General features: G+C 48.6%; 1 protein-coding gene across 4 annotated transcripts; it reads left to right on the top strand.

Annotated features, from left to right (window-relative positions):
• The first annotated feature begins 21,350 nt into the window (after positions 1-21,350).
• ASGR2 (asialoglycoprotein receptor 2) lies at positions 21,351-59,917 on the top strand. Of its 4 annotated transcripts, none has more exons than XM_010377342.2 (9): positions 44,448-44,609; positions 44,921-45,091; positions 50,585-50,701; positions 50,915-51,010; positions 51,567-51,638; positions 53,032-53,118; positions 53,198-53,349; positions 59,041-59,147; positions 59,499-59,917. In XM_010377342.2, the coding sequence occupies exons 2-9, from the start codon at positions 44,968-44,970 to the stop codon at positions 59,662-59,664; spliced, it is 921 nt and encodes a 306-aa protein (XP_010375644.1). In that variant the 5' UTR covers positions 44,448-44,609; positions 44,921-44,967; the 3' UTR covers positions 59,665-59,917. The 4 variants fall into 4 exon arrangements, with proteins under 4 accessions (XP_030778381.1, XP_010375644.1, XP_010375645.1 ...); XM_010377343.2 differs by having other exon boundaries at positions 44,881-45,091; XM_030922521.1 differs by lacking the exons at positions 44,448-44,609; positions 44,921-45,091 and adding an exon at positions 21,351-21,381.
• Positions 59,918-70,268: the final 10,351 nt, after the last annotated feature.

The raw sequence follows: 70,268 nt of genomic DNA, 5'->3' as shown, positions 1-70,268 counted from the left end.
TCATTCCAGCACTTTGGGAGACTGAGGTGGGCGGATCACCTGAGGTTGGGAGTTTGAGACCAGCCTGACCAACATGGAGAAACCCCATCTCTACTAAAAATACAAAATTAGCCAGGCATGGTGGCGAATGCCTGTAATCCCAGCTACTTGGGAGGCTGAGGCAGGAGAATTGCTTGAATCCGGGAGGCAGAGCTTGCGGTGAGCCGAGATTGCGCCGTTTGCACTCTAGTCTGGGCAACAAGAGTGAAACTCCATCTCAAAAAAAAAAAAAAAAAAAAAGGCCGGGTGATGTGGCTCACGCCTGTAATCCCAGCACTTTGGGAGGCCGAGGTGGGCGGATCACGAGGTCAGGAGATCGAGACCATCCTGGCTAACACGGTGAAACCTCGTCTCTACTAAAAATACAAAAAAATTAGCCAGGCGTGGTGGCCAGCGCCTGCAATCCCAGCTACTTGGGAGGCTGAGGCAGGAGAATGGCGTGAATCCGGCAGGCGGAGCTTGCAGTGAGCCGAGATGGTGCCATTGCACTCCAGCCTGGGCGACAGCAAGACTCCATCTCAAAAAAAAAAAAAGAAAAGAAAAAAAAAGAAGTAAAAAAAAGTAGTATTATGAGGCTGGGTGGGGTGGCTCACATCTGTCATTCCAGCACTTTGGGAGGCTGAGAAGGAAGGATTGCTTGAGCCCAGGAGTTTAAGACAGTGAGCTGTGACAGTGCCACGCATCCCAGTCTGGGAGACAGAGCAAAGACCCTGTCTAAAAAAAAAAAAAAAATTATTGTTTTAAAATACTTCAAACCTACAGAAAAGTGTAGAGAAAAAGATTTTTAAAAATCAACAACCAGGCCAGGCGTGGTGGCTCACTCCTATAATCCCGGGACTTTGGAAGGCTGAGGCAGGCAGATTACTTGAACTCAGGAGTTCAAGACCAGCATGGGAAACATGGTGAAACCCCGTCTCTACAAAAAAAATGCAAAAAGTAACCAGGTGCGGTGGTGCATGCCTGTAGTCCCAGCTACTCGGGAGGTTGAGGTGGGAGGATCTCTTGAGCACAGGATGTTGAGGCTGCAGTAAGCCATGTTCATGCCACTGCTCTCCAGCCTGGGCGACAGAGTGAGACCCTGTCTTCTCCTCTTCTTCTTCTTTTTTTTTTTTTGCTATTAAATTTATTCAATGCAAAATAACCCTCTCCAGTTTTACTGATGTGGCTGACCATGTCCATGACCAAATCCGCCTCTAAACTGGAATTTGGTTGCTGACCCAACCCCAGCCTCGGCTTTCTTGCCCGCACCAGGGCGCACAGCACTCAGTCTGTAGGTTTCTCTGTCGGCTTCCCCTCTTGTGAGTCTTGCAGGTCACTCACCCTCCAGACTACTTTTTTTTTTTGGAGACAGTCTTGCTGTGTTGCCCAGGCTGGAGTGCAGTGGCGCGATCTCAGCTCACCGCAACCTCCGCCTCCCAGGTTCAAGCTATTCTCTGCCTCAGCCTCCCGAGTAGCTGGGATTACAGGTGTAAGCCATCAGGCCCGGGTAATTTTTGTATTTTTAGTAGGGACGGGGTCTCACCATGTTACCCAGGCTGGTCTCACACTCGTGGGCTCAAGTGATCCACCTGCCTCAGCCTCCCAAAGTGCTGGGATTACAGGCTTGAGCCACCGCGCCCGGCTATGTCTCTTTTTTAATTCCATTTTTTTTTTCTTGATCACTGTTTTCAGATTGTGTCAATTTCAAAGAAACAAATTTTGGCTTTGCTGATTGTTTCCATTGAGTTTTTGTTTTCTATGTAACGAATTTCAGTTCTCAGTCTTTTTTTTCCTTTCCATTTCCTGTGGGTTATTCTGTTCTTTTTCTAACTTTTTAAGAAGGATGTTTAGTCTTTATGCTTTTTCTTTGTTTCCTTTATGATTTTCTTTTCTTTTGAGACAGGGCCTTACTCTGTCACCCAGGCTGAAGTGCAGTGGTGCCATCATGGCTCACTGCAGCCTTGACCTACCAGGCTCAGGCAATCCTCCTGCCTCAGCCTCCGGAGTAGCTGGCATTACAGGCACGTGCCACCACGCCCAGCTAATTTTTTGTATTTTTAGTAGAGACGGAGTTTCACCATGTTGCCCAGGCTGGTCTTGAACTCCTGATCTCAAGCAATCCACTCAGCCCCCCAAAGTGCTGGGATTACAGGCGTGAGCCACTGTGCCTGGCCTCTTTATGTTTTTCTAGTGTGAACGTGTAAGAATATAAATATTCTCCTATTGGTCTTTTGCTGTATCCCACAAGTTTTGATGCATAATATTTGAATATTTTATTATATATTTTTTTCTGAGATAGAGTTTTGCTCTTGTTGCCTAGGCTGGAGTGCAATGGCACGCTCTTGGCTCACGGCAACCTCTGCCTCCCGGGTTCAAGCGATTCTCGTGCCTCAGCCTCCTGAGTAGCTGGGATTACAGGTGTGCACCACCACACCCAGCTAATTTGTATATTTTTAGTAGAGACGAGGTTTCACCATGTTTGCCAGGCTGGTCTTGAACTCTTGACCTCAGGTGATCCACCTGCCTTGGCCTCCCAAAGTGCTGGGATTACAGGCATGAGCCATTGCGCCCAGCTTATTACAATTTTTTCTTTGATTTATAACATGTTAGAAGTGGGTTTTAAAATTTCCAACAGTACAAGAATGTTTAAATTTATCTGTTAGTTGATGGCATCTTACTAACTGCATTTTAGTGAGAGATCTATATGATATTCCTTCCTTGAAATTTGTTGAGACTTGCTTTATAGCCTATTACTTTATCAATTTAGTATATGTATTCCAAGTGTGCTTAAGTTGAATGTATAATCTTTTTAATTATTTGGAGCAGGGTTTTTTGTATTATTAAATCATGCTTTTACATTCTGTTTTTTTAAATCTTTGCTATATATATGTATATTTTGTTCCCTTGTTTGATTTTTTTCCTTTTCTTTTTTTCTTTCTTTGACATAGGGTCTTGCTCTTTTGCCCAGGCTGGAGTGCAGTGGCTGGATCACGGCTCACTGCAGCTTTGACGTCCCAATATCTAGCAATTCTCCCAACACAACCTCCCAAGTAGCTGAGACTACAGGCACATGCCCAGCTAATATTTTAATTTTTCCGTAGAGACCAAGTTTCACTATGTTGCCCAGGCTGGTCTCAAACTCCTTGGCTCAAGTGATCTGCCTGCGTCAGCCTCCTAAACCCATGCCTGGGATTACAGGCGTGAGCCACAATGCCCGGCCTGATAATTCAATAATTGCAGGAGACATGTTGAAATTCTCCGTTCTGGTGGTGGATTTGTCAATTTCTCTCTATAGTTTCTCTCTATAAAAGGAAAAAAAAAGTTTTTCCTTTTTTGTTGAAGTTATTTCATTGAATTATATAATTTTACAATTATCAGATCTTCCAGGTGAACTGAATCTCTTATTATTGCCACAAACCCCTCTATCCTTAAAATGCCTTTCTATGGGCCCGGCTCACTGGCCCATGTGCCGCACTGGGCACTTGGCTGCAGTCTTGAGAGCAGCATCCAGGCCTGGATGTGGTGGACTGGGAATGCAGTGCCCAGGGAGGAGGATGAGGAAGAGGGGAGGACGGCATGGAGAGTGGAGACTGACATGTTGGATAGTGGCAGGATGAAGCATTCAAAAGGAGACTGTCCTCATGTACTGGCACCTGTGATGCCCGTCCACAGCTGGTGGCCAGCCTTCTGCTTCTCATGTGGGACAGCAGCCACAGTGTGCTAAGTGCCAGGACTGTGGTGCTGGCTGGAGAAACCAAGTAAGATCACCAGAGGGCGCAGCCATTTCCTGTATGAATCAGAACTCCCTGTTTGGAAGTGACAGAGACAGAAAGAATGTATTGACTCATAAAACCACATCTTGTAAAGGGCAGAGGCAGAACCGATTCTTTTATTTTATCACATAAGAGAAATAAGGAGAATGAAAAAAACCATGGAAGATTTCATTTTCAGGGAAACTCGAAAACAGACATATCCACCGACACCGAAGCTGTGATGGGAAGGAGGGGAAGCAGGGAACGTGGCTGATGGTCAAGGGGCCGCAGCTTTCTGGAAGCCACAGGAAAAATACACCCCTGAAGGTGAGAGGCTCCCTAGTGTATCCTCAGAGGTAGCAAGTAGCAGGCACTGGAAGAAGTGAGGCTGGGGGCAGTGTTCTGTTCACCGACCGCCCGGTGAAGTGGAGGGATTGGAGCCACCCCAACAATCCCAGAGTTAAGCCTTGTGTAGGGAAAGCAGCCCGTCCCTTCAGAGCCAAGGAGGGAGACTTCTGAGTTGTGATGCTGGGAAGGCTACCATGCAAATATTCCTCCCCTACAAATCCCACCCATTCAATGATGAGTCTAAAAAAGTAACTAGCACCGCATTGATAAGCTATGCCAAAGAAAAAATGTGGAAAACAGCAATAAAATTCAGCAGTAGATGAAGAATACTTACCAGAAAAAAATGTTGCCATGGAACAGCTGAAAACTGTAGCTAAACATTTTGCTGTGAACTAAAAAAATTAATTAAGTAATCACCCTGATGCAGGAAGATAATAAGGCAGAAATGCAAGAGCTCAAAACAGAGATTATGGGACAACAGGAGCAGATGAAATGGAAACTGAATTTCAGAAAGAACTGGAAGAAATGAAAACGGAGGCTTGGCGCAGTGGCTCCTGCCTATAATCCCAGCACTTTGGGAGGCTTAGGTGATAGGATCGCTTGAGCCTGGGAGTTCAAGGCCAGCCTGGGCAACATAATGAGACCCTCATCTCTACAAAAAGTTTAAAAATTAGCCGGGTAGGCCGGGTACAGTGGCTCACGCCTGTAATCCAAGCACTTTGGGAGGCCGAGGTGGGCAGATCACCTGAGGTCGGGAGTTTGAGACCAGCCTGACCAACATGGAAAAACCCTGTCTTTACTAAAAATACAAAATTGACTGGGCGTGGTGGCACATGCCTATAATCCCAGCTACTAGGGAGGCTGAGGCAGGAGAATCGCTTGAACCTGGGAGGCAGAGGTTGCAGTGAGCCGAGATCGTGCCATTGTACTCTAGCCTGGGCAACAAGAGTGAAACTCCGTCTCAAAAAAAAAAAAAAAAAAAAAATTAGCTGGGTGTGCTGGTGCATGCCTATAGTTCCAGCTATTTGGGAGGCTGAGGCAGGAGAATCACTTGAACCCGGGAGGTCTCCGCTGGTGAGTCAAGATCACACCGTTATACTCCAGCCTGGGCGACGAGCGAAATTCCGTCTCAGAAAAAAAAGAAAAAAGAAAAAAGAAATTGGAGGGAGCATAAATGAGAACAGTTACTATGGAAGACACTGTAAAGGACATAAAGAATAGAAATGAGAAAAGTGAACCAATGAAGTGGAAATACGGTAGATTAAAAACAATATGGGAAAATTATGTATACATATGCATATATATAAGATGCAAAGGAAATTCAATATGCAATATATGCGTAGTTGAACTCTCTAAAAAATAAAGCCAAAACAATAGATAAAACATACAGCTAAAGATATAATTCAAGAAAGTTTTCTTGAAATTGGCCAGGCATGGTGGCTAATACCTGTAATCCCAGCACTTTGGGAGGATAAGGAGGGAGGATTGCTTGAGGCCAGGAGTTCCAAACCAGACCAGGTAACATAGTGAGACTCTGTCTCTCCTTTAAAAAGAAAAGAAAGTTCTCCTGAAATAAAAGAGGCTTGAATCTATGATGAAAGAGAAAGCTAGATGTCAGGGAAAACTGATCAAGAATGTTTTTGTTGATACTTGGCCTAGTAAAGTTATTGAGTTTTAAAAATAAAGAACTGTTTGAGCAGCCAGGAAAAAAGATCAATTCCCTTTTTTCTTTTAGGGAATAAAAATCAGGCTAGCCTTGGATGCCTGCAGACCCATGTTGAATGCCGGAAGAGATGGAACAAGATAGTCAAGGAAAGAAAACATGAGTCAGGGATTTCATTAAAAGACCATAAAATTTGTTTCCCTCTCCCCTCTCTCCTCCTTCTGGCAACCCCTGATCTTTTTACTGCCTCAATAGTTCTGCCTTTCCAGAATATAGTATCATATAGTTGGATGTATATAGTTTATAGCTTTTTCAGACTGACTTCTTCTTTTTTTTTATTTTTTGAGACAGAGTTTTGCTGTCATTGCCCAGGCTGGAGTACAATGGTGCAATCTCGGCTCACTGCAACCTCTCTCCCTCTTGGGTTCAAGCAATTCTCCTGCCTCAGCCTCCCGAGTAGCTGGGATTACATGCATGCACCACCATGCCCAGCCTGACTGACTTCTTTCACTTAGCAATATACACTTAAGCTTCCTCCATGTCTTTTCATCACTTGATAGCTCATTTCTTTTTTAGCTGGATAATGTTCTATTGCATGGATGTACCATAGTTTGCTTATCATTTCGTGTACTGAAGGATCTGTTGGTTGCTTCCAATATTTGGCAATTATGAAAAGCTGCTATAGACAGTGTTGGGGTTTTCGTGGTGATATAAGCGTTCAACTCCTTTGGGTAAATACCTAGGAGCATGATTGCTGGATTGTATGGTAAGCCTATGTTTAGCTTTACTAGAAATTTCCAATCTGTCTTCCAGAGTGGTTATACTATTTTGCATTCCCACCAGCAATGAATGAAAGTTTCTCTTATTCCACATCCTTGCCAACATTTTGTGTTGCCAGTGTTTCGGATTTTAGCCATTTTAATAGAGGTGTAGTAGAGTTCAACTGTTATTTTATTTTTTATTTTTTTGAGACAGAGTCTTACTCTGCTGCTCGGGCTGGAGTGCAGTGGTGCGATCACTGCTCACTGCTGCCTTGATCTCCTGGGCTCCAGCAACCCTTCCACCTCCCCCTTCCAAGTAGCTGGAACCACAGGTGTGTGGCACTATGCCTGGCTAATTTAAATAATTTTTTTTTGGTAGAGATGGGGTCTCCCTATGTTGCCCAGACTGGTCTCGAACTCCTGGGCACAAGTGATCCCCCCGCTTTGGCCTCCCAGTTGTGAGCCACCATGCCTGACCCTCCAAATGTTACTTTAATTTTAAATTCCCTAATGACATATGAAGCTGAGCATTTTTCATATGCTATTTGCCATAGGTATGCCTTCTTTCGTGAGGTGTCTCTTCAGATATTTTGTTCATTTTTAAATTGTGTAGTTTATTTTCTTTCTTTTTTTTTTTTTGAGACGGAGTCTCGCTCTGTGGCCCAGGCTGGAGTGCAGTGGCCGGATCTCAGCTCACTGCAAGCTCCGCCTCCTGGGTTTACACCATTCTCCTGCCTCAGCCTCCGGAGTAGCTGGGACTACAGGCGCCCGCCACCTCGCCCGGCTAGTTTTTTTGTATTTTTTAGTAGAGACGGGGTTTCACCGTGTTAGCCAGGATGGTCTCGATCTCCTGACCTCGTGATCCGCCTGTCTCGGCCTCCCAAAGTGCTGGGATTACAGGCTTGAACCACCGCGCCTGGCCGAGTTTATTTTCTTGATGTTGAGTTTTTGGAGTTTATTGTAAATTTTGGATACCAGCTCTTTATCAGATATGTGTTTTGGAAATATTTTCTTCCAGTCTGTGGCTTGTCCTTATTCTATAAACCATAGACAATTTTGAAAATGCATGATCTTAGAAAATATAGTTCTCGATTGGGCGCGGTGGCTCATGCCTGTAATCCCAGCACTTTGGGAGGCCGAGGTGGGCGGATCACCTGAGGTCGGGAGTTCGAGACCAGCCTGACCAATATGGAGAAACCTCGTCTCTACTAAAAATGCAAAATCAGCCCGGTGCGGTGGCGGGTGCCTGTAATCCCTGCTACTCGGGAGGCTGAGGCAGGAGCATCACTTGAACCTGGGAGGTGGAGGTTGCAGTGAGCCAAAATCACGCCATTGCACTCCAGCCTGGGCAACAAGAGTGAAACTCTGTCTCAAAAAAAAAAAAAAAAAAAAAAAAAAAAAAAAAAAAAAAAAAAAAGAAAATATAGGTCTCACGAACCCTTCCTGAAGAAATTACTGGAGGATAAACTTGAGTCAACTAAGGGCTAGCACAAAAGTAAATTTTAGCAAGAGGAAGGCAGTGAATGTTTAATATATTTAACGCAGAACTAAGACCAAAACAGGCCAGGTCCAGTGACTCACACCTGTAATCCCAGCACTTTGGAGGTGGAGGCAGGTGGATCACTTGGGCCCAGGAGTTTGAGACCAGCCTGGGCAACATGGCAAAACCCTGTGTCTACAAAAATTAGCCGTGTATGGTAGCTTGCCCCTGTAGTTCCAGCTACTTGGGAGGCTGAGGTGGGAGGATCGCTTGAGCCCGGGAGGAGGAGGCGGCAGTGAGCTGAGATTGCGCTACTGTACTCAAGCCTGGGTGACCGAAAAAAAAAAAAAAAAAGACTAAAATAAAAGTTTGTTGGTAGAATTGAGAGAGGGAATGAGAGATGCGGATATAAGTTATTCATTGTTTTTAAAAACTAAATTTAAAAAGCTAGATAATTGTCTGGGAAAATGTTATTTATCAAAAAGACTCCAGGCCGGGTGCGGTGGCTCACGCCTGTAATTCCAGCACTTTGGGAGGCCCAGGTGGGCAGATCACCTGAGGTTGGGAGTTCAAGATCAGCCTGACCAACATGGAGAAACCTCGTCTCGACTAAAAATGCAAAATTAGCCAGGCATAGTGGTGCATGCCTGGAATCACAGCTACTCAGGAGGCTGAGGTTGGAGAATCACTTGGACCTGGGAGGCAGAGGTTGCAGTGAGTCAAGACCATGCCACTGCACTCTAGTCTGGATGACAGAGTGAGATTCTGTCTCAAAATATGAAATTAAATAAATAAATAAATAAATAAATAAATAAATGTAATAAAGAGAGGCCGGGCACGGTGGCTCACGCCTGTAATCCCAGCTGTTTGGGAGGCCGAGGTGGGCAGCTCATGGGGTCAGGAGTTCGAGACCAGCCTGGCCAACATGGTGAAACCCCATCTCTACTAAAAATACAAAAATTAGCCGGGCATGGTGGTGGGTGCCTGTTGTCCCAGCTACTCAGGAGGCTGAGGCAGGAGAATTGCTTGAACCCGGGAGGCAGAAATTGCAGTGAGCCTAGATTGCACCACTGCACTCCAGCCTGGGCGACACAGCGAGACTCCGTCTCAAAAAACCTGTACTGTCAGAAAGTAACCAAATCTACCAATAAACATTTCTCTCCATACAAAAATTAGGATTATCATGTAATAAAATCCCACAAGTGAGGAAAGCATCCTGCAAGATTTGTGCTAATGAGTTCCTATTTTGGAACCCATATTTGATTGGTTAAATTCCTCATTGGCAAGATTCCAGAGTTGGCAAAAAGGGCCAGGGTAAGATGGTATCACCGCTTTCACCGCTGGGACTGTCTGGAGCGTTAGCAATGAAGTTTGTTCTTTTTGTGCTTTTAAGACTCGCTCCGAGCCAGGCGCGTGGCTCACGCCTGTAATCCCAGCACTTTGGGAGGCCGAGGTGGGTGAATCAGCTGAGGTCAGGAGTTCAAGACCAGCCTGGCCAACATGGTGAAACCCCGTCTCTACTAAAAATACAAAAAAATTAGCCGGGCGTAGTGGCAGGCACCTGTAATCCTAGCTACTCGGGAGCCTGAGGCAGGAGAATCGCTTGAATCCGGGAGGCGGAGGTTGCAGTGAGCTGAGTTTGCACCAACCACTGCACTCCAGCCTGGGAGACAAAGCGAGATTCCGTCTCAAAAAAAAAAAAAAAAAAAAGACCCGCTCTGGGCCATTCTGCTGCGGCTACTTTGAAGTGACTTGACCGCATCCCCTGTGTTTTTCTCTACAGTTTCTAGGCCACTCCGTGGAGGAAATTTCTTCTTTCCTTCGGATAAATTCCTCTAATTTAAGCTCCCCTCGTCATAGCGATCTGCATTCCTTCATCCACAAGGCAAAGGAAAGGCTTTGCCATCAAACAAGCTTTAGTTGTATTTTCCTTGGTTTGTTTTTCTGCAGCAGAGTTCCAGGCTGGTGGGTGGCTCTGGGCGGGGCAGTGGGCTTTGCGGCTTCCTCTCCTCTCTGCGCCCTCTCTTTTCCTTGGGCTTGGGGGCTTCCTTGCTCAGGTGACTGGGGTGACCCCGCCCTCTCCAGCGCAGGGCCACACTTTCTGATTTTGTGGAGAAGACGACGATGTACACACACCCAAAAACCAAAACGCGGCTCAACGTACCGTAACACTTTTTGACCTGAGACAGGTTTCAATCCATTTAGAACGTCTGTTTCGCCAAGATTAAGGACACAGCCGTGAGACAGTCTCAGGAGGTCCCGAGGACACGTGGCCAGGGTGGCTGGGGTACAGCTTGCTTTTATACATTTTAGAGAGATGTGGGACAGCGGGGGTGGGGAAGGGGGGAGGGGGAGAGGGGCTTCCCATCACAGGTAGAGGAGAGACAAAAGGTTGCATCCTTTTAAGTCCTTGATCAGCCTTTCACTGAACACACAATTTAGTCTGGCTTAGTGTGGGCAAATTGTGAGGGAGGTATGTAGGCTTTTTTACCTTTGTAGCTATCTTATTTAGGAATAAAATGGGAGGAATAAAAAGGCAAACCTTTGCCTGACTTTTCCTTTGGCTTAGTGATTTTGGGATCCTGAGATTTCTTTTTCTTTTTTTTTTTTTTTTTGAGATGAAGTCGCCCAGGCTGGAGTGCAAAGGCGTGCAGCTCACTGCAAGCTCCGTCTGCTGGGTCCAAGCGATTCTCCTGCCTCAGCCTCTAGAGTAGCTGGGATTACAGGTGTGTGCCACCACGCCCAGCTAATCTTTGTAGTTTTAGTAGGGATGGCGTTTCACCATGTTGGCCAGCCTGATATCAAACTCTCTTTTTTTTTTTTTTTTGAGACAGAGTCTCGCTCTGTCGCCCAGGCTGGGGTGCAGTGGCCGGATCTCAGTTCACTGCAAGCTCCACCTCCCGGGTTCACGCCATTCTCCTGCCTCAGCCTCCTGCCTAGCTGGGACTACAGGTGCCCGCCACCTCGCCCGGCTAGTTTTTTGTATTTTTTAGTAGAGACGGAGTTTCATCGTGTTAGCCAGGATGGTCTCGATCTCCTGACCTTGTGATCCACCCGTCTCGGCCTCCCAAAGTGCTGGGATTACAGGCTTGAGCCACCGACCCCAACTTGATATCAAACTCTTGACCTCAGGTGATCCACTGGCCTTGGCCTCCCAAAGTGCTGGGATTTAAGGAGTGAGCCACTGTACCTGGCCCTGAGATTTATTTTCCTTTCACAGATCTAACAACTGGAGTTCTTGTCCTTTATTTTGTTTAGAAACAAAATAAAGATTCTCCAATGTCCCTCAAGAGGATGGTGCTTAGTTGAGCAATATGGTTTGTTGTTCAAGGGAGGTGCTAAATCCTTCAATACACACATCATTGAGGTACACTAAATGATTAACTGTATTTTTATTGTAAATATTTAATGACCTGAAAACACAGAGGGTAATACTCCCGCTGGTGAAATGAAAACTTAGCTTTGTTTTGGGAGCAAATGAACTCTTCATTATCAGCACTTTCTGGGGTTGGGGAAGTGCAGGTTGTATGTTTACACACAAATTAACTTGTTAGAAACAATTAAAACATAAATTACATACCAGAGGTACAAGCTATGCAGACAAACATTAACAACAAATCTACGGAGAGAAGTTGTGTGTGTTGGGGGGATGGGAGGCGTAGGGAGTATATGGGAAATCTTTGTGCCTTTATTTATTTATTTATTTATTGGACAAGGTCTTGCTATGTTGCCCAGGCTGGAGCAACATGGCTTAGCACAGTCTCGAGCTCCTGGGCTCAAGTGATGTTCCTGCCTCAGACTCCTGAGTAGCTGGGACTGCAACAGGAGCTTGGCAGGACTGGTTTTGCAAGGTACAGATCACGAGGACCCCGCTGCTAAAACGGTACATAGGTGGATCAAAGCCTGCCAAAACCAAGATGACAACTGAAGTGACCTCTGGTTATCCTCACTATTCACTATACACTCATTATAATAAATGAGCATGTGGCTGGGCGTGGTGGCTCACACCTGTAATCCTAACACTTTGGGAGGCCGAGGCGGGCGGATCACGAGGTCAGGAGATCGAGACCATCCAGGCTAACATGGTGAAACCCCGTCTCTACTAAAAATACAAAAATTAGCCGGGCGTGGTGGCGGGTGCCTGTAATCCCAGCTACTCCGGAGGCTGAGGCAGGAGACCCGGGAGGCGGAGCTTGCAGTGAGCGGAGATCGCATCACTGCACTCCAGCCTGGGAGACAGAACGAGACTCCGTCTCAAAAAAACCAATAATAATAATAATAATAATAAATAAATAAATGAGCATGCTAAAAGACATGCCCACCAGCACCATGATAGTTTACAAATGCCATGGCAACACTTGGAAATTACCCTATGTGGTCTGAAAGGGGGAGGAACCCTCAGTTCCAGGAATTGCCTGCCCCTTTCCTGAAAACCTCATGAATAATCCACTCCTTGTTTAGCATACGATCAAGAAATAATACTCCATTTGAAAAATAAATGAATTAAAAAAAAGAAATAAGCATAAAAGTAGCCAACTAGCGAACCTCAGGGCTGCCCTGCCTATGGAGTAGGCACTCTTTTCTTTCCTTACTTTCTTAGTAAACTTGCTTTCACTTTACTCTGTTGGCTCCCTCTGTGTTTTTGAGACAGGGTCTCGTTGCGTTACCCAGGCTGGAGTGCAATGGCAGCAGTCAGGGCTCACTGCAACTTCCGCCTCCCGGGTTCAAGCGATTCTCCTGCCTCAGCCTCCTGAATAGCTGGGATTACAGGCACGCACCACCACACCTGGCTAATTTTTGTATTTTTAGTAGACACGGGGTTTCGTCGTTTTGACCAGGCTGGTCTCGAACCTGACCTCAGATGATCCGCCCTCCTTGGCCTCCCAAAGTGCTGGGATTACAGGCTTGAGCTGTTGGCTCCCCCTTGAATTCCTTCCTGCGTAAAGCCAGGAACCCATGTGACCTCCTGGGCTGACCTCTAATTTTGGGGTTCACCCTGTGACAGGATTACAGGAATGTGCTACCACACCTAGCTATTTTTTTTTTTTTTTGGAGAGAGAAGGGTCTCACTATGTTGCCTGGGCTGGTCTCGAACTCCTGGGCTCAAGCCATCGTTCTGCCTCAGTCTCCCAAATTGCTGGGATTACCAGCATGAGCCACCTTGATAGATCAGCATTTTTTTTTTAAAAGGAGAATTAAAAAAAAAATGTATGTACAGAAAACTCAACAGTGGACGTTTAACCCAGTTTAGTGGCAAGTTCTTTAGCCTTTGCCTTTTCCAGCTTAGCAATGTCTGAGCCACAGATTTTCGACCCAGGGCATTGCTGTGGCCACCCAGTGGGCTCATCTTGCCTGCTGCCTAGACAGAGCCGATTTATTAAGACAGGGGAATTGCAATGGAGAAAGAGTAATTCACACAGAGCCGGCTGCGCAGCAGACAAGAGGTTTTTTTTTTTTTTTTTTTTTTGAGATGAAGTTTCACTCTGGTTGCTCAGGCTGGAGTGCAATGGCATGATCTCAGCTCACTGCAGCCTCCACCTCCTAGGTTCAAGCGATTCTCCTGCCTCAGCCTCTTGAATAGCTGGGACTACAGGCACGTGCCACCACGTCCAACTAATTTTTGTATTTTTAGTAGAGATCGGGGTTTCACCATGTTGGCCAGGCTGGTCTCAATCTCTTGACCTCATGATCCACCCACCTCAGCCTCCCATAGTGCTGTGATTACAGGCGTGAGCCACCGCGCCCGGCTCTGAGCCCAAGCTAAGCCATCATATCCCCTGTGACCTGCACATACACATCCAGATGGCCCGAAGCCACTGAACATCCACAAAAGAAGTGAAAATAGCCTTAACTGATGACTTTCCACCACTGTGATTTGTTTCTGCCCCACCCTAACTCATCAATGTACTTTGTAATCTCCCCCACCTTTAAGAAGGTTCTTTGTAATTCTCCCCACCCTTGAGAATGTACTTTGTGAGATCCACCCCCTGCCCGCAAAACATTGCTCCTAACTCCACCGCCTATCCCAAAATTTTTAAGAACTAATCCCACCACCTTTTGCTGACTCTCTTTTCGGACTCAGCCCGCCTGCACCCAGGTGAAATAAACAGCCCTGTTGCTCACACAAAGCCTGTTTGGAGGGCTCTTCACTCGGACACACGTGACACGGCCCAGAGTTTTCCTGTTACTCAAATCAGTCTCCGAGCATTCAGAGGTCAGAGTTTTAAAAGATAATTTGGCCGGTGGGGGTTTGGGAATGAGGAGTGCTGACTGGTCAAGTTGGAGATGGAATCACCGGAGATCAAAGTGAGATTTTCTTGCTGTCTTCTGTTCCTGGGTGAGGTGGCAGAACTGGTTAGGTCAGATTACGGGCCTGGGTGGTGTCTGCTGATCCACTGAGTGCAGGGTCTGAAAAGGATCTCAGGTACAGATCTTAGGTTTTACAATAGTGCTGTTATTCCCAGGAGCAATTTAGGGAGGTTCAGACTCTTAGAGTCAGAGGCTGCCTGACCCCTAAACTGTAATTTCTGACCTCGTAGCTAATTTGTTAGTCCTGCAAAGGCAGACTGGTCCCCAGGCAAGTAGAGAATCTTTTCGGTTAAGGGTTATTATCAATTTTGTTTCAGAGTCAAACCATGAACTGAATTCCTCCCCGAAGTGAGTTCAGCCGACGCCGAGGAATGAACAAGGACAGCTTAAAGGTTAGAAGCAACATGGAGTCGGTTAGGTCTGATTTATTTCACTGTCATCATTTCCTCAGTTATAATTTTTGCAAAGGAGGTTTCATTGCCTCCTCAGCGACTGTGGATCTCGTCATCCCTGCCATTGTAATCGGTCCTGATAGCTTCCCCCACCTTAGCCAGAGCTGCTTGGTCTTCCCAGTAAGCCTGTGTGCAGGTGACAGTCTTCCTGGGGTCTTCCTGCAGACCAGGCATCTCCGTCCTGCCTTCCCCTGGGTACTGCAGTAAGGGACCCCCACTGCAGGACACAGCGCAGACAGGGAGACAGCTAGCTTGACGAGTGTCACGTGCAGTCACCGCCAGCTGAGGCTTCTTGTTCTCCACCAAGGTGCTGTTGGGGTTAACCCTGCTCATGGGACAGCTGGGGTCTTCACAGAGATGCTCTCTTTGCCGGCAGCTTTCTTCTCTGGCAGGCCAACAGCCTCTGCTTTTTTCTTGCCCTGTCTCTGGTCTGTACATGGTCCAGCTGATGTAGTGAGGAGCTGTTTCTCGGTCCAAGGCCTGGAGGAGTCGCTCACTCGCAGGAGGCACTTTCGTCTGCTCATGGAGGTCAGCCCTTGTGCCACTGCAACCAGATGTGGTTGAGCCATTCAACAGTCCCTTTTGAGCAGGTGAGGTCGCTTTTGGGCTGGATATCCTGTTCAATGCCAGATTCTTAGGCTTTTTCTCAAATGCCAAAGTTCTTTTTTTTTTTTTTTTTTGAGATGGAGTCTCACTCTGTTGCCCAGGCTGGAGTGCAGTGGCGCCATCTCAGTTCACTTCAACCTCCGCCTGCTGGGTTCAAGCCACGAGCCACTGTGCCTGGCCTCTACTGCCTTCTCATTTCTGTGATTGCCACCAGATGCTGCTGCTGCTGCAAACAAGTCCTGCTCAGCCAGAGGCCACCCCTGCCGTGGCTGTGCTGTAGTCACCGTGGATCTGGCTATAGTTTGATACAGTAATACAGGAGCTAAAAAGAAATGACTTAGGCAGTTGGTAAGGGTAAGAGAGTCCTCGGTAAGGCATCCCTTTTAACAAAAAGCAGTCCCCAAATCATTTCTTTTCTAACAAAGAGCAGCCTGTAAAATTGGGCTGCAGACATAGACAGGAAACCTGGACGCTTGGATGGGTGAATGGCGGCAGCTGTGCCAATCGGAAAAGGCTACGTGGGGCCAGGCGTGTTCAACATGGAGGCTTCATCTTCCCTTTTATCAACCACATGTACGGTAAAGGAACCAGCAACGTGATGCCAGACAGGTGGAGAACCCATTTGCATAATAAAAGATTAGGGTGGGGTGGCCAGCTGCTTCTTGCACTATGTAAATGACACACCTGGTTCCCCCAATCTTTTGGACCCTATGTAAATCAGACACTGCCTGGCCGGGTGGGTGCGGTGGCTCTGGCCTGTAATCCCAGCACTTTGGGAGGCTGAGTCGGGTGGATCACCTGATGTCGGGAGTTCGAGACCAGCCTGACCAACATGGTGAAACCCCGTCTCTACTAAAAATACAAAAATGAGCCAGGCGTGGTATGCACGCCTGTCATCCCAGCTACTCAGAAGGCTGAGGCAGGAGAATCGCTTGGACCTGGGAGGCGGAGGTTGTGGTGGGCTGAGATCGTGCCACTGCACTTCAGCCTGGGCAACAAGAGTGAAACTCTGTCTCAAAAACAAAACAAAACGGCCGGGCGCGGTGGCTCACGCCTGTAATCCCAGCTCTCAGGGAGGCAGAGGCGGGAGGATAGCTTGAGCCCAGGAGTTCGAGACCTGCCTGGGTAATACAGCGAGACCCCGTTCTCTACAAAAAGGAAAAAAAAAAAAAAAAAAAAGACAAAAAACAAAACAAAACAAACCCCAAATCAGACACTGCCTCCTCAAACTCACCTATAAAACCCCGTGCATTTCACCACAGAGCCAGAAGACCCATTTGGGAACCCCTCTTTCTCTGCAGGAGAGAGGGATTTTCTCTTTCTCTTGCCTATTAAACCTCTGCTCTTAAACTCACTCCTGTGTCTGCCTGCATCCTCAATTTCCTTGGCATGAGACAATGAACCTTGGGTATTACCTCAGACAACGCTGCTGCTTCAAAAGCTTAATGGAACAGACCATTTACCCCTGTTGTGCCCTGTTCAGCTCTGTCCCCAAAGCCACTAGGCACCTAGGCTGTGAGAGTTTCAGTCTTTATTTTTATTAATTATTATTATTTTTTTTGAGACGGAGTCTCCCTCTGTCACCCAGGCTGGAGTGCAGTGGCACCATCTCGGCTCACTGCAAGCTCCGCCTCCCGGGTTCACTCCATTCTCCTGCCTCAGCCTCCTGAGTAGCTGGGACTAGAGGCGCCCGCCACCACACCTGGCTAATTTTTTGTATTTTTAGTAGAGATGGGGTTTCACCTTATTAACCAGGATGGTCTCGATCTCCTGACCTCGTGATCCACCTGCCTCGGACTCCCAAAGTGCTGGGATTACAGGCGTGAGCCACCGCGCCCGGCCGAGAGTTTCAGTCTTTAACCGCCAATGACAGCTTGCTCAGGGCACACCCGGTTCCTCGTTAGTGCTGCTGAGAACCGTGTCGTGTCCTCGGGCTCCAGAGAAAAAACACTTCAGTTCATAGCCCTGCTCAGCTGTGGTCCTCAAAGTACATCTTCTCAGCATCTATCTGGTCAGGGAGCACCTTCAACCTGTGCCAAACCTGGCTTCCCTCACAAACCCTACCAGGCCTTAGCACTGACACAGGGTCCTAAGGACTGAATGTTTCTGTCCTCCCCACCCCAAATTCATAGGTGGAAGCCCCACTCCCCAGTGTGATGATATTTGGAGGTGGGGCCTTTGGGAGATAATTACATTTAGATGAGGGTGTGAGGGTGGGGTCCCCACGATAGGATTTGTGCCCTTGTTAGAAGAGAAGGAAGCCAGAGTGTGCTTTCTCATCCACGTGAGGACATAGCAAGAAGGTGGCTGTCTGCAAACCAGGAAGTGAGCCCTCCCCAGACACTGGATCTGCCAGTACCTTCACCTTGGGCTTCCCAGCCTCCAGAACTGTGAGAAATAAATGTTTTTTGTTTAAGCCACTCAGTCTATGGTGTTTTGCAATGGCAATGCACGCTGACTAAGACACAGGGCCACTAGTTCTATTTCCTCTTCAGTTATGATGGGCTTCCCTCGGGCCCTTTGGTGCCCTTTCCCGTCAGCTGACTTTAGTTAGAGCCATCTCTATTCATCATAGAGGTTCTAAGGACATTAGATCTCCAAAAGAAAGGGACTAGAGTCTCAAATTTCTTTGCTTCACAGAAGCTTTTTGGCCCCACCTTTCAGTGGCCTGTCTGCAAACCAAAACTGGCAAAGAAGGGCAGTCTCCCCCGACCCACTGGAGAAGTCCTGCCTCCCCTGCCTGGGGTAGGTGACGGCTGGGTCCCACTTAAACAGTTAAGGGGAGATGCCCAGGGCTTACAAAGTCACTTGCTAACTTGCCTAGACAAAGAAGTTATTAGTAACTTTTACATGTCAGCATGGGTAAACAAAACAAGTTTAAGTTCCTGTAATCAGGCACCATATTTTATTATTATTATTATTGTTACTATTATTTGAGACAGAGTCTCGCTCTTTCGCCCAGGCTGGAGTGCAGTGGCGTGATCTCGGCTCACTGTAAGCTCTGCCTCCCGGGTTCATGCCATTCTCCTGTCTCAGCCTCCGGAGTAGCTGGGACTACAGGCACCCACCACCACGCCTGGCTAATTTTTCTGTATTTTTAGTAGAGATGGGATTTCACCGTGTTAGCCAGGATGGTCTCGATCTGCTGACTTCATGATCCGCCCGTCTCGGCCTCCCAAAGTGCTGGGATTACAGGCGTGAGCCACCGCGCCCGGCCACCATGTTTTATTATTAAAAGTTAACGGGGGCCGGGCATGGTGGTTCACACCTGTAATCCCAGCACTTTGGGAAGTCGAGGTGGGCGGATCACCTGAGGTCAGGAGTTTGAGAACAGCCTGGCCAACACTGCATTTAGTGTGTCAAAAGTAAAACTCAAGAAACTCTTTTTCAAAGAGTCTTTTAAATCTGGGGCTTATAAATGCAATCATCCTGGTTTCTGAACTCCATTTAATAGATCTGGGGATGAAACAGAAGCTATCACGGTCTCATGCCAAGCTGCCTCAACACCTTTAGGGGCTTCGCAAGCCTTTTTCCGACTCTAAGATGTGAACCAGAAAGTGTTTGTGATTCAAGCTAGAATGAGTTACAAGTTGGCAAAAGAAAGGTAATGAGAGGTAAGTGTTGCCAAATGGTTCTCAGGAGCTGAATAACTGAATACTCTTAGCTATGCAAGAATGATCTCCTTACTGTTTAATGTTTCACTTCAGCTACTTAGAAGTATAAAATGCAGATTGATTGCCCTCAAGTCATCTTCCTGCCTCAGCTTCCTGAGTAGTTGGGAGTACAGGCGTGCAACACCAGTCCTGGCTAATTTTTAAATTTTTTGTAGAGACAGGGTCTTGCTATGTTGTCCAGGCTATGAAGGTAATTTTATATATATATATTTTTTTATTTTTTATCTTTTATTTTTATTTATTTATTTATTTTTGAGACCGAGTCCCGCTCTGTTGCCCAGGCTGGAGTGCAGTGGCCGGATCTCAGCTGACTGCAAGCTCCGCCTCCCAGGTTCACGCCATTCTCCTGCCTCAGCCTCCCAAGTAGCTGGGACTACAGGCGCCCGCCACCTCGCCCGGCTAGTTTTTTGTATTTTTTAGTAGAGACGGGGTTTCACCGTGTTAGCCAGGATGGTCTCGATCTCCTGACATCGTAATCTGCCCATCTCGGCCTCCCAAAGTGCTGGGATTACAGGCTTGAACCACCGCGCCCGGCCTATATATTATTTTAAATAATTTTGTGCATGAAACAGTTTCGACGGCATTTTGACTGAAACCTGTCACATGAGTCATGTGTGAAATTTTCCACTTATAGCTCAGAAAATTTTGGATTTTGGAGCCTTTCGGATTTTGGATTTTTGGATTAGGGTTGCTCAACCTGTATTAACAAATAGTTGGGGTGCAGGGGAGCCTCTCTCCTTGCAGACTGGCACCTGCAGCTGTGACCACACGGTGGCGCTGCTATCCTGATGTTGGGAACATAAGCGGAAAAAAAACAAAAAACAAACAAACAAACAAACAAAAAACAACCCAACTTCCTAAGGGCGAGAAAGTAAACTAGAAATATGAAATGAGGTTTAATACTGACTGCAGTAATTTTTTAAAACTTTGCCTTTTACATAAAAAATTGTGGTAAAATACACACCACATAAAATTTAACCGTTTTTAAGTATACGTTTCTGTTGCATGCGGCACATTCATTGCCATGCAACCATCCACAGAACTCTTTTCATCTTGCGAAACTGAGACTCTGAACCCTTTGAACAGCAACTCCCCATTCCCCGCCCACCAACCCCTCCCCCTGGCAACCACACCATTCTACTTTTTGTCTCTATGAATCTTACTACCTTAGGTAGTGGGATTATACAATATTTGTCCCTGTGTGACTGGGTTATTTCACTCAGCTTAATATCTTCAAGGTTTATCCACGGTGTAGCATGTGTCAGAATTTCTTTATTTTTAATTTTTGAGATAAGCCTGGCTCTGTCACCTAGGCTGAAATGCAATGGCTCAATCTTAGCTCACTGCAGCCTTGAACTCCTGGGCTCAAAAGATCCTCCTACTTCAGGCTCCTGAGTAGTGGGACTATAGGCACGTGCCACTACACCAGGCTAATTTTTAAAAAGTTTGTGTAGAGATGGGGGTTTTGCCATGTTGGCCAGACGGGTCTCAAACTCCTGGCCTCAAGTGATCTGCCTGCCTCGCCCTCCCAAAGTGTTGGGATTACAGGCGTGAGCCACCGTGCCCAGCCCAACTAACGTTTCTTGACAGCCTACTGTGTGCTAGGTGCTCTTCTATGTTGCAGGGACACAGCACTGAGTAAGTTGGTCAAAAGCCTCACTTCTCTGAGGCCTGCAATCTCAAGGATGCTACGGGGTCATCCACTAAATAGAGCATGTTGGACAGGTGCTGGGGGCAAGTGGGGAGCAGTGGAGATGGGGCTCAAGGGAGCCCTTGGGGTCCTCTGTTGAAATTCTGTCCACCCCGCATCACTGACTTCTACTTAGCCCTAGCTGGGAGAGTGGGTTACCAAATGCAAATGATTATAAAGCTGATAGATGAATCACATTGTTCTGTACTTTTTGATGAGCTGTTTCTTGAGACTTTTCCAGTGTTTGTATAAAAACACTAGCTTTCCTCTCTCTTGATTCTAAGAGCAAAGTTGGGGAGTCTGGGCCAGCTGTGTGCTGGGTTCCGTGCAGGATGTTAGAGACACAGAAATGAAAAAGCCACGGGTCCCGCCTGGCCTGGTGCAGCAGGGGAGACGGACAGTGCACCCAAACAAAGATTACGGAATATGCCCTGCATGGAGGTGGCACCAAAGAGGGCCTAGTGAGCTCTACTTGGTGAGTCAGGGAAGGCTCCTTCAGAAGGAGTTTCCTCTCCTCTGAAGTCACTTCCTGGAAGATGAGCTGAAGGTCATGAGATGGGTGCCTGGACTGGGATTCCAGGGATTCAGCAATGAGGAGGCTGGAGATGATCCTGTGTGGAGCTCAAAGGTAGGTGCAAGGGGTTTGGACCTTTCTTATCTTGTGCTGTTGAACAGAGGCAGGTCTGCAATGCCCGGGATGCACCCCAGGGGTGCAAAGTAGCAAGAGCTTTGGTTCTGGAGTCAGATGGAACTGGGTCTGTGTTCATTTGTAGCGATATAGCAAAATGCCTTAGAATGGGTAGTTTACAAACAACAGAAGTTTGTTGATCAGAGTTCTGGAGGCTGGGAAGGCCAAGATCAAGCACCAGGAGATTTAGTGCCTGGTGAGGACCCATTCATCATAGACAGCAACTTCTTTTTTTTTTTTTTTTGAGATAGAGTTTTGCTCTTGCTGCCTAGGCTAGAGTGCAGTGGCGTGATCTTGGCTCACTGCAACCTCTGCCTTCCAGCTTCAAGCAATTCTCCTGCCTCAGCCTCCCAAGTAGATGAGATTACAGGCGCCCACCACCATGCCCGTCTAAATTTTCTTTTTAGTAGAGATGGGGTTTCACCATGTTGGCCAGGCTTGTCTCAAACTCCCAAACTCAAGTGATCCTCCTGCCTCGGCCTCCCAAAGTGTTGGGATTACAGGTGTGAGCCACCGCGCCCAGACTTATGAGTGACCTTAATGAAGTTGCTTGATTTCTCTAGGCCTTAGTTTACTCATCTGTAAAATTGGGATCATAGCAGTCCCTTTTCCCTAGGCTTATTAGGAGGCTTAACTGAGATAATGAATGTAGCATGCAGGGTACAACGCCTGGCACATAAGAAGCTCTAACAAATGTACACCTGTATTGCAGTATTATCGATTATGTATCGATTGCAGTATTAGTGATCATGTGTCAGGCGCATGTTTTTCTTGGTTAGTTCATTTTGACTCAAGTAATATTTATTTCAAAAGTATTGCTTCTTAGCTTTATTTATTTATTTTTTGAGACAGTGTCTCACTCTTGTTGCCCCTGCTGGAGTGCAGTGGCGCGATCTCGGCTCACTGCAACCTCCACCTCCTCGGTTCAAGTAATTCTCCTGCCTCAGCCTTCCGAGTAGCTGGAATTTCAGGCGCCCGCCACCATGCCCGGCAAATTTTCTTTTCTTTTTTTTTTGTATTTTTAGTAGAGACAGGATTTCGCCATGTTGGCTAGGTTGATCTTGAACTCTTGACCTCAGGTGATCTACCGCCTCAACCTCTCAAAGTGTTGGGATTACAGGCGTGAGCCACCGCGCCTGGCCCAGCCTTATTTATTTGTATAAATTTACGGGAAACAAGTGTGACATGTATAGATTGTAGAGTGGTGAACTCAGGGCTTTTAGAGTCTCCATCACCCAAACAATGTACCTTGTACCCATTAGATAACACCTAATCATCCAGGAATATTTAATTTGAAATTAATTTTATATGAAAACAAACACATATATCAGATACTATATACTTGTGGCAAGTGGCTCTCCTGGAGTTTGCTGTCCTTTGACAGGCAGGTGTGTAGGTGGAAAGTCTGGAGGGTGAGGTTCTGGACTGAGGCTCTTCCAGGGGTGGCAGAGGCACCATTTCTCCAGAAAGCCATCTCTGGACAACTTATTTCTGGGGTCCCACTCACTCCATGCATGTGAACCTGTATATTTTCCTCTTTTTTTTTTTTTTGAGATGGAGTTTCGCTCTTGTTGCCCAGGCTGGAGTGCAATGGTGCGATCTCGGCTCACCGCTAACTCTGCCTCCCAGGTTCAAGCGATTCTTCTGCCTCAGTCTCCAGAGTAGCTGGGACTACAGGTGCGTGCCACCATGCCTGGCTAACTTTTTTGTATTTTTAGTAGAGATGGGGTTTCACCACGTTGGCCACGCTGATCCCGATCTCCTGACCTTGCCATCCACCCACCTCAGCCTCCCGAAGTGCTGGGATTACAAGCATGAGTTTGTAACTGTGCTGTTCCTGAAGGCAGGGTCCCTTCATTTCTGTGCTTCTGACACAGGCAAGAGCTGCCACCCTGCGGGCATATGATGCCTCCCCCACCCCCCCAGGACCCTCGGATTGTGCTTAGCTTCATAGAGCCTTGTGATCCTGTCGAGAAGACAGAAAACCATTTGGTTCTGATACAGGAGTCAGGCAGGGAAGTGCTGGGGAGAGAAGGGCAGGTCTCTGGCTAGGGCTTCACCCCCGGGCCTGTGCCCACGGACCTCGATGAGGACAGGCATTTCTGTTTTCATGCCCAAATGTTGCATTTCCCAAGACCATCCTGGCCTGCCAAACCCCTATCCTGTGCCTATAAAAGCCCTTAGACCCTAGCAGGCAGACACACAAGCGGCTGGACGTTGAGGGGAACACACTGGCATAAGAGCACACTGACAGGCAGATGCGGGCAGGTCACTGACCAGCAGAACGATTTGCAGTTTGGCTGAGGTGGTTGGAGGAGAGTCCGGGCACTGGACGGCCCGACTCTGGGCATGGGGAGGCCGCCTTCCCGCTCCATCCCCCTTCTGGCCACCCCATCCACCTCACTGAGGTCTACCACTCAATAAAAAACCTTACACTCATTCTCCAAGCCCACATGTGATCCCGTTCTTCCAGTACACCAAGGCAAGAACGCCAAGACACAGAAAGCCCTCTGTGCTTGTGATAAGGCAGAGGGTCTAATAGAGCTGATTAACACAAGCCGCCTACAGACGGCAAAGCTAAAAGAACTCCCCGTCACACACGCCTACTGTTGCTTCAGGAGCTGCAAGCATTCGTCCCCAGATGCTGCTGTGGGGTTGGACACTCACAAGCTGCAGCAGGCTCCCTGCAGAGGTTTGAGCAGGGGGACTCTGAAGAAGTGAGTCATTCCCGCTGTCACACGCCCTGCAACGACAGGTACAAGGGAACCTTTCCCATTTCCGTTCCTGATTCCAGTCCCCAGTGCCCTTGTGGCATTTCAAAAACATGCATGTCGGCCACGCACGGTGGCTCACGCCTGTAATCCCAGCGCTTTGGGAGGCCGAGGCAGGTGGATCATGAGGTCAGGAGATCGAGACCATCCTGGCTAACGCGGTGAAACCCCGTCTCTACTAAAAATACAAAAAATTAGCTGGGCGAGGTGGCGGGCGCCTGTAGTCCCAGCTACTCGGCTCGGGAGGCTGAGGCAGGAGAATGGCGTGAACCCGGGAGGTGGAGCTTTGCAGTGAGCCAAGATTGTGCCACTGCACTCCAGCCTGGGTGACAGAGCGAGACTCCGTCTAAAAAAAAATAAAAGAAAATTAGCCGGGCGTGGTGCATGCCTGTAATCCCAGTTACTCAGGAGGCTGAGGCAGGAGAATCGCTTGAACCCGGGAGGCGGAGGTTGCAGTGAGCCGAGATCATGTCACTGCTCTCCAGCCTGGCAACAGAGCCAGACTCTGTCTCAACAACAACAACAACAAAAAATAATAATAATAATAAATAAAAAGCATGCATTCCTTTCAACGTAGAGTTATCTACACCACAAAAAATCCTGGGTTACATGAATTTTATAAACCAGCCAGGGGGAACCAGGCCTCTAGCAACAAGACCATGGCAAACACTGTGGATGTGGATAGATGCAGAACACAGTAGATTAACGAGGCGTGATCCACTGCAGGGTTCTTTCTGGGACTGATAGAACACTGCTTTACAAAACAAAGAGAAGCAGTTTGGAAACCTGCAGAGCGTCACTGCTCGCAGGAAACACCAGTTCTTATGAGCTGTTGCAAAAGCTGGGGACTTTCTGATGTTTGAGCTGCTGATTTCGTGGTTTTCATGGGGCTTCTTGTACCTCACCCTGCCTTTCCAGTGCACCCAGTGGAGACCAAGGGACAGTGGCCCTGGGGGTCAATGACTTGAGAAGGAGACGCAGATCTGAGGCCAGCAGGGCCAGGGGTCAGGGGTCAGGGACCAGCTGGGCAGGAGCAGGGATATCCCTTCACGACAATGGGGCTCATGGGATTGGGATCAATGTGTGTGAGTGTGTATGTCCCTGCCCAAATTGTTATTCAACTTCCACCTTAGCATCTCACCTCAGGGTCTTCTCTTTCTTCTTCCTTTCTTTCTTTCCCTTCTTTTCTTTCTTTCCCTCCCTTTCTTCCTTCCTTCCTTCTGTTTGGACGAACGGAGGCAGGATGGCGCACTCTGTCGGCCTCCTTTGCCAGAGGCCAACAGACCTCTCCCTACCCACCTACTTCCCTGAAGCTAGGTGACCAAAAATAAACTTGCAGTTTTGCTCCTGGCCTTTGCCTACTCGCTGGTTCTTTTGTGCTCGCTCTGGTGGTCTTTAGAAAAACAAATCACCTTCCTCCCTCCCTCCCTCCCTCCCTTCCTTCCTTCCTTCCTTCCTTCTCTTTCTTTTCTTCTCGGTTCAAGTGATTCTCCTGCCTCAGCCTCGAGAGTAGCTGGGACAACAGGCATGTGCCACCACACCTGGCTAATTTTGTATTTTTAGTAGAGACAGGATTTCACCATGTTGGTCAGGTTAGTCTTGAACTCCTGACCTCAAGTGATCCACCTCCCTGGGCCTCCCAAAATGCTGGGATTATAGGCATGAGCCACGGCTCCTGGCCCTTTTAGTTCCTCTTTCTACATTGGGCATTTAACCCACTCCTGCCCCTCTTCCCCGCCCAGTTAACCCTGCTCCCACTTTCTCAGCCGCATACAAAGCTTCTTCAGAAAGCCTTACTTTCCTTGCCCACAGGTCCTCCCTAGCCAGTGCTGTGTTGATGGTTCTGCCTACAAGATCGACTAATCTACCTTTTCTTTTTTTTTCAAATTTATTTTTTATTGTTTGTAGAGACAGGGTCTCACTATGTTGCCCAGGCTGGTCTCAAACTCCTGGCCTCAAGCCATTCTCCTGTCTCTGTCTCCTTAAGTGCTAGGATTACAGTCGTGAGCACCTGCACCTAGCCCAAGATCTGCTTTTTTTTTTTTTTTTTTTTTTTTTTGAGATGGAGTCTTTGCTCTTGTCACCCAGGCTGGAGTGCAGTGGTGCGATCTCGGCTCGCTGCAACCTCTGCCTCCTGGGTTCAAGCGATTCTCCTGCCTCAGTCTCCCGAGTACCTGTGATTACAGGCGTCACCACCATGACTGGCTTTTTTTTTTTTTTTTGTATTTTTAGTAGAGATCGGGTTTCTCCATGTTGGCCAGGCTGGTCTTGTACTCCTGACCTCAGAGGATCCACCCACCTCAGCCTCCCAAAGTGCTGGGGTTACAGGCATGAGCCACTGCGCCTGGCCATGATCTGCTTTTAATCTGACATCTTCTCACTGTTGTCACAGCCACCTCCAGTCCCAAACACCATCATCACCTCTCTTCTGGGACTTTGGCACCAACATCCCCTGCCCACTCTCACTCCTAAAGGTTCATCCTCATACAGCAGCCTGAAGGTGACTTTAAAAAATGTAAATCAGGCCGTGTGTCTCCTTGTTTAACTCATCAGCAATTCCCCATTTCACAGAGGAGAAAACTCCTCCAAACTCCTCTGGCCTTCCATGCCCTGGAGGTCCCCGGTGATCCAGCCCCTTCCTCCTTCTCTGGCCCCATCCTCTGCCTCCTTTGCTCTCCCTCACTGGCCTGCTCCCTCTTCCCCAGCACATACCTGCCATGCAATATGTGAGTGAGTGAGCCAGAGACAGGCAGAGAGGGAGCCTGTGGAGGAGGGAACGGCCGAAGCGGGGAATGAGGCAGATAAACACAGGAAGACAGAGATCAGGGGAAGTGGAAACAGACTGTGGCGGAGAAGCCAGGGAATTCTCTCCTAATTTGGGGAACCTCACTTTCTCCAGGGCCCAACCCCTTCTCTTTGTTGGAATTGGGCCTGGGACAGGTTGCTAGTGGGGTTGGGGCTGATGGAGGTGTGGGGAGCCGGGAACTGAGTCCAGGACTGAGTTCTGGACCAGGCTGGAGATGGGCCGGGTAGGAACTGGGAATTTGTCCCTTCCAACTCCTGGGCTCCTCATTTTTGTGATTGGGGGTGGGGAGGGGACTGTCTAGAAGGGTTGGTGGTTCCCCTTTCTCTCACATCTTTTTTCGCTTCCTGCTCTTGAAGTTCCCAAAATTGTTAGTGTCTCCATTCCCAACCAGGAACTGATTCTTCTGCTCCCATCCTCCAGCCTCAGCTGCAGGAAGCTGGGGTCTTCCTCTGGGGCTCAGGTGCCAGGCTCTCCGGCCCGCCCATACTGACTCCTGTCACTCCCCAGAGGGATACATGTAAGTCAGGTACCTGAAGCTCAAGGGGAGGGAAGCAGAGCTTTCTCTGCAGCAACTGGAAGAGGATAAAAAGAGTAAATGAATTGATTTTCTTTTCTTTTTTTTTTGTTTTTGAGATGGAGTCTCGCTGTGTCGCTAGGCTGGAGTGCAATGGCGTGATCTCGGCTCACTGCAACCTCTGCCTCCCGGGTTCAAGCGATTCTCCTGCCTCAGCCTCGCGAGTAGCTGGGATTACAAGCGCGCAGCACCACACCCAGCTAATTTTTGTATTTTTAGTAGAGATGTGATTTCATCATGTTGGCCAGGATGGTCTTGATCTCCTGACCTTGTGATCCACTCGCCTCGGCCTTCCAAAGTGCTGGGGTTACAGGCGTGAGCCACTGCGCCCGGCCAGGAATTGGTTTTCGTTGAGTACCTACCATAAGAGTGAAGGAACGGATTTTCACCGAGCACCTACAATGTGACGGCTTTGCTCATACAAAAAAAAAAAAAAAAAAAAGGCTCAGTGTTAGACACTTTGCCTTACATTAACCCATTTCATTCCAACAAGAACAGAGTGAGGCAGGTATTATCATACCCACTTCCAGCTGAAGAAACTGAAGATCAGAAAACTTGAGTCACTTGTCCAAGGTTCCCTTATTGCTGGTAAGCGGCAGAACCAGGGCCCTGCCTGGCTTCCCACAGGGAGTCACTTTTACATGGGTCAGACTCTTGTTTTTTTTTTTCTGGGTTGGTGCTGGGCACGGAGGTTGAGCGGTGAGTAAGGTAGTTCCTGAGGTCAGGGAGCTGGCAGTCCAGACAGGGAGAGAAGCACAAAGCAGGAGCCGAGGCCATCGGTGCCTTCATGCAACACAGATTCATGGGGACAGACCAAGCGCAGGTACCTTTCTAGGTGCTGGGGATTTAGGACTGAGTGAGCCTAAGTCCCTGCTGTCTCAGTGCCTGGCTGTATGTGCAGAAAGATAATAACCGAAATATATAACATTCATTATCAAATGGTGATGAGTGCTGTGGAGAAAAAGAGAGCAGGGAAGGAAAAGGGGAAGGGTGTGGTGGGCGTACACAGAGTCTCCTGATGTGGGGACACAGGTGGGCGGGGCATGAAGCCCACCCTGTTGGCGTATTGGCCTCTGGGCGTCTCAGATTGGTGCTGGGGGCCTGTCCATGTGTGTCCTGTCCACTTGCCTGGCGAAAGGGGAGTCCAGGGTGGCTCTGCTGCAGGTGGTCTTGGCATGGGTGGGGCGCTGTCTCCAGTGGCCTGCCTTGGACCCTGCCCTTTGGCATGTGGACCCTAAAGTCAAGCAGAGCTTTTCATGTTCATGCTGGTATTTGTGTACTGAACAAACTGTTTATTAACATTTTGTTTCCTTAAAGAAATTAACAGCCAATTTGTTAAAGTACATTTTATTTTATTTTATTTTATTTTATTTTTTTTTTTTGAGACGGAGTCTTGCTCTGCCGCCCAGGCTGGAGTGCTGTGGCCGGCTCTCAGCTCACTGCAAGCTCCGCCTCCCGGGTTCACGCCATTCTCCTGCCTCAGCCTCCCGAGTAGCTGGGACTACAGGCGCCCGCCACCTCGCCCGGCTAGTTTTTTTTGTATTTTTTAGTAGAGACGGGGTTTCAGCGTATTAGCCAGGATGGTCTCGATCTCCTGACCTCGTGATCCGCCCGTCTCGGCCTCCCAAAGTGCTGGGATTACAGGCTTGAGCCACCGCGCCCGGCGTTAAAGTACATTTTAAACCTAATTTTCCTTAAGCTTCTTGTAAGTTCAGCTTATAAACGTAATTATTCTTTTTTGTTTGTTTGTTTTTTGAGACAGAGTCTCACTCTGTCACCTAGGCTGGAGTGCAATGGCATAACCTCGGCTCACTGCAACCTTCGCCTCCTGGGTTCAAGCGATTCTCCTGCCTCAGCCTTCGGAGTAGCTGGGATTACAGGCACCCGCCACCACGCCCGGCTAATTTTTTGTATTTTTATTAGAAACGGGGTTTCACCATGTTGGCCAGGCTGGTCTCGAACTCCTGACCTCAGGTGATTCACCCACCTCGGCCTTCCAAAGTGCTGGGATTACAGGTGTGATCCACCGCACCCAGCCATAATCATTCTTTTAATAAACTGTGCTAAATAAGAGCCACCAACCTTACCTTCTCACTGAGTATTGTGTAATAGTGAAGGTCAAAGACACAAAACTCTCTTAAATAATCAGCTTCATTCACAATGCAGTTAAATGCCTAGAAACATTTAAAAACTGAGTTTACACATTTGGTGTATTTTAAGGATTTGATTTTAACAATAAAAAACTAGTAAATAAGGCAAATTAATATTCATAAGGAATCTCAAGGTCTCTTCAACATTCCAACATTGTTTACAAACCTAATCAAATTATGTCATACATTTCAACTGAAGAAGAAAGCACGAGTCTAAAATCAAGTGCTTCATTTTATATTTTAATTTGCTATCACAGGCTAATTTCAAATCTTTTAGTATGCTGAATTTTCTTACACGTTATAATACCAAATATAGATTGTCTTAAATTTAGCACAAATGTATTAATACTAGATGTTAGCTTTACTTCGTTGCCTATATATTTAGTTTCAAATCTTCCTAGGTTTGGAATACACATTTTTGAAGGGAAAGCATTTACGTTCTGTGTCCCCTGGGGTTACCGGACACTGCCTGGGGCTGCTTGCTGGACAGAGTTCTGACACTGCCCATTACTAGTATAATTTTCCTGGAGCCACAGGGAGAAGCTCTCTATCCCGTTCTAGTTGCTAAATCCATGCTCTCCAGATGGGATTGAACTCACAGCCCATATTTCTTGGGTTCTATATTTTTCCATATTCCATATATATTTTTTTGGTTGACTTGAATAGACGGGATACTGAACTACCACTGTGGTTGCAACTAAGTTATTTCACTTTCCTGCTGGGGTGAACACAGAATTCTTTACCATTTATTCAGTGTGAGCAGGATCCAACTCTACCAGGCATTTATGATTGGCTTGTGCGGATGACCTTATGGGGGAAATGCATTCTTTTCAGCTCCTACGGTGGCCTCCACCTGTCCACGTTCTGCGCCGGTTCCTTTGGCTCGACCTTTTTCCTTCTGGGGTAGCACAGGACTTTCCCTCGGATCACTCCCGCTTTGCCTTCACACTGCGAGGTTACAGGAAGTCCTGAAGATCTCTTCCAGTCTTCCCCGAGACTGTGGTTTGCTGAGCAGGAACACCCTTCTCCCTTAGCTAGGCTTGGCTCTTTCGGGCTTTTTTGGAGCAAGGTAATTCTGAGGTCCTGGGCCCTCAGAGAACTCCAGTTAGGACACAACATTCCCTTTACCTATTTCTTTTTTTTTTTTTTGGTGGAGTCTGGCTCTGTCACCCAGGCTGGAGTACAGTGGCACAATCTCAGCTCACTACAACCTCTGCCTCCTGGGTTCAAGCCATTCTCGTGCCTCAGCCTCCTGAGTAGCTGAGACTACAGGCGTGCATCACCATGCCGGCTAATTTTTGTATTTTTAGTAGAGAAGGGGTTTCACCATGTTGACCAGGCTGGTCTCAAACTCCTGACCTCAAGTGATCCATCCACCTCGGCCTCCCAAAGTGCTGGGATTACAGGCGGGTGCCACCGCGCCTGGCCCCCTTTACCTATTTCTGAAATCCTTGCTAAGCTTCTGAGAGGGTCCTCCTGGAAGCCTTTACGTCATAGGAGCCTTGTGGGCTGCTCCTGCCCCCTGGGGTAGGAGAGGGGAGGACAAGGCACCTCCCACCTGTAGAAACTCTTCTCCAAATGCCTCCTTCTCTTCCTTCCAGCCCACTTTATGTTTTTGTTTTAGAATCTCATCCGCTGTTATAAAGAACATCCACTTTTAGGCCGGGTGCGGTGACTCACACCTGTAATCCCAGCACTTTGGGGGGCAGAGGCGGGCGGATCACGAGGTCAGGAGATCGAGACCATCCTGGTTAACACGGTGAAACCCCGTCTCTACTAAAAATATAAAAAATTAGCTGGGCGTGGTGGCAGGCACCTGTAGTCCCAGCTACTCGGGAGGCTGAGGCAGGAGAATCACTTGAAACTGGGCGGCGGAGGTTGCAGTGAGCCGAGATCGCACCATTGCACTCCAGCCTGGGTGACAAGAGAGACTCTGTCTCAAAAAATTGTAGAGATGAAGGTCTTGCAGTGTTGCTCAGTCTGGTTTCAAACTCCTGGTCTTGGAGGATCCTTCTGCCTCAGCCTCCTGAAGAGTGCTGGAATTACAGGTTTGAGCCACTGCGCCCGGCTAGTGTTCCTATGATTTCTCTCTTTCTTTTTTTTTGAGATGGAGTCTTGCTCTGTCACCAGACTGGAGTGCAGTGGTGCCATCCTGGCTCACTGCAACCTCCACCTCCCGGGTTCAAGCAATTCCTCTGCCTCAGTGTCCCGAGTAGCTGGGATTACAGGCATCTGCCATCACGCCCGGCTAAGGGTTTTTTTTGTATTTTCAGTAGAGACAGGGGTTCACCATGTTGGCCAGGCTGGTCTCAAACTCCTGACCTCAAGTGATCCGCCCACCTCAACCTTCCAAAGTGTTGGGATTATAGGTGTAAGCCACGGCGCCCGGCCTGTTCTCTGGATTTATGTGGCAATATAGAGGGAGCTGGGACAGCAACTTGTCCTCTATGAAGCATTGCTCTTGTGGTTTGCAGCCAAGCTTGTAGCTCTTCTGCCTCCTTTAGAGCCAGTGTGCCCTGCTAAGGGGAGTCACAGTACTGCAGAGGCCTCAGCTCACTAGGGACCTGGCATCTGAGGCACTTCTTGCAGACCTCAATACCATTGAACTCGGCACTCCAAATAGCCCTGTCCCCCGCTCACGCCACCTGAACAGGGTAGGGATATTTGTGGCATTCCTTGGGGGTCCTTCTGTTTGCTCCGCAGACAGGGCTCCTTCTGCCTCCCTCCACACCAGAGTCCTGGGCTGCTCTGCCCTTCACTCACCCTTATCCACACCACACCTTGCAGAGATGCATCAGAGTTTGTGGCATGGGAGGGAAATCTTTTCTTAATTTCCAATAGTTATATGAGTATTTTCTTTATTGAATTATTACTACTGTAACTTCAATAAGGAACATATTGGGAAGTTGTGTGGAGAGAATGTATTAGTCAAGGTTCTCTAGAGGGACATACTAATAGGATAGATGTATATATGAAAGGGAGTTTATTAAGGAGTATTGACTCACACTAACACAAAGAGAAGTCCACAATAGGCTATCTGCAAGCTGAGGAGCAAGGAAGCCAGTCTGAGTCCCCAAATCTCCAAAGTAGGGAAGCCAACAGTGCAGCCTTCAGTCTTTGGCCGAAGGCCTGAAAGCCCCTGGCAAACCACTGGTCCAAGAGTCCAAAAGCTGAAGAACGTGGAGTCCGATGTTCCAGGGGAGGAAGCATCCAGCATGGGGGAAAGATGGAGGCTGGAAGACTCAGGCAGTTGAGTCCTTCCGGGTTCCTCTGCCTGCATTTATCCTAGCTGAGATGGGAGCTGATTACATGGTGCTCACCCAGGTTGAGGGCGGGCCTGCCTCTCCCAGTCCACTGACTCAAATGTGAATCTCCTTTGGCAACACCCTCACAGACACACCCAGGAACAATACTTTGCATCGTTCAATCGCAATCAAGTTGACACTCAATAGTAGCCATCACAGAGAAATACACAGGCTCAGGTATTCATCCTGGACTGGACGCTTCCCTCCTTGTCTTCCTTCTGCCTGTCTGGCTGCACTTCCCCTTCTCTCCAGGTCCATGTGGGTGTTTTTCAGGCTCTGTTCTAGACCCTTCTCTCTGCTTCCCTGGCTTTGATTGCCTTTGATGGTTCCCGGTCTTCAGCCCCCAAGTGTCTGATTCATCTGTGTCCAACTGCCTTCTAGCCAGCTCCACCTGAATGCACCACCAGCACAAGAAACCCATGTCCCAAACAAAACTCGGTGACTCCGGCCGGGCGAGGTGGCTCAAGCCTGTAATCCCAGCACTTTGGGAGGCCGAGATGGGCGGATCACGAGGTCAGGAGATCGAGACCATCCTGGCTAACACTGTGAAACCCCGTCTCTACTAAAAAATACAAAAAACTAGCCAGGCGACGTGGCGGGCGCCTGTAGTTCCAGCTACTCGGGAGGCTGAGGCTGAGATCTGGCCACTGCACTCCAGCCTGGGCGGCAGAGCGAGACTCCATCTCAAAAAAAAAAAAAAAAAAAAAAAAAAAAAACTCGGTGACTCCTTGCCCTGCTGCCAACCAGCTCTCCCATGGGCTCCTTGTCTGATGAGTGGCTTCATCAGCCAGCCACCTGCTTATTTCAACCCGAAAACTGGCTCTCCCGAATTCCCCTCTCCTCTGCTTCCCACAGCCGATGTTTACAATGGTTGCTGCTAAGTCTGTGCCTCTCCTGTAGTTGGGCTTCCTAGGGTTCTTGCTAACATCCTTTAGAATACAGGGATGGAGCTGAGTGCAGTGGCTCACACCTGTAATCCCAGAATTTTGGGGGCGGAGGCAGGTGGATCACCTGAGGTCAAGAGTTCTAGACCAGCCTGGCCAAAGTGGTGAAACCCTGTCTCTACGAAAAATACAAAAATTAGCCAGGCGAGGTGGCGGGCGCCTGTACTCCCAGCTACTTGGGAGGCTGAGGCAGGAGAATCGCTTGAACCTGGGAGGCGGAGGTTGCAGTCACCTGAGATCCTGCCACTGCACGCCAGCCTGGGTGACAGAGCGAGACTCCATCTCAGAAAAATAAATAAATACGAAATAATTAATAATACGAGGGCAGGAAAGTACAATTACTGGTCAGCTTTCCTCAGACTAGACCCCTCCCCATGCCAGGTGACCATTACACAAAGTGGAGAGGTGATTTATTAATATCCTACTGCTTATTTCCTGAGATGAGGATTAGCTCTTATACCACTGCTGTCTTCCAAATGCAGTTATATCAGCATCTTTAGTTAAAAAACAAAAATGAAGCATTCACATGACACGTCTATGTAAATGTTACGTCCTGCAGAACCTAGTACTCTACTGTGATAACATTCCTCTTCTTGCATAATTTCTTTTGCTTTTACTGGAGATATGCCAGTTATTCTAATCTTGCAGTGTTTTCCTTAGGACAGTTTTCTATTTCTTAGAATAAAAACTCTCTAAAATAAGATTCTCCTTTCTCAGGAGGACTTCCTTTGTGGCGTTCTTAGCCACAGTCAGTGTCTTGAGTGTTAATTTAATTCAAATTATTTGCTGTTATCCTAGCAGACTCACAACTCCTGGTTATTCCATCATGCCCACAGGAGAAGAGAAAAGGGCCAGTGCCCCTCTTCTGATTTTGAAACCGGCCCTATAGTTCCATAGACAGTTTTCGATAAACATGGAACTTGACCCTTCTGCTGTTAAAACTTGAAACTCTTCAAGTTAAAACTTGAAATATATGTGTGTATATATACACACATATATTTATTTATTTATTTATTTTTTGAAATGGAGTCTTGCTCTGTTGCCCAGGCTGCAGTGGCGTGGCGTGACCTTGGCTCACTGCAACCTCTGCCTCCCGGGTTCAAGCGATTCTTCTGCCTCAGCCTCCTGAATATAGCTGGGATTACAGGTGTCTCTCACCACGCCCAGCTAATTTTTGTATTTTTAGTAGAGACGGGGTTTCACCCTGTTGATCAGGCTGGTCTTGAACTCCTGACCTCGTGATCCACCCACCTTGGCCTCCCTAAGTGCTGGGATTACAGGCATGAGCCACCACGCCCGAAGGAAACTTATATTTGTTTGATCTGAGTTCCTTCCTCAGGAAAGTACCTTCAGTCCTCTCAAAAATGTAGAGGAGGTCAGGAGTTCAAGACCAGCCTGACCAACAAAGTAAAACCCCATCTCTACTAAAAATACAAAAAGTACCCGGGCATGGTGGTGGGCACCTGTAATCCCAGCTACTCAGGAGGCTGAGGCAGGAGAATCACTTGAACCCAGGAGGCAGAGATTGTGGTGAGCTGAGATCACGCCACTGTACTCCAGCCTGGGTGACAGAGTGAGACTCCTTAAAAAAAAAAATGTATGAAAGAACTGAAACTCACCAGATCATGCACCAAATACCACCTTGCACCTCCCTAGTTCCTGTTTTCTTACACATTGTTAAATTTCTTCCCTGCTATATAACCCTTAGTTTTAGTCACTCCTGGAGATGGATTTGAGACAGCTCCCATCTCTTTGGCTGCAGCACCTGATTTAAAGCCTTTTTCCTTCGCACTACTCATTATCTCAGTGATTGGCTTTCTTTGTGCAGCACAAGCCGCAGGACTTAGACTGAACTCCTGATGTTTCGCTAACACCCAAGCTGGAGTGCAGTGGCGCGATCTCGGCTCACTGCAACCTCCGCCTCCTGGGTTTAAGCGATTCTCCTGCCTCAGCCTCCTGAGTAACTGGGACTACAGGTGCACAGCACCATGCCCGGCTAGTTTTTGTATTTTCAGTAGAGATGGGGTTTCACCATGTTGGCCAGGATGGGTTTCGGTAACAATTTGAAATAAGAATCTTATCCTTGCTAAGGGATTCTAAGTGCAACAGATTAACAAGGACAATGGCCAATCAGAATCATAGGCAATTTCTGGAAATTATTTCTACTGGTGATGGTAACAATTTCTGTTAAACTCTTGAGAGCCTTACGCCTTCCACAGAGATATTAAATGTTACAGCGAACATAAAAAGTCAGCAGGAATTATGAGTGCCCACCTAGGTTTCCACAGTGCGTGAGAGAACAAAACGGGGAGTTAGTAAACGTTCTCACTTTCACGGCTTATCAAATGAGAGTCTTTACTGCTTCCTTAACTTATGTTCTTTTTTTTAGACCGAGTTTCGCTCTTCTTGCCCAAGCTGGAGTGCAATGGTGCAATCTTGGCTCACCGCAATCTCCTCCTCCCAGGTTCAAGTGATTCTCCTGGCTCAACTTCCTTAGTAGCTGGGATTATAGGCACCCACCACCACACCCGGCTAATTTTGGAGTTTTAATAGAGACAGGGTTTCTCCATGTTGGTCAGGCTGATCTTGAACTCCCCACCTCAGGTGATCTGCCCACCTTGGCCTCCCAAAGTGCTGGGATTACAGGCGAGAGCCACTGTGCCCAGACCTTAAACCCATGTTCTTTATGGTGACTTGCATTTCCAAGGCCAGGTTCTGGAATTTCACCAGTTTGCATTATAAGAAAGTCAGCCTGTAGGCAAAAAATACAGAAAGAACTGAATAAGATTTTCTTTCCTAATAATGAAAAAGGCTTATACTGAGATGTTCCTTCTACATGTATTATTTTTGGATTATTTCCTCACTTCCTGTGCTAATTCCTGACATGGGAGTAGGTGATAAATAGTCTGAGAACTGGAGTATCTGGCCGTTCTGTAGCCTACCCTCTCATACCATTGATCATTTGAGTCTACAATTCTGGGTCGAAAAAAATTTTCCTTGGAAGTTTGAAGGCGTCATCCTGTTGTCTCTTCGTGTTCAATGTAACAGCTGTAAAGTGAAATCCATTCTGATTCTTGTTTCTTTGTAGGTGATTTACTCCCACTCCTGGTAGTTTTTAGAATTTTCTTTTTATCTCTGGTATTCTGAAATTACATGGTGACATGCTTTGGGTCATTTTTGAATGAATGTGCTTGGCTGGGCTATTACTAGAATACCTAAATCTGGAGACTTATCCTTTTAAATTCTAAGTACCATCCTTGTATTCTTTCTTTGATCTTTTTCTTCCTTTTCTTCCTCTTATTTATCTTCTAGAGCTTCTGTTAGTTGAATATTGGCTCTTTAAACGTATTGTTTGTGTTATTTGCGGAGGTTTTATGGGGCTAATAAAAAAAGAACCCTTTCTTTTCTTCTTAAGTTTGAAATCAATTGAGAACCAAGACACAGTAGACAGATGAGGGGATATCAAAATGTCAGCATAATTACTGATCAGCAACAAGGAGGATTTGACTTCAAACCTTATATCAAAAAACCTTGTAATTAGTTAATCCAAGAATTAAGCAGATGTATCCACCCAGTCACAGGCAGAGGAGGGCAAAGTAGGTGCAGCTCTGCACTGCCTGGCAGAGAGTAGAATACAAGATGTGCTTCTTGTGGGCAGGAAGATAACAAAGGGAGCCCCCAAGGGGTGGAGCCAAGCATGCCAATCAGTCAGTCTCCTCCCCTGAGGAGGTGTGGGTTAAGAAGGGGAGTCTGGGCCCCCTGCGGTGGCTCTTGCCTGTAATCCCAGCACTTTGGGAGGCTAAGGCGGGCAGATCACCTGAGGTCAGGAGTTCGAGACTAGCCTGGCCAACATGGTGAAACCCCATCTCTGCTAAAAATACAAAAATTAGCTGGGTGTGGTGGTGAGTGCCTGTAATCCCAGCTACTCAGGAGGCTGAGGCAGGAGAATCACTTGAACCCAGGAGGCGGAGGTCGCAGTGAGCTGAGATTGCGCCACTGCACTCCAGCCTGGGCAACAAGGAGACTCTATCTCAAAAAAAAAAAAAAAAAGAAAAGAAAAGAAAAGAAAGAAAGAAAGGGAGTCTGGACTTTGTCTAGTTTCCTTAGTGGGAATTACATTCAGTAGCATGAAACCAGAGAAAAAATAATTTCTCCCAATTTAACTGTTTTATCATTAAAACAAAAAAACTCTATGTCTTTTTTATTTTTCCTGGAAGATTTTCTAAATTTTATATTTCAGATCTTCTATTAAATTTTTTGGAGTTAACAATATGTATATTTTTCTATTTTCTTTTTTTTGAGACGGAGTCTTGCTCTGTCGCCCAGGCTGGAGTGCAGTGGCTGGATCTCAGCTCACTGCAAGCTCCGCCTCCCGGGTTTACGCCATTCTCCCGCCTCAGCCTTCTGAGTAGCTGGGACTACAGGTGCCCGCCACCTCGCCCGGCTAGTTTTTTTTTTTTTTTTTTTTTTTTTTTGTATTTTTTTAGTAGAGATGGGGTTTCACCGTGTTAGCCAGGATGGTCTCGATCTCCTGACTTCGTGATCCACCCATCTCGGCCTCCCAAAGTGCTAGGATTACAGGCTTGAGCCACCGCGCCCGGCCTATTTTTCTATTTTCAAAAGGTCTTGTTTTCTGAACAAGTAGAACATACAGGAAATTCTGACTCACCAACAAAGTGCATTCAGGAAAGCCAACAGAAAAACAGGTAAAGGATATGAAAAGGCAGTGCATGCAAGAGGAAACCCAAATGATTAATAAATCAATGAAGAAATGTTCAAACTCACTGTTAGCCAGAAATGCAAAATAAAAGAACAAGGATATGGCATCAGCTTGGCAACAATTGGGATGTTAATAATATCAAGCGACAAAGCCAAAAAGAGAATCCTCATATACTGCTGGTGGGAGTGTGGACTGGCAGAGCCATTCTGGAAAACAGTCTGGCAGTCCTGAGTGGAGTTAGGTATGGCAATACGCTGTGACTGAGCAATGCCATTCTGGGATGTAGTTTCCTTCCTCCCTCCCTTCCTTCCCTCCCTCCTCCCTTCCCCTTCCCCTTCTCCTTCCTTCCTTCCTTCCTTCCTTCCTTCCTTCCTTCCTTCCTTCCTTCCTTCCTTCCTCCCTCCCTTCCTTCCCTCCCTCCTCCCTTCCCCTTCCCCTTCTCCTTCCTTCCTTCCTTCCTTCCTTCCTTCTTCTTCCTTCCTTCCTTCCTCCCTTCCTTCCCTCCCTCCTCCCTTCCCCTTCCCCTTCTCCTTCCTTCCTTCCCTCCCTCCTCCCTTCCCCTTCCTTCCTTCCTTCCTTCCCTCCCGCCTCCCTTTCCCTTCCCCTTCTCCTTCCTTCCTTCCTTCCTTCCCTCCCTCCCTCCTCCCTTCCCCTCCCCCTTCTCCTTCCTTCCTTCCCTCCCTCCTCCCTTCCCCTTCCCCTTCTCCTTCCTTCCTTCCCTCCCTCCTCCCTTCCCCTTCCCCTTCTCCTTCCTTCCTTCCCTCCCTCCTCCCTTCCCTTCCTTCCTTCCTTCCTTCCTCCCGCCTCCCTTCCCTTTCCCCTTCTCCTTCCTTCCTTCCTTCCCTCCCTCCCTCTCCCTTCCCCTTCCCCTCCCCCTTCTCCTTCCTTCCTTCCCTCCTCCCTCCTCCCTTCCCTTCCCCTTCTCCTTCCTTCCTTCCTTCCTTCCCTCCCTCCCTCCTCCCTTCCCCTTCCCCTCCCCCTTCTCCTTCCTTCCTTCCCCTCCCTCCTCCCTTCCCCTTCCCCTTCCTTCCTTCCTTCCCTCCCGCCTCCCTTCCCCTTCCCCTTCTCCTTCCTTCCTTCCTTCCCTCCCTCCCTCCTCCCTTCCCCTTCCCCTCCCCCTTCTCCTTCCTTCCTTCCTTCCTTCCTTCCTTCCTTCCTTCCTTCCTTCCCTCCCTCCTCCCTTCCCCTTCCCCTTCTCCTTCCTTCCTCCTTCCTCCTCCTCCCTTCCCCTTCCTTCTCCTTCCTCCCTTCCTCTCCCTTCCCCTTCCCTTCCCTTCCCTTCCTTCCTTCCTTCCTTCCCTCCCTCCTCCCTTCCCCTTCCCCTTCTCCTTTTCCTTCCTTTCTTCCTTCCCTCCCTCCTCCCTTCCCCTTCCCCTTCTCCTTCCTTCCTTCCTTCCCTCCCTCCCTCCCCCTTCCCCTTCCCCCCCCCTTCTCTCCCTTCCTTCCCCCCCCCTTCCTTCCCTCCCTCCTCCCTTCCCCTTCCCTTCCTCTTCCCTCCCTCCTCCCTTCCCCTTCCCCTTCTCCTTTCTTCCTTCCTCCTTCCTCCCCCCCTCCTCCCTTCCCCTTCCCCTTCTCCTTCTTTCCTTCCTTCCTTCCCTCCCCCCCTCCCTTCCCCTTCCCCTCCCCTCTCCTTCCTTCCTTCCTTCCTCCCTCCTCCTCCCTTCCCCTTCTCCCTTCCTTCCTCCCTCCTCTCCCTTCCCCTTCCTTCCCTCCCGCCTCCCTTCCCCTTCCCCTTCTCCTTCCTTCCTTCCTTCCTTCCCTCCCTCCTCCCTTCCCCTTCCCCCCTCCTTCTTCCTCTCCTTTTCTTCCTTCGCTCCTCCCTCCTCCCCTTCCCCTCTCCTCCCTCTTCCCTTCCTTCCCTCCTCCCTCTCCTTCCCTTCCTTTCCTTCCTTCCTTCCCTCCTTCCTTCCCCTTCCCCTTCCTTCCTCCTTCCTTCCCTCCCGCCTCCTTCCCTTCCCCTTCCCCTTCTCCTTCCTTCCTTCCTTCCTTCCTTCCTTCCTTCCTCCCTCCCTCCCTCCTTTCCTTCCTCTTTTTTCTTTTCTTTTTTCTTTCATTCCTGTTTTTTTTTTTGAGAAAGGGTCTTGCTGTTGCCCAGACTGGAATGCTGTGGTGTGGTCATGGTTCACTGCAGCCTTGAACTCCTGGCCTCAAGTGATCTTCCCAACTCCAGCTTCCCAAAGTGTTGGGATTACAGGTGTGAGCTGCCACACCTGGCCTGGATACAATTTCAAGAGAAATTCTCACCTAGGTCCACAGGGGAACAGGATGAGGACATCAGTCATCATGTTAATTGTGAGAGTTAGTTGTTGGCAACAATCTGGGTTCATTATTAGGGGAAATAAATTGTGATAGATACACACCATTGAATACTGTGCAGCAGTTCATAGCAACAAACCAGATATACAAATAGCAATGTAACAATACATTGTAACAAATAGCAATACAAATAGCTCTTAAAAATTTATTGTTGAGTGAGAAAGATCAGAAACAAATGCGATATATGAAAGTTCCACTAATGTAAATACAGAACAGATAGACATGCAAACTCCATCATGTATTTTATAAGGGTACCTACACATTTAGTAATACGTATTGTTTCAGCTATCTACCGATGCATAATAAACCACCCCAAAACTCCAGTGGCTTAAACCAAACTGTTTTTTCTTAAGATTCTCTGGGTCAGACATTCGGGCAGGGCTAGGCTGGGTGGTCCACGGGGTATTGGCTCGAGTGAAACACTTGGTTACAATCAGCTGGTGACTGGGCTGCGCTGGAAACTCCCAGAAGGCTTTGCTCACGTCTGGGGCCTCAGTGCTCCTCTGTGTGGCCTCTTTCTCTCTCCGTATGCTGTCTTATCCCCCAGGACTCTCTCTGGCAGGATAGCCGGACTTCCTCATAGCATGGTGGCTGACTTCCAAGATTGAAAACGGAAGCCACCAGGTTTCTTGAGGTCTAGGCCCAGAACTGGCCGAGTGTCATTTCTAGTGCTTTCTGTTGGTCAAGGCAAGTCACATGGCCAGCCCAGACTCAAGGGGAAGGGAAACAGACTCTACCCCTGGATGGGTGGTGTGACTTGCACCTGTGATGAGGGGAGAAATTGATGGGCACCATCTTTGGGGACTGTCACACAGGGCACTCAGCCTTCCGGCTGCCTATAGAGAGTAGAAAGTATATAATTGGTGAGGGGAAATAGGATGGGGGCTAGGGAAGAACCAAACCGGACAAAGGTTTAGCTCAGACCTCTGAGGAAGACCTACTGTCATGAAGTAAGGAATGTGACCAATCTAACCTTTGTGTCTGAGGTACGAAGAAACCTCAAATCAAAATCAACCAAATAAGGCCGGGCACGGTGGCTCACGCCTATAATCCCAACACTTTGGGAGTCCAAGATGGGTGGATCACCTGAGGTCAGGAGTTCAAGACCAGCCTGGCCAACATGGTGAAAATACAAAAAATTAGCCGGGGATGGTGGTGCATGCTTGTAATCCCAGCTACTCAGGAGGCTGAGGCAGGAGAACCACTTGATCCCGGGAGGCGGAGGTTGCAGTGACCTGAGATCACGCCATTGCATTCCAGCCTGGGCGACAAGAGTGAAACTGTGTCTCAAAAAAAAAAAAAAAAAAAAAAAAAAAAAAAAAAAAAAAGGATTCCATAACCCAAAACAGAAAACCCCTCCAACAACAAAGTTAGAAGACCATATGGAAACTTTAGAAATAGTCCAAGTACATGTTAACTTCTACATTAAAATGATTTTCAAATAGGGAGAAAGAGAAGGACGCAGAGGATAAGTCTGGCTTTCTCTGTCCCTCCCCTCCCTGTAGGGCCATGAGTGGGGGTGTAAGTGACAAGCCCTGAAATGTGGAATTGGTTCAAGAGGGGTGGCCAATGAGAATGGCCCCATCCCTAGTTGACAGGTGGCAAAGCTTGACATGCAGTAGACAATCCATCCGTTAAGCTCTTACCTGTGTCTCGGGACTAAATCCACATACCCCTCAAGATGGGGGCTTCACAGCACTGTTGTTCAAACTTTGAGTTGTGACCCATTAATCAATTGGGAAACTCAACAGAAGGCAAGTAGTAAGGTACGCATTGCCATATCAAACTTCAGTGTCAACCGTGCATTTCCAAATGCATTATTTTATTCACTCACTCATTCAGTAGATACTTGTTAAGCAGCTGCTATGTGGCAGGCACTGGGGATCCAGGAGAAAGTAACACACACAAATGTGCATGTGTGTGTGGGTGCTTGTGTGTGTACGTTCTGGATCGTAGCACGAAACTCGTCTCTCACGGTGGGTTGCAGTCAAAGGGCTGCCACTGCCTGGTGGCTGGGTGGGAATGTCAGGGTACTGGGGTGTGGCTACTTCCTATGTGGGTCAGAAAGTTACAAGAACAGAAAAGGCCTCTGTTTGAACTCCTTTTCGGCACCCGGGGACATATGGGCAGCTTTGTAAGAGAAACCCTGCCTGTAGCCAGCAGCCCAAGTTTGGTGAGGGTCAGAATATCATGCACAAAAACTGTGTTTCCTTTCCCGAGCTATTGTTAGCACAAGTGCAGACAGTTAGTGAATCACGCTCCTTGGTTCATGGAAGCCAGTTTTCCTCGTAGGACCATGAAGACTCTTCTTTTTTTTTTTCTTTTCTTCTTCCTTTTCATTTTTTTTTGAGATGGAGTTTCTCTCGTGTTGCCCAGGCTGGCGTGCAGTGGCGTGATCTCGGCTCCCTGCAACCTCCACCTCCCAGGTTCAATCGATTCTCCTGCCTCAGCTTCCCGAGTAGCTGGGATTACAGGCACCTGCCATCACGCCCAGCTAATTTTTGTATTTTAGTAGAGACAGGGGTTTCACCATGTTGGCTGGGATGGTCTCAAACTCCTGACCTCAGGGGATCCACCCGTCTCGGCCTCCCAAAATGCTGGGATGACAGGTGTGAGCCACCGCGCCTGGCCAGACCTTTTGTTATATGTTATATTCCCCTCTTGACTCCATTTTGCCTTCCCAGTTTCTCTACTCACCTGGGCCTCCACCTAGAGCAAGTTGCCTCATCTCTCCGAGGCTCCGCTTCTTCCCCTGTGAAATGGGAATAGCAGAAGTCCTGCCTCGTAGCAGGTGTTGTGCTGTGATAAATATGGAAACACCTTGGAGAATTTAGGGCAGTGGCTGGGCCTGAGGATAATGTCTGTGTTGCCTGGGCCGGGGCAGGGTCTGGGTCGGACGGGGTTCTGTGAGGTTGGATTCCTCCTGCAAGGAGAGCTGTTTTTCTGCAAAGCCTCTTCCTCCTCCTGCTGCAGTTTCTGGATTTGAGGGACTTTACTCCCCAGGAGAGTGAAGCAAGTAGGGCCAGAGCTGAGAGTCCGGTGGCCGAGCCCACAGGAAGCTGGGGTCTGTGGCTCAGATGCTGAATTGGGCAAGAGTAGAGAACCAGTTCCTCTGATCCTGGTCAGGGATATTTGGAGACACCCACAGTTCTGGGAAATACAGAGGCAGGAAGTGAAAGAGGGAGGAAGAGAGGGAAATGGTAAACTGCACCCCAGCCACTCCTAGCCTGGCACCTCTTCCAAATGGTGCAATGAATGGGGTGAGTGGCATGTGGAGTTGAGGGCAGCCCAGGGGACGCCCCGTCTCTGGGAATAAGAACAGAGATGGCCCCATCCCCTGCCCCCACCCCACAAATGAATTACAGCTCTGTTTCCTCTTCTGTTTACTGTCCAAAGTCCCAGGCCAGGAGGTGCCAGGTTAGAACTTGGACACTCAGACCCTCCGGTGCAGGCCTTGCCCTCCTCCACGCTCCTCTCCTCTATGAGCTCCACCTGCCCCAGTTCTCCTGGCTTTAACCCCTCCTTGGCCAAGGCTGGGATTGCCTGCGGGAGCCGGGTGTCCGCTCTCCACACCTCTCACAGGTGACTGAGGCTGGGGAGGCAACTGGGACGAGGATGTTTGGGAACAAGGAGGCCTTGGTTCAGGGTCAGGGAGGACCCCGTGGGAAACTGTGGGGTGGTCTGGTCCATGAGCGTGGGGAGGGGTCTCCTGGCCAGGTCAAGGCCCAAGAGGTCTCCTGAGAAGGGACAGGACCCAGCGGGATTTCAAACCTCAGTCCAAACCCCCTGCCAACCTCAGATCCAACGCAGGCCACCACCCCGACCCCCTCTGACCCTGCGTTCCGCCCCGTAGTCAGCCTCCACGTGAATCTGCACCTCTGCCCCCGCCCCAGCCCTCAGAGCAACCTCAGCCTAGCCCAGCTCCAGTCCAGGCCCCATCATGGCCAAGGACTTTCAAGATATCCAGCAGCTGAGCTCGGAGGAAAATGACCATCCCTTCCACCGAGGTGAGGGGCCAGGGCCTCGCGGGCTGAATCCCAGGAGAGGAAATCCATCTTTGAAAGGCAAGTGTGCAGTTTCTGTGGCTTCACTCCCCTCTGTCTCAGCTCGCGATCGCTTTGTCCCTTTGAGGTCTCTGCCGCACCCACTCTGTGAACAGGGACTGAGGAGGGCCCGGCACCCCCGCTTGTCCCCTCACCTCACCTTCCTGTCTACCCCAGGACCCCGGGAAAGGCGTGTGCCCAGAGGTGTGAGGAGATCTGGAAGATAACTTCCTGCCCTTCTCCCAACCCAAGAACACGTGTGCCCCGTGTGTGCATGTGCATGTATGTGCATATAAGGAATGCAGATTCAGCTGGGACTCGTGTGTGTGTGAGTGAATGGTGTGTGTGTGTGTATGTGCGTGAGAGCGTGCATATGTGTGTGTTATGTGAGCGTGTATATGTTGTGTATGTGAGAGCGTGTGTATGTGTGTGAGAGCGTGTGTTGTGTGTATGTTGTGTGAGTGCATATATGTTGTGTGTGTATGTTGTGCGAGTGTGTTGTGTGTGTACTGTGTGTTGTGTATGTTGTGTGTATGTGTTGTGTGTGTATGTTGTGTATGTTGTGTGAGTCTGTTGTGTGTCTATGTTGTGTGAGTGCATGTATGTTGTGTGTGTGTTGTGCGAGTGTGTGTTGTGTGTGTATGTTCTGTGTGTGTGTTGTGTATGTTGTGTGTATGTGTTGTGTGTGTATGTTGTGCATGTGAATGTGTTCGTGTTTGTGTGTGAGTGTATGTGTGCATGTGTGTGTAGAGGTGGGGAGAGTTGGGGTGGGTAGGGGACATGAGCACAGAGAGATCCTGGAAGATTCCTGCTCCCCCTATCTCCCAAGACCCTTCCGTGGATCCTTCTCTAATAAATCTTGACTGAAGGATCCAAGTTTCTTGGAAATTTTTTTTTAGAGACAGGAGTGTAGTGGCAGCATCATAGCTCATTGCAACCTCGAACTCCTAGTCTCAAGCCATCCTCCCACCTCAGCCTCCCAAGTAGTTAGGGCTTACAGGTGTGCACCACTGTGCCTGGCAAATTAAAAATTTTTTTGAGAGATGGGGTCTTGCTATGTTGCCCAGGCTGGTGGGAAAAGATTTTAAGGCGAGAGAGATCTGAGTAGTTCTAGGCAGAAGGGCAAGAACCAGGGATGGAGGTGTGTCAGGTGTGTGGGTGCTGGTGGTGGAGCCGGGTTCCATGGAGGCAGGGGGGCAGGGGCTTGGAGCTTAGGAAGGGGGTTGGTTAGTTGGGCTGGGAGAAGGGACTCCTCCTTCCTGAGGCTGGCCAGCCGAGGGAGGGCTGGTGCTGGGCAGGGCAGGGCATGGCACAGGAGGGACAGGTGGTCCCTCCGGGGAGCACTCAGGAACACCCCTAACGTCTCCTCTCCCTGTAGTAGGCTGGCTGGACTTCTCAACAGGCGGTGGCCCCACAGGCAGAGGCCCTGTCTGCCTCACTCTCCTCTGCAACTCCAGTGCCCACACGGCGCCCGGTACATAGTAAACACTCAGAAAGAATATTGAATGCTGCTGAATCTTCTGAGGGTGAGAGAATTTAGAGTTTGAGCAGGAGGCTTGGAGAGAGGCCAGGATTTCTGAAATTAATGGGAGAGCGAGCTCTCTTGAATGGACTGAGGGACACCAGTGAGGGACTGTCGGAAGGGATGCAGCCAAATCACTGCGTTTCTCTCCAGCCGCCTGGGTGGTGCGGGCTGGGGCAGTGTCATCATGTGAGCTGACACTGATCAGTGGCTCACCAGGGCGCATCTTCCGCTCCTCCCAGCACTTGATTTTTTTCTGTTACCCCTTTTTCTTTTAAAGACTTCAGTTATGCATGTAGGAATGGTCCCGCGGCTCACCCATGCTCTATTTTTTTATTCTTTTTTTCTCCCAGTGTTTCATTTTATAGAGTTATAGATGTTCTTTAAGTTAACTAAATTTTCCCCTTCCCTTTCCCTTTCTCCTTCCCTTCCCGTTGCCCCTCCCCTCCCCCTGCTCCTTCCGCCTCCCTCCTCCCTTCTCCCCTCTCCTCCCCTCCCCTCCTCTCCTCTCCTCTCCTCTCCTCTCCTTCACTTTTTCTTCCTTCCCTTCCTTCTCTCTCTCTCATCTCACTCTGTTGCCCAGGCTGGAGTGCAGCTGCTCGATCACAACTCACTGTGGCCTCAACTTCTGAGCTCAAACGATCCTTCCACTTCAGCCTTCCATGTAGCATGTGGGTTTCATGTGCCACCACACCTGGATAATTGAAATTTTTTTTTGTAGAGATGGTTTTGCCATGTAAAGGGGTTTTGCCATGCTGCCCAGACTAGTCTTGAACTCCTGGGCTCAAGTGATCCCCCTGCCTCGACCTCCCAAAGTGCTGGGATTACAGATGTGATCCACAGTGCCTGGCCCTAAATTTTTCTTACTCATTTCTCATCTTCCATTATTTCCGTCCGGTGTGTTTTTTCTTTTCTTTTCTTTTCTTTTTCTTTTTTCTTTTTTTTTTTTTTTTGAGATGGAGTCTCGCTCTGTCGCCCAGGCTAGAGTGCAGTGGCCGGATCTCAGCTCACTGCAAGTTCCACCTCCCGGGTTTAAGCCATTCTCCTGCCTCAGCCTCCCAAGTAGCTGGGACTACAGGCACCCGCCACCTCGCCTGGCTAGTTTTTTGTATTTTTTAGTAGAGACAGGGTTTCACCGTGTTAGCCAGGATGGTCTCGATCTCCTGACCTCGTGATCCGCCCATCTTGGCCTCCCAAAGTGCTGGGATTACAGGCTTGAGCCACCACGCCCGGCCTCTCTTCTTTTTTTTTTTTTTGAGATGGAGTCTCGTTCTGTCACCAGGCTGGAGTGCAGTGGCGTGATCTCACTGCCAGCTCCGCCTCCCTGGTTCACGCCATTCTTCTGCCTCAGCCTCCCGAGTAGCTGGGACTACAAGCACCCGCCACCACGCCCGGCTAATTTTTTGTATTTTTAGTAGAGACAGGGTTTCACTGTGTTAGCCAGGATGGTCTTGATCTCCTGACCTCGTGATTTGCCCGCCTTGGCCTCCCAAAGTGCTGAGATTCCAGGCGTGAGCCACCACGCCCGGCCAGTGTGTTTTTTCATTTCAGACATTGTAGTTTTCATCTCTAGAAATTCACCTGGGGACGTTTAAATATTCTCCACAATTCTACTTGATTTTTTGAACATAATGGGGGTATGGCTATAATATCTGTTTTACCATCCTTGTCTGCTAATTCTAGCATCCGTATCAGTTCTGGATCGCTTTTGAAATTTACAAACCTCCTCCTTATGCCTTGTGTTTTCCCGTTTCATTGTATGCCTTGTAATCTTTTATTGGCTGCCCGACATTGTCAATTTCACCTTGTTGGGTGCTGGATATTTGCGTATTCCTCTAAATGTTCTTGAGCTTTGTTCTGGGATGCGGTTAAGTAACTTAGAGTTAGTTTGATCGTCTGAACTCTTGTTTTGGTCTCCTCAGACTCTCAGCTCCATCTCCTTAACATGGGGAGTCTCTTGGGCTCTGCCTGAACTTCCCTTTCCTGGCCTGTAACCTGTAGACTCTCTCCAAGCAATAAGCTGGGGAGATCGGGGGGCTCATCTCGTTTGCTTCTTATCCCTCAGGGATCTTTACTCCTCCTTGCCTGATGTCCAGTGTCTTGAAAGCTGTCATGTTCTACAGTTGTCTGTTTTTGTTTTGATTGTCTCTGGGGAGAGAAGGAATCTTCCCATCTTGGGCAGACCCTGTCTGTTAAGTTCAAACTTGCCTAAGAAGCACGTTACGTATTTTAACTCATCTAATTATCTGAGCAATCCAATCGGGTAGCTAGGATTGTGATCTCCATTTTACACATGAGACAATGGAAGCACGGAGAAACTGAATGCTCGTGCGTGATCTCAGAGCTACGTGGAGGCACAGCTGGGTTGCCCTGTGGGCAGTCCGGTTTCAGGGTGGATATACAGACACGTTGCTGGGCTGACCCAGTGTTGGGAGTTGGTAAGTCTGACTGGGAAGCAGGACAGGGCCCTCTGAGTGGAGGGTGCTGAAGACAACAGTCAGGGACTTATCCGTGGAGGGCCAGCTTGGTGGGGAACACCGTGGTCCTGGAGCACTTCTGGATGAAGAGGAATGCGAAGGCCTCGGAGGAAGTGATGGGGGCAGTGAGAGGGCGGGTGGGGCTGTGCTCAGAGCGGGAGTGGGCAGTGGAGGTGTCAGAGGCCTCCCTGGGTCGAATGGGGTCCTGAGTGTGGCTGCAGTTGGGGGAAGGTGGAAGTCATTGGTGTGCAAAAGATGAAGAGTTATGGAGAGTCACTTACAGGGGCAGTGTCTGACTCAGGACAGCGGCACGAAGTGACCTGGGGAGGAAGATCTGGGCCCCTGACTGAGCCTCCCCAGGATGTGGTCGTGCTGGGTGGGGGATGATAAGAATGAGAAGACAGGAAAGTCAGTGTCTGAGGCCAAGAAGGTGTTCTGTTTGCAGATGGTTGCTGCAAAGACGGGAGCTCAAGGCTGGGACAACTGGCGCTGCTCTGGGCCTGGAGGCAGCAGAGGGGGAGCCCAGCTCTGTGTGCAGGAAGACGTGGGTGTGTGAGTGTACATGAGTGGGTGTGTCAGAAGGTGTGTGTTGGTGTGTGTATGTGTGTGGGAGGGCGTATGAATGTGTGCATTAGCATGTGCGTGCACATGTGAGAGTGGGTACAGCAGAGCATGGTCGTGTGTGCAAATGTGTGTTTTTGAGTGAAGTGAGCAATATGTGAGAGTGTGTGAGTGTGTGTGAGTTTGTGAGGGCATGTGAATGTGTGTGTCAGTGCTGTCAGGGTGCAGATGGATCAAGGGGCGGGAGAGGTACCTGTGAGATGACCTCGGGCTGAGGGGAGCAAATTTGGTGTGGAACAAGGTTTCTAGGGGAGCGAGGGCAGAGGGCGCTGGGGAGGAGGCCTTGCGTGGTGGGGGATGAGGACAACAGGTGGGACCTGGAGGGTTGTGCTTGGAGAGTGGGCTATGGTGGAATGAGCCAGATTTAAGGATCTCAATGGAATTTTGGGAGAGGAAGGATTGTTCCAGTATGGATTTTAGGAAGAACACAGGGCCCAGCTGCTGGAGTCTCCAATCTGAGGGGACAGGGGCCTTAGAAGAGCTGAGACTAAGGTCGGAGATGATCTGGAGGCCTCTGCCACTGGCTGGATAGGAGGACAACCATTCACACGTCCCCCGTCTCAGGATGTGTGCCTAGGCAGGGCCGGGTCTGTCCCCCAGCCCCTCTGTGTCTCCCAGTCCCCTAGCTCCAGGATCCAGGCTTTGCACACAGCTGATGTGAATATCCTGAGTCGTGTGCATGGGTGTGTGTGCACCAGGGTAGCTGCGTGTGTACATTTGTACATGGTAATATGGGTGCGAATGTGTAAGAGTGTGTGTGTAATGCTCAAATGCTGGGGTCAAAGCCTGCGATGACTCCCCCTTGGCCCCAACCAATCCCTCCACCCAGGTTATGCCTCCTCAGGCTTTGGCACCCTGCCTTTACCCTCCGACTCCTATGCCCCTCTCCCACAGGGCCACCTCCTGCCCAGCCCCTGGCACAGCGTCTCTGCTCCATGGTCCGCTTCAGTCTGCTTGCCCTGAGCTTCAACATCCTGCTGCTGGTGGCCATCTGTGTGATCGGGTCCCAAAGTGAGGGTCACAGGGGCCAGCAGGGATGGGCAAGGCGGGGGGAAAGAGACACGGGCAGTGGCAGGCAGTGACAGGGTGATGGGAGGGGAAGGGATGGAGGCGGGATGGAGCACAAGCCGGGGCAAATGCGGGGCCATTGAGGGGCCGGTCACACAGACGGTGATGGGGACACAGCCCCTCCACCTCATCCTGCCCCCATTGCCTCCTGACAAGGTGCACAGCTGCAAGCAGAGCTGCGGAGCCTGAAGGAAGCTTTCAGCAACTTCTCCTCGAGCATGCTGATGGAGGTCCATGCTCTCGGCACCCATGGTGAGGGGCTGGACGGCTGGGCTCTCGTTTATCCGCACAAGTTTGCTGGGCTCAGTGCTGAGTCTGCAACAGGGCTGTGTGGGGTGCTTGTGGGGGTGCAGGCTGGGCAAGGCGTCCAGGAGCCCTGGGGGATGTACAGGAGGGAGGCAGGTGGGGACGGAGGAGGCTAGTGCCAGGTGGAGAGGTTGGATCTGCGACACCCGGAGGTGAGGAAGTCACCATGTCTTGGGCCTGTGAGGAAATCGAGTGTGGCAGGAGCCCATCGGAGCGGGAGGCCGATAAGGGGTGGCCAGAGAGGTGGGGAGGGGCCGGGCCACGCAGGTGAGCCGTGCTGACACAGTGAGGCTTTATTTTGAGAAAATGGGGACCCTTTGGAGGGATTGAAGCAGGAGAGTGGCCTGAGCCACTGTGGCAGTGCAGGGAGCCTGGGTGGGGTCAAGGAGGCCAGCAGGTGGACGCCTGCAACGCCCAGGACGAGGCACTGGCCCCTTGGTGCCCCAGCAGCATTAAGACGGAGGGAGGCTCAGCGGCGAAACAGCTGGCTTTCTGTTTTCAGGAGGCAGCGTGGGTGACAAGATCACATCCCTAGGAGACAAGTTGGAGAAACAGCAGCAGGACCTGAAAGCAGGTCAGAGAGCCTCTGGGGTGTGTGTGCATGTGCGTGCATGTGTACGTGTGTGGCGTGTGTGTAGTGTGCATGTGTGTGTGCGTGCGTGTGTGCGCCTGCAAGCGTGTGTATCTGTGTCTCTCTCCGTATGTGTTGTGTGGTATGTCATGGATCTGTGTGTGGTGTGTAGTGTGGTGTATATGTATGTGTGTTGTGTGTGTACGTGTGTGGTGGTGTGTGTGTGATGGGTCTGTGTGTGGTGTGTAGTGTGGTGTATATGTGTGTGTACGTGTGTGGTGTTGTGTGTGTGATGGGTCTGTGCGTGGTATGGTGTGTGTGTGGTGTGTAGTGTGGTGTATATGTGTGTGTACGTGTGTGGTGGTGTGTGTGTGATGGGTCTGTGCGTGGTATGGTGTGTGTGTGTATGCATGTGATGTGTGGATGTCTCTTGGTGTGTTTGTGTGTGTGATGGATCTGTGTGTGGTGTGGTGTATGTGTGTATTTGTGTGTGTCTGTATATGTGTGTGTGATGGGTCTGTGTGTTGTGGTATCTGTAGTGTGTGGCGTGTCTCTGTCTATGTGGGGGTGTGTGCATATGTATGTGTGGTGGGTGTATGTGTTGGTATGTGTGCATGTGGTGTGTGGTGTGGTATATATGTGTATGTATGTATGTGGTCTGGGTGGCATGTCTGAGTGTGTGTGACGGGTCTGTGTATGTGGTCTATGTGTGGTATACGTGTCTGTGGTGTGTGTGGTGTGTGTGGTGTGGTCTATGTATGGTATACATGTCTGTGGTGTGTGTGTATGGTATGGTGTGTGGTCTATGTGTCTGTGGTATGTGTGTGGTGTGTGTGGTGTGGTCTATGTGTGGTATACATCTGTGGGGTGTGTGTGGTATAGTGTGTGGTGTGGTCTATGTGTCTGTGGTATGTGTATGGTATGGTCTATATGTGGTATACATGTCTGTGGTGTGTGTGTATGGTATGGTGTGTGGTGTGGTCTGTCTGTGGTATGTGTGTATGTGTGTGGTGTGGTGTGGTCTATGCATAGTATACATGTCTGTGGGGTGGGTGTGTGTAGTGTGGTCTATGTGTGTGGTATGAGTGTGTATGTGTGTGGTGTAGTATATGGTGTGGTCTATACATGGTGTATGTGTCTGTGGCGTGTGTTTGTGGGGTATGGTGTGTGGTGTCTATGTGTCTGTAGTGTGTGTGTGTGTGGTGTAGCGTGTGGTGTGTGGTGTGGTCTATGTGTGGTATGTGTCTGTGGTGTGTGTGTGTGTGTGGTATGCTGTGTGGTGTGGTCTATGCATGGTGTACGTGTCTGTGGGTGTATGTGCTTCCCCAGCCACAGGCTGGAGCCTGGCAGGTGGGGACCGCGCCTGCCAGCCGCACTTTCAGCCTGTCTGTCCTAGATCATGACATCCTGCTCCTCCATCTGAAGCACTTCCCCGTGGACCTGCGCTTCGTGGCCTGCCAGATGGAGCTCCTCCACAGCAACGGTAGGGGTGGGGCCGTCTCCAGGCCCAGTGTGCCTGCCCCTCCGGCTAGATCTCATCCCCCTGCCCCCTGCCCCCTCAGGCTCCCAAAGGACCTGCTGCCCTGTCAACTGGGTGGAGCACCAAGGCAGCTGCTACTGGTTCTCTCGCTCCGGGAAGGCCTGGGCCGAGGCAGAAAAGTACTGCCAGCTGGAGAACTCACACCTGGTGGTCATCAACTCGTGGGAGGAGCAGGTGAGGCCACGCTTCCCCCAGGCAGGAGGAAGCCCTTGGAAGACAGGTTCTGGGAGGCTGGATCAGGCTTATTTTATCCCTTTTTTTTTTTTTTTTTTTTGAAATGGAGTCTCACTCTGTCACCCAGGCTGGAGGGCAGTGGTGCGATCTTGGCTCACTGCAAGTTCTGCCTCCTGGATTCATGCCATTCTTCTGCCTCAGCCTCCTGAGTAGCTGGGACTACAGGCGCCTGCCACCACACCCAGCTAATTTTTTGTATTTTCAGTAGAGACGGGGTTTCACCGTGTTAGCCAGGCTGGTCTCAATCTCCTGACCTCGAGATCTGCCCACCTCGGCCTCCCAAAGTGCTGGGATTACAGGCGTGAGCCACCGCGCCCGGCCTATCCTTTGAATCTGAAAAAAGAGTCCAGAAGCAGAAGCAGAATTGTGGTGAGCTCTGGCAGGTTCAGTGAAACAGTCATTGAATCTTTTTTTTTTTTTTAAATATGTTCAGCTTTCTGATCTAAAGCAGCTGTTGATTTTAAGAGGTGGGAGTTTGCAGCCTGGAGCTTGGCAAAGAGACAGGAGCCAGGCAACCAGGTGATGTGGAGCAGGTCAGGAGACAGACTGCGAGACAGGACGACCAAAGGGGCCAGGGCAGGGCGGAGAACACAGGGAAGGCAGTGAGAGTCCCTTCTTGCTATGCTGGCCTTCGGAGTGCTAGTCATGTGGATGAAGGGAACCCAGCAGGCAGGAACCCCGTGACTCACCTGCAGAGGGTGACCGGTTCCCTCCAAGGTGCTCTGTCTCCCCGTCCCATGGCTGCTGCCAGATAGCAAAGTTCACAGAGAAGAATCAGCCCATTAGAATAGACAGGACAGTTTTGGAAAAGGAGGGTAATAATGGTAACATTTACTGAGCACTTACTATGTGCTTTCATACTTTCACTTTTTCAAATCCCACGGTCCCAGGGCACAGGCGCTCATATTTTTCCCAGTATGAGGGAAGGGAGGATGTCGGCATAAGGGACAGAGATGTTAAGTAACTTGTCACACAGCTAGCGAGAGATGGGGCCACAATTGAGACCCACACAGCTTCTTTAGCCAGTGTTTTCAACTGCTACGTGCTGCCTTGGTACTGTGGGGTCTATGAGGGCCTTGTTCTGTATGAACTTGGAAGTTTTTTTTTGAGACGGAGTTTCACTCTTGTTGCTCAGGCTGGAGTGCAATGGCGTGATCTCAGCTCATTGCAACCTCCGCCTCCTGGGTTTAAGTGATACTCCTGCCTCAGCCTCCTGAGTAGCTGGGATTACAGGTTCATGCCACCACGCCTGGCTAATTTTTGTATGTTTAGTAGAGACAGGGTTTCACCATTTTGGCCAGGCTGGTCTTGAACTCCTGACCTCAAGTGACCGGCCCACCTCAGCCTCCTAAAGTGCTGGGATTCCAGGCGTGAGCTACTGTGCTTGGCGTGAACTTGGAAATATGTTAATGCCACAGTAGTTAAGCCATGTGATACAGGGGCCAGAATATATGTATTGTTTGCATTACATCAGGATCTGTTAGTGCTTTACAGCATAGAGTGCGTACGAACATATTTTGCTTTACTGGTCAGGTTGAACTTGCCAGCATTTAATCAGTTTTGACCTATAAAAATGTCAGTTTCATGCAGTTCAACCTAAGATCTCAGTGCTCTGTGATTTGGCACACAGTAAGCTCATGGCCACTACAACTTCATGGTGGATGATGCTTTTGTCATTATGAAGCCAACATGTGGCCCACTTAATGCCTTTTGCCTTTAATTTATCTGATACATAAATACCACAGTCCTTGATTTTTTCACTTGCATTTGCTTGCTGTATCTCTGTCCATCCTTTCGTTTCTTACCTTTTCAAATCTCTGTTTTAAATTAATGATTCTAAGTCTTGACTATACATTGTAATTTCTTCAAGAGTTAAAAAAAAGTATCGACTCCTGGATCTCGCCCTTAAAAGTGCTGATTTAGGCCGGGTGCAGTGGATCACACCTGTAATCCCAGCACTTTGGGAGGCCGAGGCAGGCGGATCATGAAGTCAGGAGTTCAAGACCAGCCTGGCCAAAATGCTGAAACTCCGTCTCTACTAAATATACAAAAATTAGCTGGGCATGGTGGTGGGTGCCTGTAATCCCAGCTACTTGGGAGGCTGAGGCAGGAGAATCACTTGAACCTGGGAGGCAGAGGTTGCAGTGAGCCGAGATCGCGCCATTATGCTCCAGCCTGGGCGACAGTGCGAGACTCAGACTCAAAAAAAAAAAAAAAAAAAGCTGATTTAAATTAATCTTGGCTTCATTGTGGATCATTCCCTGAAGGGTACCACGGGGCAGCTAAGCTTAAGGTATTTCTCCTGTATAGGTTTTTTTTGTTCTGTTTGTTTTTGAGACAAGATCTGGCTCTATTGCCCAGGTTGGCGTGCAGTGGCATGATCTCAGCTCACTGTAACCTGTGCCTCCCGGGCTCAAGGGATTCTCCCACCTCAGCCTCATGAGTAGCTGGGACTGCAGGTGCACACCACCACACCTGGGTAGTTATTTGTATTTTTAATAGAGATGGTGTTTCGCCATGTTGCCCAGGCTGGTTTTGAACCCCTGGCCTCAAGTGGTTCACCTGCCTGGGCCTCCCAAAGTGTTGGGATTACAGGTGTCTGAGCTACTGTAATCCAAAAACTGTGCCTGGCAGGTTTTGTTTTTGATGTTTAAAATCTAATAAGTGCCTTTTCTTTCAATAGGTGAATGTCTCATTTATATTTTAATAACTATGTTTAATTCTAGTCCTTTCTTTTTTCTGCTTTACATCCTTTTTAATTTCTTACAATTGCTATGTGAGAGGTGTTCTTTTTGTTTTCCCCTTTTATGGTATTTTGGAAGCTATGTAGTTTATTTAGAGTTATTCCAGTGATTGTTTGTATAACTTTAATAGGCTGAAAATTATTGGCTTTGAAAACTAAAAGTTTGTATAACTTCCATAGGAAAAGTGAGGAGACCAGGACACCTCTTATTGCCATGTGTCTGTGTCTTCCTTTCCTAGGTTCCTTAAGTGTTTTATCTGAAAAAAAAATTTTTTTTTTCTTTTGAGACTGAGTCTCGCTCTGTTGCCCAGGCTGGAGTGCAATGGTACAATCTTGGTTCACTGCAACCTCTGCCTCCCAGGTTCAAGCAATTCTCCTGCCTCAGCCTCCCAAGTAGCTGGGGTTACAGGCATGCGCCAACACACCTGGCTAATTTTGTATTTTTAGTAGAAACGGGTTTTCTCCATGTTGGTCAGACTGGTCTCCAATTCCCGACCTCAGGTGATTCACTTGCCTCGGCCTCCCAAAGTGCTGGGATTACAGGCGTGAGCCACCATGCCTGGGCTTTTTTTTTTTTTTTTTTTAATGTAGCTCAAACTTTTCTTTTCAGTTCCTTTCCTTATCATGTTCTCTCTCTCTCTCTCTCTCTTTTTTTTTTTGATATCTTCTTTCACATTTTATGTCATTCTTTTTTTTTTTGAGACGGAATCTCGCTCTGTTGCCCAGGCTAGAGTGCAGTGGCCGGATCTCAGCTCACGGCAAGCTCCGCCTCCCGGGTTTACACCATTTTCCTGCCTTAGCCTCCTGAGTAGCTGGGACTACAGGCGCCCGCCACCTCACCCGGCTAGTTTTTTTGTGTTTTTTAGTAGAGACGGGGTTTCACTGTGTTAGCCAGGATGGTCTCGATCTTCTGACCTCGTGATCCGCCCGTCTTGGCATCCCAAAGTGCTGGGATTACAGGCTTGAGCCACCATGCCCGGCCTTAGGTTATTCTTTTTAAAATTTTTTGAGTATGTAAAGAAACTGTTCTCCAACATCCCCTCATATTCTGAAACAATGCTTCTTTTCAAAGTCTATTTTTCACCTCTCTTTTTGATATCACAATTCTTTTTTCCTCTACCTCATCTTCCTCTTTCTTTTTGGGGGCATAAGTTTCGTGTTGATTTTCTCTGTTACTTTTATGAATGGGCACAATGCTTTCTTTCCTATGGTTCACCCAGGAAAGGGGGAATGAATTATACTGGACTGTCTTCTCTGATCATCTGGCACGATCTGATTCCTTCTCTCAGTCTTTAACACAGAGGGCTGAATGCTGCTAATTGGTAATCTCTGCTCAGTTGTTCCGTTTCTTTTTTTTTTTTGAGACAGAGTCTCACTCTGTCACCCAGGCTGGAGTGCAGTGACGCCATCTCGGCTCACTGCAAGCTCTGCCTCCTGGGTTCACGCCATTCTCCTGCCTCAGCCTCCCGAGTAGCTGGGACTACAGGTGCCCGCCACTACACCTGGCTAATTTTTTGTAGTTTTAGTAGAGATGGGGTTTCACCGTGTTAGCCAGGATGGTCTCGATCTCCTGACCTCGTGATCCGCCCGCCTCGGCCTCCTAAAGTGCCGGGATTACAGGCGTGAGCCACCGCACGAGGCCAGTTGTTCCGTTTCTGGTGGTGATGGGAGGGAGGGCTGGCAGCAGGTAGCAGCACATAGTGTGTCTCCAGGCACTTTCTCTCCAACTCCGTTGACTCCTCTGAATTTGGGGAGCAGCCTCACCTGCCTCAGGGCTGCGCCTTCATGCATGGGACATTGTCCTATTCGTGGGATTCCAGGATTTAGGGATGCCGCAGTTTCTGGTGCTCAATCAGATGAGGTGAATAACTGCAACTTTAGTTGTTTTTCTAGAGAGTGGGAGTAGAATTAGGCAATTGTCCTTCAAATACTATTGGGGCCCCTTCACAGGCTGTCAGAGGGAATTGTTAAGTGTGCACGTTGCTCAACGGATCCATCCCTCCACTTCCTCCCACAAAACGAGGTGACCACACCTTCCCCTCCTACCCTACTGAACCGCAGGACTTAGGTCCCCAGGAACAGCTGTATGTGTAAGAGAAAGCTACTTGGAGGGGCTACCATGCTGGGAGTGTGGGTGTGTGTGAGTCCCGGGGAGCTATCTGCAGGCTCAAAGGCCACGTTCACCCAAGCCCCTGTCAACTGGCTGGGCTGCTTCCTCATACCCCAGGCGCCTTCCTATTTTCCCCCGTTGTCAGACTCCATGTAGCTGGATCATAATGGGGTCCGAGCTTAGAAGCTCCCGGGCCTGACAGATCTCAGGAAATGACAGCCGCACATACAAGTGAGAGCTACCAGGGGCCGAGGTACTTGAGAGGCGAGTGAAACTGAGATCTTTAGCAGATCTGGGGTCTGGGGGGCAGGAAGAGCAGGGACCAGGGTCGGGATCCCAGGAGTTCGAAGCTGTGAGCAGAAGACAGGGAGAGAACCGGAGCTTGGGTAGAGCCATAAGCTGGGAATGAAGGGGGACACCAGGCCAGGGCTGTGAACAGGGGACAGTGGCCACTAACTCAGGTACAGGATTGGCTCTCTGTCTCTGCAACTCCCTGCAAAGTGTGGTCCCTGCAGGGCCCATCTTAGAGGGCTTCTAAGGATTAAATGAGATTGTCTTTGCACAGACAGCACAACATCTAGCCCAGCAAATGTGCACTGAACAATAGCTAGAGTGACAGAAGAAAAAGCTAGGAAGCAGCCTTGTCGGGAGCTGATGCTTCAGCCCTGGGTGCAGATCAGGCTGGGGAAGGCTGAGGGGGGGCCACAGTTCCATGCCTGCATGGAGGGAGGATAAAGGCACAAGAGACTATAAGCTTCCTTCTCGCCTGTGTTTCCAGAAATTCATTGTACAACACACGAACCCCTTCAATACCTGGATAGGTCTCACGGACAGTGATGGCTCCTGGAAATGGGTGGATGGCACAGACTATAGGCACAACTACAAGTAAGTGGCTTCTTCCCTCATCTCCTTGTTAGATTTCTCTGGGGACAGCCTCCTTGGCCTTTCATGCCAACCCACCCCGACTCATCCCTCAGGGACCAAATTCCCCAGTCCTCTCCTCCCCAGACTCCCAACCCCTCCAAAGCTGTGCTTTTCTGGGCTGAGGGTGAGGGTTGCTGGGACTGGGGATAGGAAGCATCTTTCTCTGCGGTTGGGTTCTCCTCAGACTGGGTCGCAGGGCACACCCCAGCTCCACTCTCAGCCTTCAAGGAAAACGGTTGTGAAGAGGAGGATGATGGGTAAGTCGCTTTCTTACCACCGTGGCAGAGTCTGAGTTTTCTCTTGCCTCCTTAGGAACTGGGCTGTCACTCAGCCAGATGATTGGCACGGGCATGAGCTGGGTGGAAGTGAAGACTGTGTTGAAGTCCGGCCGGATGGCCGCTGGAACGATGACTTCTGCCTGCAGGTGCACCGCTGGGTGTGTGAGAAGAGGCGAAATGCCACCGGCGAGGCAGCCTGACCCCAGCACACCTCTGTCTAACCCATGCCCCACACCTGCCCAGCTCTGGCTTCTCTGTTGAGGATTTTGAGGAAAGGAAGAAACATTGAGACGGGGGTATGGGGAAGAGCTGAGCAAAGAGAGAAAGGAGGTAGTTTAAGAGTCCCTGACCCTGGAGGGCTGAGATCCCACCCCCTTCTGTAATTCATTGTAATTATTATAATTGTCAGCCTCTTCAATGGAGTAGGAAAGAAGAAACAAATGCTTGAATCTCTTTGTGGCCTGGTTATTGGGAACTGAGAAACAGCATGCAAGGAGGAGGGAGAGGGGAGAGTGTGGAAGAGGCAGGGTGTGCGTCCCAGGCAGCTGCCCCTTGGTCCCTAATCCCGAGGGTCATTGGTCAGGGAAACGGGAAAGGGGCTTGGAACAGATGGGCTGTTCCACTGGTGGCTGGCACCAGTGGGAAAGGGGTCAGCTGGGCTGTGGCTGGAGGGTCCATCTGGCTCCCAGGGCTCCCAAAGGAAGCATCTTTCTCTGCCGTTGGGTTCTCCCCAGACTGGGTCGCAGGGCACACCCCAGCTCTACTCTCAGCCTTCAAGGAAGATAGTCATGAAGAGGAGGATGGGTAAGTCGCTTTCTTACCACCATGGCTCTCTTTTTTTGACCCCAAGCAGATCCAGACATATCTCTAACACAGGGTGTCACCAACAGTCTCCACACTGGACAAAATTCCCGCTCCAAGAACATTCTGAAACTGACCTTAAAAAGATTGTTCATCCTTTATTAATTAATTAATTAATTATAGAGTCTTGCTCTGTTGCCCAGACTGGAATGCAATGGTGCGATCTCTGCTCACTGCAACCTCCACCTCCCGGGTTCAAGCGATTCTTCTGCCTCATCCTCCCGAGTAGCTGGGATTACAGGCATGCGCCACCACGCCCAGCTAATTTTTGTATTTTTAGTAGAAACAGGGTTTCGCCATGTTGGCCAGGCTGATCTCAAACTCTTGACCTCAGGTGATCTGCCTGCCTCTGCCTCCCAAAGTGCTGAAATTATAGGCATGAGCCACCGGGCCTGGCCCCATATTTTTTAATTTTTAAATTATAGAAGTAATACATTCTATTAGGAAAAAATGTTTTAAGTCACACACACACGTACACACACACACACACATGAGTGTCCTCTCAGTCCTCCCTCATCTCCCCAGAGTCAACTCTTTCCTATGTCCCCTGCCAGAGCCCTTCCTGTGTGCATGAGTAGATGCAATATTATGTCACTACATAGTGCCTGTTCCGCTTCGCAGTGTCTGGTGGACATTAATCTAATCTATGCCGTTACCTGGCAGGTTTTACCTCCTTGGATTTAGCAGCTGTAGAGAATTCCTTTTTTTTTTTTTTTTGAGACGGAGTCTTGCTCTGTCACCCGGGCTGGAGTGCAGTGGCCGGATCTCAGCTCACTGCAAGCTCCGCCTCCCGGGTTCACACCATTCTCCTGCCTCAGCCTCCGGAGTAGCTGGGACTACAGGCGCCCGCCACCCTCGCCCGGCTAGGTTTTTGTATTTTTAGTAGAGACGGGGTTTCACCGTGTTAGCCAGGATGGTCTCGATCTCCTGACCTCGTGATCCGCCCCAAGTAGGGATGTAGGATACATTATGTCATCATTCTCTGTGGGGGCAAGTAGTTACCACTTTTGTTTCTTTGTTTTCACATAGAATGTTTCAAAGTAATTTTTTGCTCATAACCTTGTGATAGGTCAAGTTTTCAGTTGCAACATTTTCTAGGATTGCTCCTTCAAAATGTACAGGATTGGATTAAATTTAAAAAATCGTAGGCCGGATGCGGTGGCTCATGCCTGTAATCCCAGCACTTTGGGAGTCGGAGGCGGGCGGATCATAAGGTCAGAAGATCAAGACCATGGTGAAACTCCGTCTCTACTAAAAATACAAAAAATTAGCCTGGCCTGGTGGCAGGCGCCTGCAGTCCCAGCTACTCGGGAGGCTGAGGCAGCAGAATGGTGTGAACCTGGGAGGCAGAGCTTTCAGTGAGCCGAGATCGTGCCCCTGCACTCCAGCCTGGGCGACAGAGCGAGACTCTGCCTCAAAAAAAAAAAAAAAAAAAAAAAAATTGTGAAAATAGGCTGGGCGCAGTGGCTCACGCCTGTAATCTTAGCATTTGGAGAGGCTGAGGTGGTGGACTGCCTGAGCTCTCTCTCTCTCTCTCTCTCTCTCTCACACACACACACACACCCCAGCTGGAGGTGGTGGTTCATGCCTGCAGTCCCAGCTGCTTGGGAGGCTGAGATGGGGGGATAGTTTGAGCCTGGGAAATTGAAGTTGCAGTGAGATGTGATTGCGCCACTACACTGCAGCCTGGGTAAGAGAGCGAGATCCTTTCTCAAAAAATAAATTATGGAAGTAATAAAACTCTAAAGTTTTCTAGGACTAGAATTTTTATAGAAAACTAGAAGTTTTATAAAGTCTATAAAACAAGAAGTATAAAGTCTGTAAGAATAGAAGCTTTATAGGGCTATAGGTTACTTGACCTGCCCCCTTTAGATCCTCTTACTGCCTGGAGAATCTGCTTTCAGTGGTTCTAGCTGTTTCTTCTAGTACTGACATCTGCAGTTCTAAGTAAGACACACGAACTGATATTTCATCTTTGTATCAGTTGTAGACATTATTTAGTCTCCATCATGTAAACGAGGTAAAATCTTCCCACGTAGTCTACAGTTTGTATTTAAATACTACTTTAAAATTTGTATCAGTTGTATCTGTGTCAATATTGTTACTGCTGAATCAACTACTATAATCTGATTACACTTCCTTTCTTGCACAACTCTCATTTCTTCTGAAATTTATCAGTGTTCCATTTTAAAAATTTGCCTCATATTCTTTGAACTTATTGCTGAGTCTTCCTGAACTGTAAAAAGCTTGACAATATGATTTTTCCAGATGTGCAAACCAGTCATATAATCAGTATTTTAGTTGTATTTGCTGTACTTTTTCCTGGAGCCAGAGAAGTGATTCCAAGTTTTATGGGGACTGAGGTGTACACAATTTTGGGGAGCCCTCTGTAAGAACAATTACAAAATTATGCACATAAAATTAAGCATAAAAATTACCATTTATTTAAATTTAAAAAACTACACATTTCAAAACCAGAAAGCGACCAGAAACATCACAGAATCTAGAAAATGCTATTTTATATATACATATATATAAATTGTGTGTGTACATATATGTGTATAAACACACACACATCTATATATATTTTTTTGAGACAAAGTCTTGCTCTGTCGCCCAGGCTGGAGTGCAGTGGCATGATCATGGCTCTCGGCAGCCTCAAACATCTGGGCTCAAGTGATCCTTCCACTTCAGCCTCTCAAGTAGCTGGGACTATAGGTGCATACCACCACACCTGGCTAGTTTTTACTTTTTTTTTTTTTTTTTTTTTGAGACGGAGTCTCGCTCTGTCACCCAGGCTGAAGTGCAGTGGCCAGATCTCAGCTCACTGCAAGCTCTGCCCCCCAGGTTTACGCCATTCTCCTGCCTCAGCCTCCCGAGTAGCTGGGACTACAGGCGCCCACCACCTCGCCCGGCTAGTTTTTTGTATTTTTTAGTAGAGACGGGGTTTCACCGTATTAGCCAGGATGGTCTCGATCTCCTGACCTCGTGATCCGCCCGCCTCCGACTCCCAAAGTGCTGGGATTACAGGCTTGAGCCACCGCGCCCGGCTACATTTTTTTATAATGACAAGGTCTCACTAAACTGGGTTCAAGACCAGAAGGCCTTCTGGTTCAAGACCAGTTTGAGCCTCCTGGTCTCAAACTCCTGCACTCAGGCGATCCACCTGCCTCAGCCTCCCAAAGTGCCAGGTTTCCAGGGGTTGTTACAGGTAGTTAGGCGTGAGCAGGCAGGAGGGGGCTTTCCTACCCACTAGGAATGTTGGGTGACGGTTCGGCAATGATCACATCTCCTCTCTGGAAGTGATAAATTGGTAGCTGGTGTCAGGGAGAGGCCATTTCCTGAGGGACAACACCTGTTGCCCTGAAGTGTCGATTGAATGCAGATTCCAGGGAGAAGCAACTGCCCGGGCACCCACATTAAGAGACAAAATGAGCGGGGCACAGTGGCTCACGCCTGTAATCCCAGCACTTTGGGAGGCTGAGGCAGGCAGATCACGAGGTTAGGAGTTCGAGACCCACCTGGTCAATATGGGGAAAACCCCTGCCTCTACTAAAAATAAAAAAATTAGGCCGGGCGTGGTGGCTCACGCCTGTAATCCCAGCATTTTGAGAGGCTGAGGCAGGTGGATCACAAGGTCAGGAGATTGAGACCATCCTGGCTAACATGGTGAAACTCTGTCTCTACTAAAAATACAAAAAATTAGCCAGGTGTGGTGGTAGGCACCTGTAGTCCCAGCTACTCGGGAGGCTGAGGCAGGAGAATGGCATGAACCCGGGAGGCAGAGCTTGCAGTGAGCCAAGATCACGCCACTGCACTCTAGCCTAGGCAACAGAGTGAGACTCCGTCTCAAAAAAATAAAAATAAAAATAAAAAAGTTAGCCAGGTGTGGTGGTGGGCGCCTGTAGTCCCAGCTACTCGGGAGTCTGAGGCAGGAGAATTGCTTGAACCTGGGAGGCGGAGGTTGCAGTGAACCGAGATGGTGCCACTGCACTCCAGCCTGGGCGACAGAGCGAGACTCTGTCTCAAAAAAAGAAAAAAAGGAAAAAAGAGACAAAATGGCAGAGTAGGACCTTCTGGGGGCACGCCACTGGAAAAGGGAGGAAAGCCTCAGATGGGTGTATGTACAATTTCCTAAACTCACTGCACATGCTCACCTCCCGAGGGTAAGGTGGGCAGCCAGCCTATGGAAGAATCATGGGAAAGGGGCCAGCCTGGAGTCCTCGGATCAAGGTTAAACGTTGAGCTTGTCCTTCAAGTAGCCTGCTTGGGTCTCTTCCAAATGTACTTTCCTTTCTTTCTTGTTCTAGGGCCTTTTAAAATAAACTTCCACTCCTTCTCTGAATCTCGCCTTGGTCTCTGTTTCTGCCTTATGCCCCTCAGTCAAATTCTTTCTTCTGAGGCGGCAAGAAATGAGGTTGCTACAGACCTGTAAGGATTCACCACCGGTAACTCGGGTACTTTCCATGGGTGACAGTGTGAGCCACTGCACCAGTCCTATAATATTTTAATAATTAATCTTTCAACATTCCTGTAAAACCCATTTTTCCCTCTTTTTTTTTTCCTGCATACTCACTGTTTGCTTCTGCATATTACAAAGTCATTTGTCTTTTCTTTTCTTTCTTTTCTTACTTTCTTTTCTTTTTTTTTTTTCTTTTTTTTAGACCGAGTCTTACCCTGTTCCCCAGACTGGAGTGTAATGGGGCGATCTTGGCTCACTGCAACCTCTGCCTCCTGAGTTCAAGTGATTCTCCTGCCGCAGCTTCCTGAGTAGCTGGGATTACAGGCGCCCACCACCATGCCTGGCCAATTTTGTATTTTTAGTAGAGACAGAGTTTCACCATATTGCCCAGGCTGGCCTCAAACTCCTCACCTCAGGTGATCTGCCTGCCTCGGCCTCCCAAAGTGCTGGGATTGCAGGCATGAACCACGATGCCCGGCCTGGAATTGTTTTTTTTTTATTAGACAGGGAGTCTCGCTCTGTCACCAGGCTTGAGTGCAGTGGCACTATCTCTGCTCACTGCAGACTCCGCCTCCCGGGTTCAAGCAATTTTCTGCCTCAGCCTCCTGAATAGCTGGGATTACAGGCACCCGCCACCACACCCAGCTAATTTTTGTATTTTTAGTAGAGACGGGGTTTCACTATCTTGCCCAGGCTGGTCTTGAAGTTCTGAGCTCGTGATCCACCTGCCTCGGCCTCCCAAAGTGCTGGGATTACAGGCGTGAGCCACCATGCCTGGCAATGGAATTGACTTTTTAAACTCAATGTAATTCCCTGGAGATTCTTACAAGTTGTTGCACGTGTCAATGGTTCATTTCTTTCTGTTGCGCAGCGCTATTCTGTGGTATCGATAGATGTATCACAGTTCGTTTAGCCATTTACTCATTGAAGGACATCTGGGTTGTTTCCAGTCTTTGGCTGTTGCAAATACGGCTGCTATGAATATTCATGTGCAAGTTTTTGTGTGAACACACATTTTTATTTCTCTGAGAGAAATGCCCAACAGTGCAATTTCTGCATCATGTAGTGGGTGCATGTTTACTTTTAAAAGAAACTGCCAAACTGTTTTCCAGAGTGGTTGTACCATTTGATATTCCCACCAGCAATGTATAAATGATCCAGTGTGCCCACTTCCTCACCCGCATCTGGTTGTCAGTATTTGAAAGTTTTGGCTCTTTGGATAGATATAAAGCGATACGTTACTGTGGTTCTAATTTGCGTTTCTGTGGCAGCTAATGAGGTTGTACTTTCTTTCATGTGCTTATTTTCCATCTGCATATCCTCTTTGGTAAAATGTCTCTTCATGTCTTCCGTCCATTTTCTTTTTTTTTTCTTTTTTTTTTTTTTTGAGACAAAGTCTCGCTTTGTCACCCAGGCTGGAGTGCAGTGGTGTGATCTCGGCTCACCACAACCTCCACTTCCCAGGGTCAAGTGATTCTCCTGCCTCAGCCTCCTGAGTAGTTGGGATTACAGGTGCCCGCCACCATGCCTGGCTCATTTTTGTATTTTAGTACAGACGGTGTTTTGCTATGTTGGCCAGGCTGGTCTTGAACTCCTGACCTCAGGTGATCCGCCTGCCTTGACCTCCCAAAGTGCTGGGATTACATGCGTGAGCCACTGTGCCCAGCTTTCTGCCCATTTTCTAATTGAGATTGTTTGTTTTTTTACTGTCAAGTTTTGATAATTCATTATATATTCTAGGTACTAACCCTGTGTTGGATATGTGGTTTGCAAATATTTTCTCCAAGTCTGTAGCTTTTCATGTTATTCTCTTAACAAAAACCCATTTCCAAAAAGACTAATATGGTAAATAATATCTTGGCAAGCCCAATTAAGGAACTGAGAAAAGTGACATGACCACAAGAAATAGGTTAAATGACACTTTTCCTGTTTTTATAGAAATGTGGCTAGATTCCCAAAGCTGAGAGTCATTGCTGGTAAGTGGCCATTTAAAACAGAGATGAACTGGATGCATCGAGGCAGGACTAATTAAGAGAGGCAAGATCATCACCATCACTCTTCCCAGGCTATGTAAAAGATGAATGGGGATTTAAGGGGATTGTTTCAAGGGAATTCATTTTTTTACTTTTTATTTTTTTTGTGAGACGGAGTCTTGCTTTGTCACCCAGGCTGGAGTACAGTAGCGTGATCTCAGCTCACTGCAACCTCCACCTCTCGAGTTCAAGTGATTCTCCTGCCTCTGTCTCCTAGGTAGCTGGTATTACAGGCACCCGCCATCATGCCTGGCTCCTTTTTGTGTTTTTAGTAGAGACAGGGTTTCAGCATGTTGGCCTGGCTGATCTCAAACTCCTGACCTCAAATGATCCACCCGCCTCAGCCTCCCAAAGTGCTGGGATTATAGGCGTGAGCCACTGTGCCAGGCTTCAAGGGAATTCTTAGATGTAGCCAGGGAGTCAACACGTTTTCCCTCCACAGAAAGGGGAGTGCTTCTTTATACCTTTATCAGTGAGATAATAGAGTCCCAAGGGAACTGTTCGTAGAGACAGTGGTTGTCTCCCAGGGGATAAGATGAGCATCTCCCTACCAGGCCTGATGGTAGCATTATAAGATGCAGACACCATTGGGACCACTGTGGAATGCTGTCTGAGAGGGGCAAGAAGAGTTTTCATGGAGGCTATGGCTGTGTCCTCAGGAGTTTTGTGGAGTTGTGAAGAAACAGACTCATCTCTGCTTCTTGACAGGAGAAGTCTGAAGGCAAACACCCGGGCTGGAGCCGCCCCGTCCACCAGTTGATCAGGCTATACTTGGTAGTCGGCAGCATAAGAATGTCAGAGAACCTGTGAGCTGAGGCAACTCCATGGATGTCAGGCTTGAGCCAACTAGGAAGGACCCTGCCCAAGAGGACTGCATGGCAGAGCGAGGCTGAAAGAGGCAGTAGGTGTACAGTTTTCATCTGGGCAGGAACTGGTGGTGAACGGCTGTGTCACAGAAGATCTGTTGGGGGTCTCTGGTCACCCCCGATAGACCTCACGAAAGGCCAGTGTTGGGTGCTTGCTGTGACGACCTCCTTGACTGCCACACTAGCACAGATGGCAGGCCTGGTTTCCTTGCATTCTTCTCTCCCTTGCCCCAGCCATTGAGGAGTACTGAGTATAGTAAAAGAAAGAGAAAGGAGGAACAGAACAGCCCGGGACTCCAGTCCTGGCTTCTCTTGGGCAGTCCCCGAGATGATTCTTATGAAAGCGATTCATTAGAAAGTGATCTTAGGAGAACCGGACAGGAGAATGGGGAAGCAGGAAGAGGAAGGGAAGGAAGGCAAGCGTGCCTGCCATAGAAGCTCGCTGTGAGAGGCGGTTCTTGTGAAAGGAATTCATCAGGAAGTGCTTGAAGGCAAGTCCTGCCTTGTTATTGTTGGTGGTGGTGTAACTATGCCTCAATCCCGCTGGGGAGCATTGGAAACAGTGTAGGTCACTTCTCAGAGTTGCCCCCATTAGGAACGGGGAGCTGTAGTACTTGCACCTCAGGTAACAGTCACGGGCTAACATCGGTTCCGAGACTTCCTGCCTCTGTAGCGGCATGAGGGCGGCACTCCGACAGACAGCGGTGTTGAGTGTTAAGAATAAAATCGGCCTGGCGCAGTGACTCACGCCTGTAATCCCAGCACTTTGGGAGGCTGAGGCAGGTAGATCACGAGGTCAGGAGATCGAGACCATCCTGGCGAACACGGTGAAACCCCGTCTCTACTAAAAATACAAAAAAATTAGCCGGGCGAGGTGGCGGGCGCCTGTAGTCCCAGCTACTCGGGAGGCTGAAGCAGGAGAATGGCGCGAACCCGGGAGGCGGAGCTTGCAGTGAGCCGAGATCGCGCCACCGCACTCCAGCCTGGGCGACAGAGCGAGACTCCGTCTCAAAAAAAAAAAAAAAATAGTTTGCATTAGTCTGGGCTGGACTTTTGAGACCTGAAATTAAAACTGTTTTCAATAGCTGAATGTATAGGAAGAAAAATATATTAGTACACGATGCCCTTTATCAGACTGGGGAACTTTCCTTCTATTCCTAGTGTACTAAGAGTATTTTAAAAAAATCAAAAATGGGTGTTGAATTGTGTCTAATGCCTTCTCTGCATGAGTTGATACAATTTTATGACTTTTCTTCTTAGATTGTTAATATGCCGGATTACATTATTGATTTCTGAATATCAAACCAGCCTTTCAGGCCTGAGATAAGCCCTACTTAGTTATAGTGTATCATCCTTTTATGTATTGCTAAGTTCCACTTGCTAATATTTTGTGGAGACTTTTATGTCTATGTTCATGACAGATATTGGTCTGTAGTTTTCTTTTCTTTTATTACCTTTGTCTGCTTTCAGGATCAGAGCAAATGCGAGCCTAATAAAATGAGTTGGGAAGTGGTCCTTCTTCTATTTTCTGGAAGAGATTGCATAGAATTCGTGTTACTTCATCTTTAAATGTGTGATAGAATCCGCTAGTTAAGCCGTCTGGGCTGGTGATTTCTGTTTTGGAAGGTTTTAAACTATGAATTCAATTTCTTTCCTTTTTTTTTTTTTTTTTTTTTTTTTTTGTGGGACAGTGCCTCTGTCGCCTAGACTGGAGTTCAGTGGTGCAATGATGGCTCACTGCAGCCTCGACTTTCTGCAGTGAGTGTACAGCTGGTGGGTGTACAGCTGAGGTCACCTTCCCACCTCCACCTCCAGAGTAGCTGGGCCCACAGGTGCACCCCACCACACCTGGCTAATTTTTGTATTTTTTTTTTTTTTTTTTTTTTTTTTATAGTGATGGAGTTTTGCCATGTTGCCCAGGCTGGTCTCAAACTCCTGAGTTCAAGTGATCCTCCTGCCTGGGCCTCCCAAAGTGCTGGGATTACAGGTGTGAGCCATTGTGCCTGGCTAAAATCAATTTCTTTATAGTTCTAGAACTGTTCAGTTTATTTACGTATTTATTTATTTTTTATTTGAGATGGAGTCTAGCTCTGTTGCCCAGGCTGGAGTGCAGTGGCACAATCTCGGCTCACTGCAACCTCTGCCTCCTGGGTTCAAGCGATTCCCCTGCCTCAGCCTCCTGAGTAGCTGGGATTACAGGTGCCTGCCACCATGCCCAGCTAATTTTTTGTATTTTTAGTAGAGATGAGGTTTCACCATATTAGCCAGGATGGTCTTGATCTCCTGACCTTGTGATCCTCCCACCTTGGCCTCCAAAAGTGCTGGGATTACAGGCATGAGCCACCGTGCCCAGCCCTATTCAGTATATTTATTTAATCATGGATATGGTAGTTAGTGGTTTTTGAGGCATTGTTCCATTTTGTTTAAACTATTGAAATTTTGTGCATAATCATAATGGTCCTTTATTATCCTTGTAATATCTTCAGGTTGTGGTGTCTGCTTTTTTCCCTCTTCATCAGTTTTGCTAGAGGTTTATCCATTGTATTGATTTTTCAAGTAAGCAGATTTTGGTTTCATTGATT

This window comes from Rhinopithecus roxellana, chromosome 19 (assembly GCF_007565055.1).
Source record: "Rhinopithecus roxellana isolate Shanxi Qingling chromosome 19, ASM756505v1, whole genome shotgun sequence".
NCBI lineage: Eukaryota > Metazoa > Chordata > Mammalia > Primates > Cercopithecidae > Rhinopithecus > Rhinopithecus roxellana.
The sequence above is the reverse complement of the archived record's forward strand: the minus strand, read 5'-3'. Positions and strand labels throughout refer to the sequence as shown.

What these genes read in the sequence shown, in the direction of transcription:
- ASGR2 (XM_010377342.2), top strand. Translation starts at nt 44,968, where the DNA reads ATGGCCAAGGACTTTCAAGATATCCAGCAGCTGAGCTCGGAGGAAAAT. An exon ending in TCAACTCGTGGGAGGAGCAG is followed by an intron (nt 53,350 to 59,040) that starts GTGAGGCCACGC and finishes CTGTGTTTCCAG; the next exon opens with AAATTCATTGTACAACACAC. An exon ending in GACTATAGGCACAACTACAA is followed by an intron (nt 59,148 to 59,498) that starts GTAAGTGGCTTC and finishes TTGCCTCCTTAG; the next exon opens with GAACTGGGCTGTCACTCAGC.